The 71,897-nt window shown below is 48.9% G+C and overlaps 2 protein-coding genes across 2 annotated transcripts; both read left to right on the plus strand.

Annotated features, from left to right (window-relative positions):
- Positions 1-19,873: 19,873 nt before the first annotated feature.
- On the plus strand, positions 19,874-44,816 carry LOC308511889 (melanoma-associated antigen 10-like; the record flags this gene model as incomplete). Its single annotated transcript, XM_081081726.1, has 5 exons — positions 19,874-20,035; positions 32,955-33,131; positions 33,399-33,629; positions 43,257-43,348; positions 43,826-44,816. The coding sequence occupies 5 exons, from the start codon at positions 19,874-19,876 to the stop codon at positions 44,814-44,816; spliced, it is 1,653 nt and encodes a 550-aa protein (XP_080937852.1).
- Positions 44,817-65,761: 20,945 nt separating this feature from the next.
- Positions 65,762-66,748, plus strand: LOC308511890 (melanoma-associated antigen 4-like; the record flags this gene model as incomplete). Its single annotated transcript, XM_081081727.1, has 1 exon — positions 65,762-66,748. The coding sequence occupies one exon, from the start codon at positions 65,762-65,764 to the stop codon at positions 66,746-66,748; it is 987 nt and encodes a 328-aa protein (XP_080937853.1).
- Between the last annotated feature and the right edge of the window lie 5,149 nt (positions 66,749-71,897).

Raw genomic sequence — 71,897 nt, forward strand, 5'->3', positions numbered from 1 at the left:
CCCTGTGCGAGGCTGTCAGGCTGAGCCCCTTCTCATTTCCAGATTGGTGCTTTCCAGGAGGGCTTTGTCTTGGGGTCTGGACAAAGGTCAGCTGAGGCAGGACCCCACAAGTTGACAGGATAGTCACAGTGAAGAATGAGGGGATCTCTGACACCAGGATCCCTGGCCTGCCCAGCCTTCTTGGTCAGGAATGGGAAGACCTGGAACCAGTGGGTGCACTGGCTCCCCTCACTTTCACCTCAGTTATCTATGGAGGTGAGACCTTTTCTTTAGGAGGGCAGCCTCAGGACAACACATGGAGTTTTTTCAGTTCCTGCAGGGTGACAAGGTAAGGACTGATGGGACATCATCCCAGGACAGATGAACTCAATAGAGTATAGTTATGGTTCCTTGGTGACCCCTGTTAGACTCTGGGCAGGTGTTGCCAGATGTGGGGCCACCCCAAATCCTTCTGGCTAGCCTCAGGGGTGTGTAACCTTGTTCTGAGTGTTTTGTCTCAGGCCAGCAGAGGGGAGGAGAAGGTCCTGCAGCGGACAGGTGAAGACCCTGAGTGAGCATGGAGGGGATCCCCCATCCAGAACAGAGGAGACCCCACAGCACCCAATCCCACCTCACCACACTGTCTTTCCAGAACCTTGGGTTGTGCCAGCTGCACCCTGAGGAGCCTTCTCACTTCCTCCTTCAGGATCCTCCTGGACAGGTCGCTGAGCAGAGACACCTGTGATGCTGAAAAACACTTCTGAAAAAGAGACTTGTAGGTAGCCTTTGTCAGAGCTCCCTAGGGTGCATTTCCCAACTGAGGCCCCTCACATTCCCTCTCTCTCACAGGCCCATGAGTCCCCAGTACCCACTTTCTGCCCAACTACTGTCACGGTCCCAGCACACATCATCATGCGTCACCATCAGAGGAATGAGCTCCACAAGCCTGAGGAAGACAATCAGGACTCAAGGGAGAACCTCGACCTGGTGGTGGTGCAGCTGCTTGGGCCTGAGGAGGTAGAGGAGGAGGAGGCTATATCTCCCTCCTCCTCTGTCTCTTCCTCCCTCTGAGGACTATTCCAAGACAGCCTGGAGGAGGCAGCTGCTGCTGAGACATCAAGTCCTCCCCACAGCCCTCAGGATGCCTGCCTTCCCCCCTCTGACATGGCAGCCCCTCCATGTATCCAACCTGAAGATGAGGGCTCCAGCAGCCGAGATAAGGAGGGGGCAAGCAGCAGGGAGGCTCTGAAGAGGCCAAGCCCTCTCTGCAAGGCACCCTACGTTTAAAGAAGGCTTGCCTGGTGGCATTCCTGCTCCTCAAGTATCGCACCTGGGAGCCGACCACAAAGGCAGAAATGCTGAGTGGTGTCATCAAAGAGCACCAGGACCACTTCCCTGAGATCTTCAGCGCAGTCTCTGAGTGCATGCAGCTGGTCTTTGGCATTGATGTGAAGGAAGTGGACCCCAGTGCCCACACTTATGTCCTGGTGACCACCTTGGGCCTCACCTATGATGCGATGGTACGTGATGAGCCCACATTTCCCATCACTGGCCTCCTGTTCACGGTTCTATGGGTGATTGCCTCAGAGGGTGACTGTGTCCCTGAGGAGGAAGTTTGGAAAGCCCTGCATGTAAGGTGCTTGCATGATGGGAAAGAGCATTGGCTCTATGGGACGCCTAGAGAGCTCCTCACTAAAGTTTGGGTGCAAGAAAAGTACCTGAGTACCGGCAGGTGCCCAACAGCAATCCCACACTCTATGACATCCTGTAGGGTCCCAGGGCCCATGCTGAGACCACCAAGATGGAGGTCCTCGAGTTTTTGCTCAGGGATTATAGAAGGGATCCAAGTTCTGGCCCATCCCTGTTTGAAGAGGTTCTGAGTGATGAGGAAGGGCAGGCCTGAGCCAAGATTCAGTCAGGCACACGTCAGGCCCATGTCTGACATGATGGGACACCAATTCTTTAGTCTGTTTGAGAAGAGGACAGTCAATGTTCTAGGTCGTGAGGCCCAGCGCTATTTGGGGAAATAAGGGCTGTAGCATCTTTGGGTTTCTGTGATGACTGAGAAATGTATCCTTGTTTCCTTTAGGAATTTTCAAATGTGTCTCTTTTCCTAGAAGGTTCCATAAGCTTCAGAACCTAATTTTGTGAATGATATTGACCATACATGTGTTTGTAATATCCAGTTTGAAAGTAAGAGTTGTGTTATTGTGTAACACAAAATGGGATACTTTTCAGCTTAGTTTGTGATTCTCAGATAGATAACATGGCATTAGAAGAAGATTTTCATGAAAATGTGAAAGAACTCAGCAGTATAATCAATGGAGTCAAGAAATAGAGAAATAAAAGTAAAAGCTTGTTAATTCTTACTTATTGTCCCTTCTCAGCTGTCATTCTATGAAAGGCACTACATAAGGATCCTAGGATTTGCTTGGTTCATTCAAGAAAATGGAGGCATTTCATCTGAATAAATACAACCCCTGCTCAGTCGTTCGTATATTCTCCAGACATTTACTGTGCCTCTGTCCTCTATAATGCCCTGTGTTAGTAGTTGGCACCAACATAAGCAGGACCTACCCACCCACAGGATGACAGTGGGAGCCGCAGACATATAATGAAGGTGTCGCGTATCCCCTCAGTCAGTGTTTCTCAACCTTTTGGCCCTTTAAATACAGCTCCTCATGTTGTGACCCAACCATAAAATTATGTTCATTGCTACTTCATAACTGTGATGTTGCTACTCTTATGAATCATAATGTAAATGTCTGATATGCAGGATGGTATTAGGCAACCCCTGTGAAAGGGTCGTTCGACCGCCAAAGGGGTTGCAACCCACAGGTTGTGAACCGCTGCCCTAAGTGCTATAGAACAAGCAAAAGAATGGGAGAGGCGGTGGGGCTCCAGGGGACAGCACTCCAATGTAAAAGACATGACCAGGACAGTTTGGGGCTTTGGGAAACTGTGATCCCCTCTGTGGGGGTTGATTGTAGTGCAGCTGAGTAGTGGCAGTGGCCAGATCTTGCTGAGAGTGTGTTTTGGGCTAAGGGGAGAACATGAAAAGAGAAATTGCTTGGAAATCCCTTCTGGATCATGTATAAACCAGAGAGAAATGTTCACCTGAGGCAGGTGGAAGGGTGTCTGCCCTGTACTTCTATCCCATTGTAAGATTACACAGTGAAGAGACCAGTGTTTTATCCACATTACCTGCAAGGATTCCAGAGAAGTAAGGGTCCTGCTCCTTGGAGCAATGCCCCCAAGGTACTGCACAGGCACTCTTCTCCCTGGCCAGGTCTGACTCCATTGAAAAAATATACTATTTCGGTTTCTGCTGGGGCTGACCAGCAGCCCCTGAGTGATGGATGAATGATTACTCTGACACACGTTTCTGTGAAAGACAGGGCTAAGGGACTGCTTGCCTTGAAACCAAACAGCCCTTTCGCCTGCCTCCTTAGGCTGTTATTGTAACAACCGCTTGAACTAAACTATCAGATACTATCAGTAGGGTAAGTATCCTTGAGAAGACACATGAGTCTGCAGTGTCCTTTAAGCAATGACTTCTAAAGTCTCCACATAAAGATTCCAGTGAAACACCTGGGGGCTCAGACTTCTTTGGAAAAGTCAAGGCAGGGGCGGCCACCTTTGGCCAGCTCCCCCTGAAGGCCCCCCACCTTTCAGAGATTCCTCTTTATAAAATTTCCAACCAAGTCCTGTGCTCTCCCACATCTCCCCATTTTTTGTTTTGCTGGCTGCAGAAAACTGAAGGAGGCAGCGAACTTTCTGCTTTGGAATGTCGGGGTCCATGAAGTGTGTTCACTGCTTGAGTTCTGATCTTTTTTTAAATATTTAAAGTATTACATATGTCTCCTTTTTCCCTGATAGACCCCCTCCCGCCACTCCCACACCCCAGGACAAGCCCCCACCATCCCAGTGTCTGTGTCCACTGCTTATGCTAATACGCATTCATGCACGTCCTTTGATTGATCTTTAACCCCCTTCCTCTGCCTTCTCTCTGAGGTTGGACGGTCTGTTCAGTGTTACCTTGTCTCTGGATCTGTTTATGTTGTTCATTATATCCCACATATGAGTGAGAACATGTGATATTTATCTTTCTCTGACTGGTTAATTTCCCTTAGCATAATGCTCTCTAGGTCCATTTATGCTGTTGCAAATGGTAAAAGTTCCTTCTTTTTTATAGCAGCACTAGAAGCAGGATGCACTAAATCAGCGGTTCTCAACCTGTGGGTTGCGACCCCTTTGGTGGTCGAACGACCCTTTCACAGGGGTCGCCTAAGACCATACTGCATATCAGATATTTACATTACGATTCATAACAGAAGCAACATTACAGTTATGAAGTAGCAACGAAAATAATTTTATGGTTGGGTCACAACATGATGAACTGTATTTAAAGGGCCAGAAGGTTGAGAACCACTGCACTAAATTCATGCAAGGGGCTTGGCCCTCACACCCCGGCCAGGCCTCACAGCCCCTCGCAGCCCCAGACAGCCCATGCAGCCCCTCCCTGCCTCAACTGGCCCTTGCAGCACTGGCTTCGTCCCAGAGGGTTGTCTGGACTGTTGTTCTGCTGTTTGGACTAACTCCTTTGTCAAATTAGCATATTAGCTCTTTATTATATAAGATAGTATTCTATTGTGTAAATGTACCACAGTTCTTTAATACACTCATCTGCTGATGGTACTAAGGCTGTTTCCAAATCTTAGCTATCGTAAATTTTGCTGCTATGAACATAGGGGTGCATATATCCTTTCTGATTGGTGTTTCTGGTTTATTTGAATATAGTCCTAAAAGTGGGATTACTGAGTCAAATGCAAGTTCCATTTTTAACCTTTTGAGGAAACTCCATACTGTTTTCCACAGTGGCCGCCCCAGTCTGCATCCCCACCAGTAGTGCATGAGGGTTCCTTTTTCTCCACATTCTCGCCAGCACTTGTTTGTTGATTTGTTGATGATAGCCATTCTGACAGGTGTGAGATGGTACCTCATTATTGTTTTGATTTGCATCTCTCAGTTGAATAGTGACTTTGAGCATGTTTTCATATGTCTCTTGGCCTTCTGCATGTCCTCTTCTGAAAAATTTATTTAGGTTCTTTGCCTATCCCATTTTTTGATTGGATTGCTTATCTTCCTTTTGTTAAGTTGTGTGAGTTCCTTGTAAATTTTGGAGATTAAACCCTTTTCTGAGATTGCATTGGCAAATATGTATTCCCATGCAGTGGGCTTGCTTTTTATTTAGTTGATGGTTTCTTTTGATGTGCAATATTAAAGATATTGCTATGACATATGTCTGATATTTTGCTGCCTATGGCGTCTTCTAAGATTTTTATGGTTTCCCATCTTACATTTAAGTCCTTTAGCTATTTGGAGTTTATTTTTTTTATGTTGTAAGTTGGTGATCTAGTTTCTTTCTTTCTTTCTTTTTTTTGCATGTATCTGTCCCACTTTTCCAACACCATTTATTGAAAAGACTGTCTTGACTTCATTGTATGCTCTTGCCTCCTTTGTCAAATATTAATTGAGCATAATGGCTTAAGTCTATTTCTGTGTTCTCTGCTCTGTTCCATTGGTCTATATGTCTGTTCTTGTGCCAGTTCCAGGCAGTTTTAAGAATCGTGGCTTTGTAATATAGCTTGATATCTTACAAATATCAAGCTATATTATGGAATATATATTATGGAATAATATTATGGAAGTACTAGCCATAGCAATCAGACAATAAGAAGAAATAAAAGGCATACAAATTAGAAAAGAAGACGAAAAACTGTCATTATTCACAGATGACATGATAGTCTTTTTTTGTCTGTGATGCTCCTGATTTCAACCCAAATTTGAATGATAGCCTTGCTGGGTATAGTATTTTTGGGTTCAGTCCCTTGCTTTGCATCACGTTGCATATTTCATTCCATTCTTTTGTGGCCTGATGTGTTCCTGTTGAGAAATCAGTTGATAGTCTGATGGGAGATCCTTTATAAGTAACTTTCTGTCTCTCTGGCAGCCTTTAAGATTCTTACTTTATCATTGGTGTTAGCCAATTTAATTATGATGTTTCTTGGTGTGGCTCTTTTTGGGTTCAAATTTTTTGGGACTCTGTGAGCTTCTTAGGCTTCTTGTGAGCATTTTTCCTTCCCAATACTAGGGAAGTTTTCTGTCATTATTTCTTGAAACAGGTTTTGTATTCCTTGCTCAGTTTCCTCTTCTTCTGGCACCCCTATTATGAGGATTTTCTTACGTTTTGTGTTGTCCCAAAGCTCCCTTAGGCTCTCCTCCTGCTGTTTAAGTTTTTTCTTCCAGTTACTGCTCTGCTTGGTTGTTTTTTCCTACCTTGTTTTCTAGCTCGCTGATGTGGTCTTCACCTCCTCCCAGGCTACTGTTGATGCTTTCTATTGTGTTCTTTATTGTAGCTATGCCATTCTCATTTATTCTTGGTTCTTCTTCATTTCCTCTTGATTCTTACACATGTTGTTGAATTTGTCTTTCATCCTTTTCAGCATCCTTATGACCATTGCTCTGATTTTTTTTCTGTGACAAATTTCTTGCCTCCATTTCATTTACTTCTTATTCTGGTGATTTTTCCTTTTCTTTTGTATGGGAGCTGTTTCTTTATCTCCACATTTTTGCTCCTCTCAGGGTGTCTGGTTATGTGGCTCACTCTCCAGCATTTTGATCACAAGGCACATAATAAAGCTCAACAAGACATGAGACATTGGGAACAAAAATGAATGTATTTATGACACCTATAATCCCAAATAAAGGTGACCACCAGAGAAAAGGAAATTGGGGGGGGGGGAGAAAGAGCACAAAAATGATATTGAGAAAAGAAAAGAAAAAGGTAAGAGAGAAAAGAAAAAGAAGAAAAAAGAAGGGGAATATATACATATATGGATATATAACTCCACAAAACCAACAAATAAACCCAAAAATGCAAACAACAAACACCCAGAAAAAAAGGGGGGCAACTGAATCTGAAGAGGCAGAGCTTATTTCCAGAAAGTAAGGTAAAGGAATTGAATGAATGGGCAAATGGCCATGATTGAGTATAGAGGAGGTAGAAAGAGAATGAGTGTATAAGAAGAAAAGTAAAAAAACAAAATACTCATTATATATATATATATATATATATATATATCATCTATATATGATATATAGATGATATATATATGATTTTTTTCCTTTTCATATATATATATATATATATATATATATATATATATATAAATTTTTTTCATCTATTTTTGGAAAAGGAGAATACAGTACAGAGCAAATAGGCTTGAGTTTGGTGAGTAAAACTAATTAAGCTATTAACAAACAAGGAGAGGAAAAACAGAATCATAAAAGAAAAACGACAAACAAACAACAACAACAACAAAATTGGCTAGTGCAGAAAGAGGAAAGAGAAAGAGAAAAGAGAATAGTAATGCATCAATAAAGCAGATAAAAATGATGAATTTTTAAAAAGGAGTACAAAGAGAGGTGAGAGAAAATCTAAAGTAGGAACAGGTGGATAGAAACAGGATGAAAAAGGGAGAAGTGAGGAAGAAAAGATTTGCAGAAAGGAAAAAATGAGATAAGGTAAAATAATGATAAAAATAACAATAAAAATAGAATGTAGAACACAAATCCAAAAATATAAGATTAATAATAAGAATGATAATATAAAATAAAGAAAAAATAAATTTCTTAAGTAACCGATAAAAAGTAAAAAAGTGAAGTAGTGACGTGTAGTTCGCTTCAGCTGAGTTTTAATGTCCCATGGGGGATGATTTAAGACCCCTCTCTGTCTGCCACGTCTCAGTTTCCTGTTAGGTAGTCAGCACAGTGTTGTAGTTCCCAGCTATCTAACACTCCTCTGTCAGAATCCACGGCCTTGTTTTCAGGCAGGTGGGATCAATCTGCCCGATTTGTTTAACTGCCTCCTTTCAGTTGTATTTACACAAGCATCTATTTCTGACACAGGTTGGGGTGTTGCTGTATTACTTTCCGGGACCAAATGGCCCCTCAACTCAGTCCCCAAGGGCTCCCTGGGGGTATTCTGAATCCTTGGTTCCCTGCTCAGCTCAGTTCTGCTAGGAGTGGTTCGCTTTTCAGGAGAAAAATGTCTCTTCAGGGTTGGAGGGACCAGGCTGTCTCAGAGCTGGCTTCCTAGTTGCCTCTCCCTATTTTGCTCCCCAGCTTCCACAAAACCTTTTCCTGAATCGCATCCTTGGTGAGTGTTTGTAATTGAAAGATCCTATGTACTGGGTTTAGCAAGTAAAAGCAGGGAAAATATAAAGATAGAGCAACAGCACCTCAGAGCGAGCATCTCTCTCCCCCTTGCACTGCGAGGCTGGTGCAGAACTTCAGGCTGCCTTTCTGAGGGCAGCCTGCTATGCATGTGGACTTAGATCTAGAGTCCCCCACTGCCAGCAGCCCTGTGGACCCCCTTCCACAGTCGAGTGTTATGTGTGTCCCCAAGGGATGCAGACTTGGTGCAGCCCAGTTTCCTTCTGACCCTTTAGTCCTGGTTGCACATGACTCTCTCTCCAGCCCAGGTCCAGAATGCTACTGTTCTCCAGGCGCCCTCTGTCCCTTTCGGGCCATGGATTGTCCCACCAGCTGTGTTTAATTCGCCAATTCTAGGTGGATGCTATTCGATTCAGCTGTTTCTTCCATCTGCTCTGTGAGAAGGCACAGAACACTTCACCCTATTTGGCTGCCATTTTTTCTCCCCCTGGACAAAATGTTTAGGAGCCGGTGGCTGGGGAGGCTGGAGTCTTGGTGCTCATCGGTTTGCAGGTGAGGCAGCAGGTCCCTGGCTGGTGTGGCAGTAGGGTCCAGGGTGGTGTCTGAGGTCTCCCTGGTGAAGATAAGGCTGGGCTGCCAATTACAGCTGCTCTCCCCTTCAAGATGGCAGTCTCTGTAGCAGATGAGGCTACCCTGGGAGAGATTGCAATGGTAGTAGATGCTGCCCGGCTATGGGACCTGGCTGGTCCACCAGCCCCAAACAGTCCTGCAGAATATAACTGTCCCTCACTCACACATGCACCCACACCCCCTACACATCCATGCACTCCCCTTTTGCTCCCTCATGCCTTCACACTCTCTTCCTCACTGCCCTCCTGTCGGCAGCCATCTCTAAAACTCCACTTGAGTTCTGATTTTGTAGACTATAAGAAAAACAAAGAGAATTACAATGACAGCAATGGTTAGTCCAGTCAGGTACCAATTGATTCAGAGAAACCATGTGGTGGGGTCTATACACTCTAAATGCCCCTTTACTGTATTCCAAGCAGTAGTCTGTTTTTCATGTTCATTGATAGCAGGTAAGGACTCTTTAATTTTCCTTGGCAACATCTTTACTTCTTCAGTGAGGTTATAGTGGAGGACACCCCATAGATCCTTTTTAACATCAGTCCACTGATGGTGACTGTAGATTGGGGCCCATAACAAAGACATAGGGGTGAGTGGTGCAAATTAGACTATGATCAGTATGATTATCAGTACACGTCCTACTATAGTGGCTGGAGGAGTTCTGGTAGTCAGCATGCTACAGTTTCAAAGGGCTGAAAACATGGCCTAATCTCCATCGGGTTTTCTGAACTGGCAAGCCTACTACTCGAGGTCGTGGGGAACTCATCCCTCCCTCAGTCCAAACCACATGCCTGCATAACCGATGTAACTAGTATGAGATGCACGGTGTACCAGGATGTCAGTGATTTCCTTGACAAACTTCCCAATGGAATGCTTCAGCTGAGGGGTCCCACCACTTATTTTGCTTACACAGAGGGATGGGAGGCACAGTAACATTAGTCAGATTGCTGCAGGCCAGACTGCCTGCTGAGAGAAAGGTTAGATGGGCCTTAATCTGGTCATGTTTAGGAATTATATGTAACCAAATCTGATTATGAGCAATCATACAGTACAGAGAGGAATTGGAGGAAGGAATGCATAAGGCTACAATTAAAAACAGGTCTTATTGAATTCATGCAAAGAAACGTATTGCCACCTATTCTTAATAAGTTCTTAATATATAATTTACCAAATTGCTTTAAAAATGTTTCCTTACATATGAAAAACAAAAAGTGTAAAAATTAGTGACACTTTCAACAAGTGTTATAAAATCTATATAATTATTTTTCTATTCATTCAGCCCCATATTAAAATTTTTGTTTCTCCTGATTTTTCCTGCTAGTACTTCTATCAATCCAGATACTTTATATAGTAGTGCAAATGACATGGAATCTTGTCCTTTCTGCAAAACACAATACTCTAGAATAATAATTAGAGCTATAAATGAAAGCATAATATTGTTATTATTTGACAAAGCTTCCCATGTACCTTAAGTAGAAAATTTTCTTTCATGGAAGAGAAAACAAACACTTGAAGCATTCCAGAGCCTATTGGAATGATCTAAAGCCAATTCTAGGACAAGAAAAAGTTTCTTAAAATTCAAACCCTGGGGAGGTAGTCAAATACAGTAGACTAAAAGATTATATATTATTACTATTAAACTATATTAAGTAATCTATTCATTTAAAGTAACCGAGTTCCTGATTAACATTACATAACCATTTTAATTATATATAATATATAATGTATATTATATAATATGTATAATATATATTATTTATATATAATATATATTTTATATAATATATATTTTATATATAATATATATTTTATATAATATATATATTTTATATAATATATATTATATATATATGTATATAAACTTTGCTTCCTTGGCAAATACAGGAAAAACTTTTTTACTTTCAGAAATAGGCTTATTTTTCCAATGGAAAATATACTAGAGGCCCAGTGCATGAAAATTGTGCATGGGTGTGTGTGCATATGTGTCCCTCAGTAAAGCCTGCACCCTCTCCAATATGGGACCCCTCAAGGGATGTCCAACTGCCCTTTTAGGCCCAATCCCGGTGGGCAGTTAGAAATCCCTCTCACAATCCAGGACTGCTGGCTCCCAAATGCTTGCCTGCCTGCCTGCCTGATTGCCCTTACCTGCTTCTGCCTGACAACCTGATCACCCCCTAACCACTCCCCTGCCAGCCAGATCGATGCTTAACTGCTCCCCTGCCAGCACGATTACCCCTTACTGCCCTCCCCTGCAGGCCTGGTCACCCCGAACTGCTCTCCCCTGCAGGCTGGATCCCCCCTAACTGCCCTCCCCTGCAGGCCTGATCACCCCCAAATTCCCTCCCCTGCAGGCCTGGGTCCCCTCCAACTGCCCTCCCCTGCTGGCCTGATTGCCCATAACTGCCCTCCCCTGCAGGCCATCTTGTGGTGGCCATCTTGTGGCCAGATGGGGGAGGCCATCTTTGACCACATGGGGGATGCCATCTTGTGTGTTGGAGTGATTTTCAATTTGCATACAGGTTGTGACTAATTAGCATAGCAGGGCTACTAATTATCCTATCCCTCTCTTATTGTGTTGAAGTGATGGTCAATTTGCATACTGACCATGACTAATTAGCATATCTGGTCATGACTGATTAGCATATCCAGGATAATTAGCATATCCCTCTCATTATATAGGATTATTACGAAGCATAACAGAGATAACATGACCTAGACAACTCCCAGGAGGATGCAGAAAGGGTAGGTGTGCATGTGGGGATATTGCAGGTCCTGGGGTATGTTCCCGGACTGCAGTAACTCCTGGGCCTCTAACGGCTTTAGTGTAAAAGTACCATTTTTTTCATTTACAAGAAGAGTGCCCCCCACCCCACTGCTGCTGCTTCTGCAGCTATTCAAGGGTATTTCTGTAACTCCGGTCCTCTTGGATAAATACTTGGGGAGTTTAAATAATTATTTCCCATATTTTCCTTTTTATAATTAGACTAATAGTATGAAACCTTGTATATAAGAAGAAATTTTAAAAAGAGAAACAGAAAAAAAGCCCTACAGTAAATGAATGAGTATTCACAAAAGGGTGGAGTGGGACATAAGCCTTAGAATTCAGCTCACACTAACCCAGCACAGTAAATGGGTTCTAAGGGGCACAAAGCCCAAACAGCAGAGATGGAGGATTCCCTATGTTCATAAAATGGTGAAGTGAAACTACATCCCCCAAAGATAAGAAAGCAAACAAAAAACATCAATCAGTAACCAAGTTCCATTACAGACAGACAAGAACTTCTACTAGCTAAGAGTTTCCAGTGGCTGATGCCTTGAGAGGGAGAGCAGGAAGTGACCCCAAGATTAAGAATTTTTGGCAGCTTCTGGGAAGTTCCTGCAATTTCTGCCACATGTTCACCCTGTCACAAGTAGCTGGGTCCCTAGTCAAAGTGAAATATGCCTCATCTTTAAACAAATTAAACCAAACAACAAATATGCAAAAACAACAATCAGCAGAGATACTCTATGTATGATATTTACAGGTGTGCACAACCCACACACAAGACTTAAAAAATCAGAGTCCTTTCCATGGATCTTACAGAAGATGTCTTATAGTGCCTGGGACTTATAGTCAGAATGCAACCCAGAGGGCTCCCAGGTGGGGTCGCCAGTGAACACCCACAAACAGCCTGTTGTTCATAGATCTCATTATGCTCTACTCTCCGTAATAAATGTTGACTGATGTCCAGAGTTGTTTTGACCAAAATCTGCCAGTCCCAAGGCATCATGTGGTAATTTTTCGACAAGGCATTAAGGAGTCCTTTTATAAATGGACTGTTAGGCCCACTTTCTCTAATAATTTCCCTTATTTATTTAAAGGTATTAAAGGAGAGTGGTTCATGAATCCAACTACCTTGCTGATCTTGCATAAGCGGGCAAGCCTAACATAACTTGCCTGACACAGGATCCCGTAACTGAGGATCTAGTTGAGCCTTCCCACACCAGAGGCAGAAAATCAGGAAAGGATTCCTCTGATGGTGGGGCCTTAGGTATTACAGGCTCTACAGGCTCTATTTTGGGAGGAGGGGTCGTGTTAAATCCTGGCATTCTGTAGACTTTTGATCCTCAATATGAAGTGAGGTGGCCACCTTCTTCCAGCTCCCCCTGGGGGCCCTGGAACTTTCAGAGATTCCTCCTTACAAACTTTCCAACTAAGTCCCATGCTTCCCCACAGGTTTCCTTGAGTGTACCTTGGCCAAGTTTAAGCAAGGGCCAGATTTACTGACAAGAAATGAAGGAAAAGTGTTGGTTTTAATGGAAGAACCATGTGCAAAAGTCGAAATGATCTAGTCTTGGACTGGAATTCTGGGGAACTGTGGGTTAGTTGCACCTTGTTGGCAAGGACTCCACACCCAAATCAAATAAGCTATCATCTAGTAGGGAAGTAACCCAGCAGTAATTTGTGCAGATGACCTATTTGGTATCCAATTGCATTGCAAGGTCAATGGAAGGTCATGGAAACAAATGTGTAGAGGACAGAGTGGTGTGGTCTGGGGTGATAATAATAGGAAAAGTAACTTCCAACCACTGTAGATCCAATAGATGCAACTGTCCATGTCCATGCCCATGCAGAAGGCAGCAGAGACTCACAGGTAAATATTGTGACCTTGCATCAAAAGGAAGAAAAGATCTCGGATCCCTATGAGTTTTCAGCGGGTATTGCCATGGGAAGTGCAAAAAGGTCCATGTATATTTTCCCTTGAAAAGTGAGATGCCAGATTGTGTGCCTTTAAGGCCCTGGGAAGGGATAGAAGGGTTCAAAAGAGGAGCCGGCCCACTGGAAGCTGGCTGCAGGAATTCCTTCACGCCTCCTGCACCCCTAGGCTCCTGAGCCGCTCCAATATACCCATCAGCTGAGTGGTGATAACGAGGCTGGCAGCAAGCTGGCCCTGTTGGCATGGTGGTATCCTCCTTCTGGGGCCCTGCCTGTTGCCCCCATCATCACTGATGCCAACTCTCTCTCCACGCTGGCCCCCGTCTGCACATCTTGGGGCTTTGCTTTGCCTGTGTCCCCACAGACAGCCGCTCAGATCCCGGTAATAATGTTCATATACAGTTATCTTCACATGACAGCCACCAGAAGAGTATCCCCTTTCAGCCAGTGTGGTTCAGGCAGAGGTGGCAGGATGTGAGGTATCTTCCTGGTGAGTGCCCTAGTGATTGATAAATAATAATCATTGTCATGTGAACATGTGACTAATCACTGCGACTGCAAGTTATCTCTCTCTCTCTCTCTCTCTCTCTCTCTCTCTCTCTCTCTGTTCCTCTCTCTCTCTCTTCCCCCCCCTCTCTCTATATCTATCTATCTATCTATCTATCTATCTATCTATCTATCTATCTATGCCTAATATGCAAAGTGTCCCCTTGGGAGTTCAATGGGAGATGGGGAGCCTGATTGCTCACTATGCCATGTGCTGCCCTCCAGGGGGCGGCACAGAACAAAGGAAGGCCCCAGCCAGCAGCAGAAAGTCCCTGATAGGCCCTGATCGCCGTCCAGGCCTAGGGACCGTACCCATGCAAGAATCTCATGCACCGGGCCTCTACTTTTCAAATAATTCCCTTTGTTACACACAAATGCTTGATTAAACTATTGGCCTTGTTCAGGTGATTATTAGGGGTTGGTGTTAGAGGCTAAGGCTGAGGCAGAGAGGGTGACAGGGGTGCCTTGGCAGTTACCCACAAAACCATCTTGGATTTTGGGATCTATACAGGCAATCTGAGAAGATGAAAGGCTGTAGCAGATGGCACGGGTGGTCACCAGGTTGCCCCCCAGGGGTAGTTCCTGGGCCTCCTTAGCTGAGTCCTTGGGTAAGAGAGGATCAAGCAGACCACCTGCTGAACTGCAAGTAGGCCAGGTCAGGGAGAAGCCCCAGGTGTACATCTACACGATGGAATACAATGCTGCTGTAAAAAAGAAGGAACTCTTACCATTTGCAATGGCATGGATGGAACTGGAGAGCATTATGCTAAGTGAAATAAGCCAGCCAATGAAGGAAAAATACCACATGATCTCACTCATTCATGGCTAATAAAGACCATTATAAACTTATGAACAATAATAGATACAGAGGCAGAGCTGCCTCAAACAGATTGTCAAACTGCAGCGGGAAGGCCGGGGAGGGTTGGAGGGCAGGAGGGAGGGGGGTAAGAGATAAACTGAAGGACTTGTATGCATGCATATAAGCATAACCAATGGACATAAGACAATGGGGGGTAGGGGAGGCCAGGGGATTGTCAAGGGTGGGGGGGGGCGGGGAAAGGACACATATGTAGTACACTTTGTAATACTTTAAGCAATAAATAAATACATAAATAAATAAATAAATAAAATGAAGAAAAGAAAAGAAAAGAAAAGAAAAGAAAAGAAAAGAAAAGAAAAGAAAAGAAAAGAAAAGAAAAGAAAATGATTTTATGGTTGGGTCACAACATGAGGAGCTGTATTTAAAGGGCCAAAAGGTTGAGAAACACTGACTGAGGGGATACGCGACACCTTCATTATATGTCTGCGGCTCCCACTGTCATCCTGTGGGTGGGTAGGTCCTGCTTATGTTGGTGCCAACTACTAACACAGGGCATTATAGAGGACAGAGGCACAGTAAATGTCTGGAGAATATACGAACGACTGAGCAGGGGTTGTATTTATTCAGATGAAATGCCTCCATTTTCTTGAATGAACCAAGCAAATCCTAGGATCCTTATGTAGTGCCTTTCATAGAATGACAGCTGAGAAGGGACAATAAGTAAGAATTAACAAGCTTTTACTTTTATTTCTCTATTTCTTGACTCCATTGATTATACTGCTGAGTTCTTTCACATTTTCATGAAAATCTTCTTCTAATGCCATGTTATCTATCTGAGAATCACAAACTAAGCTGAAAAGTATCCCATTTTGTGTTACACAATAACACAACTCTTACTTTCAAACTGGATATTACAAACACATGTATGGTCAATATCATTCACAAAATTAGGTTCTGAAGCTTATGGAACCTTCTAGGAAAAGAGACACATTTGAAAATTCCTAAAGGAAACAAGGATACATTTCTCAGTCATCACAGAAACCCAAAGATGCTACAGCCCTTATTTCCCCAAATAGCGCTGGGCCTCACGACCTAGAACATTGACTGTCCTCTTCTCAAACAGACTAAAGAATTGGTGTCCCATCATGTCAGACATGGGCCTGACGTGTGCCTGACTGAATCTTGGCTCAGGCCTGCCCTTCCTCATCACTCAGAACCTCTTCAAACAGGGATGGGCCAGAACTTGGATCCCTTCTATAATCCCTGAGCAAAAACTCGAGGACCTCCATCTTGGTGGTCTCAGCATGGGCCCTGGGACCCTACAGGATGTCATAGAGTGTGGGATTGCTGTTGGGCACCTGCCGGTACTCAGGTACTTTTCTTGCACCCAAACTTTAGTGAGGAGCTCTCTAGGCGTCCCATAGAGCCAATGCTCTTTCCCATCATGCAAGCACCTTACATGCAGGGCTTTCCAAACTTCCTCCTCAGGGACACAGTCACCCTCTGAGGCAATCACCCATAGAACCGTGAACAGGAGGCCAGTGATGGGAAATGTGGGCTCATCACGTACCATCGCATCATAGGTGAGGCCCAAGGTGGTCACCAGGACATAAGTGTGGGCACTGGGGTCCACTTCCTTCACATCAATGCCAAAGACCAGCTGCATGCACTCAGAGACTGCGCTGAAGATCTCAGGGAAGTGGTCCTGGTGCTCTTTGATGACACCACTCAGCATTTCTGCCTTTGTGGTCGGCTCCCAGGTGCGATACTTGAGGAGCAGGAATGCCACCAGGCAAGCCTTCTTTAAACGTAGGGTGCCTTGCAGAGAGGGCTTGGCCTCTTCAGAGCCTCCCTGCTGCTTGCCCCCTCCTTATCTCGGCTGCTGGAGCCCTCATCTTCAGGTTGGATACATGGAGGGGCTGCCATGTCAGAGGGGGGAAGGCAGGCATCCTGAGGGCTGTGGGGAGGACTTGATGTCTCAGCAGCAGCTGCCTCCTCCAGGCTGTCTTGGAATAGTCCTCAGAGGGAGGAAGAGACAGAGGAGGAGGGAGATATAGCCTCCTCCTCCTCTACCTCCTCAGGCCCAAGCAGCTGCACCACCACCAGGTCGAGGTTCTCCCTTGAGTCCTGATTGTCTTCCTCAGGCTTGTGGAGCTCATTCCTCTGATGGTGACGCATGATGATGTGTGCTGGGACCGTGACAGTAGTTGGGCAGAAAGTGGGTACTGGGGACTCATGGGCCTGTGAGAGAGAGGGAATGTGAGGGGCCTCAGTTGGGAAATGCACCCTAGGGAGCTCTGACAAAGGCTACCTACAAGTCTCTTTTTCAGAAGTGTTTTTCAGCATCACAGGTGTCTCTGCTCAGCGACCTGTCCAGGAGGATCCTGAAGGAGGAAGTGAGAAGGCTCCTCAGGGTGCAGCTGGCACAACCCAAGGTTCTGGAAAGACAGTGTGGTGAGGTGGGATTGGGTGCTGTGGGGTCTCCTCTGTTCTGGATGGGGGATCCCCTCCATGCTCACTCAGGGTCTTCACCTGTCCGCTGCAGGACCTTCTCCTCCCCTCTGCTGGCCTGAGACAAAACACTCAGAACAAGGTTACACACCCCTGAGGCTAGCCAGAAGGATTTGGGGTGGCCCCACATCTGGCAACACCTGCCCAGAGTCTAACAGGGGTCACCAAGGAACCATAACTATACTCTATTGAGTTCATCTGTCCTGGGATGATGTCCCATCAGTCCTTACCTTGTCACCCTGCAGGAACTGAAAAAACTCCATGTGTTGTCCTGAGGCTGCCCTCCTAAAGAAAAGGTCTCACCTCCATAGATAACTGAGGTGAAAGTGAGGGGAGCCAGTGCACCCACTGGTTCCAGGTCTTCCCATTCCTGACCAAGAAGGCTGGGCAGGCCAGGGATCCTGGTGTCAGAGATCCCCTCATTCTTCACTGTGACTATCCTGTCAACTTGTGGGGTCCTGCCTCAGCTGACCTTTGTCCAGACCCCAAGACAAAGCCCTCCTGGAAAGCACCAATCTGGAAATGAGAAGGGGCTCAGCCTGACAGCCTCGCACAGGGTTTCTAGGGCTCAGAGTAAGGGCAGGCTGGATTTGTGTTGGGTCCTGTCTTCTTTTCGGGGTTTGGAGTACACTCACTCCTCCTTTGGGGTCCTCAACTTAACTTTGGCAACACCCAGGACTCTTGTCACTGTTGAGCGGATACCCCTCCTCAGATGACCAGACTTTGTCCACTCAGACCGAGGTCCTCACCTACCTCAGAGCCCAAGAGACAAATTAGGAGGCACCACATTGCACAGACTCCAGGGGAAGCCTCAGGTGGCTACCATCTCCCCTAAATGCCGCCACAACCGCCCCGCATCCCACCCCAGCGGAATCCCTAACATCATCTCAAAATGCTGGCAGCAGGGACTGGGCCCTCTGCCCTGGGTGCATTCCCGGTGCCCATTTGGCTATTCATTTTCACTCCTGCCAGGGCCTCTCCTACCTCCATGCCTCACACCTGGGATACTCTATCTCGCCCCCTTACAGAAAGACCCCACCTCACCGAAGGCTCCCCACTTTCCCACCCATGATAGAAAGGAGCGTGCCACTTAGGTCCACTGTTGTTCCTTTCAGGGTTGAGGACTGGGGACAGCTGGGCTTTGTACCACCCCTCCTTTCTGAGAAGGGGGTGTGCCTTGAGGCTTCACGGATGATCAGCACTTTCGCACCAGGCAGATCCTGGGACTAGTCCCTCTGCTGATCTCAGGTTATCTCTGAGACCTACGTCCTCACATCCCCAAGATCCCCCCATCCTCATCCATGTGGCAATAGCAGGAGTTGGCAACATCCAGTCCTTTCTGCCAGGGCCTTTCCGGGTCTGAGAACAGGGCAAGCTAGACACTGTAACGTTCCTCCCCTGTGGAGTGGGGAAGCTGCACACCTTCCCCCCTCTCCAGTGGACCTTTTCTTGAGATCTGCCAGATCCTGGGACTCTGCTATGCTGACCAGATGTGGGCCCCTCTACTGACATGCAATTGGCCCTCAAGCCTCACTGGCCTGAGAGCCCAAGGCAGGAGGAAGGGTGCACCACCTGAGGCTACCCCTGCCTACGGACTTCAGGGATGACAGAGGCAGGGCTGCTTTCAGTGGGAACACTGTCTGTGGTGCAAATGCCCTCAGAGAACTGGAGACATCCCCATTTTTTCTCCCCCCGTGTCCTCAACTTCACAGCAGCACGGGCTGCCCCACCTCCACTCCGCCTGAAGCCCTGCTCCTCCTACCAAACCCCCGTGTCTCTCAGACCCAATGCAGAAATCACAAAGCACAATGCGTGAAAGCACCCCTCCCCCACACCAGGAGGCCTCCCCGGACTGAGGATTCTGGGGTCCAGGGCCCCCAATCGCCCTCAGGGTCCCCACACTGACCCCGGGCAGGTCCCGGACCCCCTCTGCGGACCTGAGACGCCGCCGTGACACGGAGCTGCCCGAGGGTCTCAGACCCGGAGGACCCAGAAGTCAGGCCTCGCCGCTCGTGGTCACCCCGCGCCTTGGGGCTCCCGGGACAGACTGCTCTGGCCCAGAGTCACCTTGTCCCCCCACGGCCTCACCATGAGGCCTGCAGGTCCTGGGACCCTCCCTCTGTGAACCAGGAGGCCGGACCCCCACACCGAGGGCCGCACCCCGAGACCCCAGGGCAGGCCTGAGGGCCTCACTCCCCAGGGCTCCCGGCAGGGGCTGAACTAGCTCCCGGGGACCTCCGTCTGGTCCTCACCCCAATTCCAGGCAGAGCCTGGGCCCGCCGGTGCCGACCTGAGATTGCACCCCCACAGCGCCTGTCCTGCCGCCCCTCCCCCGTTCTCTGAGGAGGTGGGCGAGGGGGGCAGGAAGTAGTTCTCATTAAGACGCCCCACCGAGGACTCTCAGTGCTGTCAGGGGGGCCTTCCTGGGTCCCTAGAGCTGACAGGAGCACCAGGAGATGGATGCTGTAGTGCCCTCTGTGCTGAAGCCAGTGGACACCAAAGTCCTCACCCAGGAGGGCCTCACACCCCTTGCAGAGATCGCTGCAGTACCAGGACCGATGCTGCGGGGGGCGCTGTTGCGCCCAGGATTTGGAGGAGCAGTAGAGAAGCCAGTCTGGGTGAGGGGCTGAGGGCCATTTTCAGGCTGACCAAGCACCCTGGCAGCGTAAGTCCCAGCCTCTCCTTTTTTTCTTTTTTAATTCTGAGATTTATTTCCTTCTATAATTGAAACTTTGTTGCCTTTAGCAGAGGCCTGCAGAAAGCTTGGCTTCCTCCATCGCTAGGGGCAACTCATTCCTGCTAGCTCCAGCTCCGTGGCTGCGGGCAGCCATCTTCGTTGGGTTAATTTGCATGTAGTCGCTATGATTGGCTGGTGGGCGTGGCTTAAGGCATAGGGAAAGCATGGTCAATTTGCGTGTTTGTCTTTCATTAGTATAGGATGGAACATATGCGCTTATGTGTTTATTTCTATATGATATACTATCCCAGGTATTTTACAAGAGAATACTTACTCTTTACATACATGATTTATTCTGCTACTCACTATTCTAATTAGTCTGTTCTTTACATACTATTCAGATAATAATTTTTGAAAAGCCAGCACTAACCCACCAAGATGGTTGTCAGGTGGTTATTAGCATAGACTCTGAATAACATACCTCAACTGTCCCAGCTTTCCCAAGGCAGTGGTATACCCTTAAGGTTACTGACATTTGTGGTCTGAATGCCCAACATTTGTGTCAAGATAGCATAAGTTTAAAATCCTTCTTCCTATTTTCCCTGTCATCTGCGTCATACAGCCTATAGCCCCCTCCCAACTTCCCTACTGCCCCTACTCCCACCCCAGACACAAGTGCCAGCTCATCACAATTTTCAGTCTCCCTTAGGGCCTGCTCCAATTTTATTGTTCGGATACTATGGTTCATATTGTGTTTATTTTAAGAGTTATTTTTTTACAACGCTTTTAGATGGCAGAGAAAAATAAATATGATGGTATACAGATATCCTAGTAAGTCATTACTCCCTCACGTGTATAATGCCCCTCCGCCATTATCAATGTCCCCAACCAGAGTGGTACATTTTTAAAGATAGATGTGCCTACACAGATACAGCATCATCAACTTGGGGTAAATACTTATGGAGTTGCTGAATCATATGTTAAAATTATGCTTACTATTCTAAGAAACTGCCCAAACAGCTTCCAATGCGGCTGTACTATTTCACTTTCCCACAGGTAATGAATGCAAGTTCCTGCCATTCCATATCCTTGACAGCATTTGGTGTTGTCACTGTACCAAATATTGGCCATTGTCGTAAGTGTTTATTTATTGGGTGTGTGTGACATTATTAACAGACAGCTCAAACCTTCAGATGGCTGTTGTCAACTGCAGAAAAAGCACAAGTAAGCCTTTTGAGAGTTTTACCCAAAGCATCTTGAGCCTCCATAACCACGTGAGACAATTCCTTATTAGAACTCTATGTGTCCATGGTTGGGTTCAGTTTCTCAAAGAAGGGAGAATCATCCACCCTCCCTGACACTCTTGTCCTCCTGATCAGGGTTTGCCTTTTGTATTAGGGAAGGGGAAGGTATCGCTGGATTCCGGGAGGCCCAGGCAGGTGGAGAAAAGGGGGGAAAACTCAAGCACTCCCATCTTCACTCTATTACCCTGCACTCAGGAACCTTCATCACTTGACTGCTCCACATGAATTGCTCCCAAGTCCTAGTTGCCCCCCTCCCCTCCTGCCCACCCATGACCGTATACTCATTGCAAGTGCCCATGATCCAAACAAGCTCCCCACTTCCACTTTCTGCCTCAAAAATATGCCTGAAGGACTCTATGAGAAAAGCAGCCAAGGCAGCACATTCATCTTGCATGTTTAAAAATTTTATCTGACTAGTGGGTGCAGAAGAGAGTGGGAAACCCATAGGAGGGACCAAGAGACCATAGGGAATCTGCTGTCATCATCCAGAGGGATGGTAGTTTTATAGGGGCTATTGGGACACTCTGGACTTGGACTGGAAATGGAGGTAGACTGAAGAACTGGAACCTGTGGAGGGAAAGACAACAGGGAGAGAGGCCCCACCACCAGGTTTCTGACTTGACTTGGCAGTGTCGGGCCGGATTGCAGGTGCAGAAGTCCAGTGACCCGTTTCTGAGATAAAGGGAAGGTAAGGCAAGGTTGTCCTGGAATGGGCAAGGCTCTTGGTCTACAGTATAGCAGCACTGCAGAGGGCAGGAGGAAGGTTCCTGCCTCACTGAATGGATCCAGAACACAACAGAGGCCTGTCTGATGACATCTGGTGGTTCTATGACAGGGCTGATCACAAGTCTTTGCTGAGCAGCAAGGTCATTTCAAACAAGGGCTCCCACATGTATTATAGGCTGTGTATGCAGGATGCCAAAGTCTCACAATGGGCGCAAGAGAGGGATAGCAGAGCTTGGACAAGGCAGTGTCTACTCCAAAGGGGTTTGTGTCCTGGATGTCAATGGGAGAACATTCCAGAAATCTGGTATCTAGCTGTGATGACCCTCTGTTTGCTGAATCTGTGGCCTGGGACTCCAAACACCTGCAGATTCTGGCTCTGGAGCTAGAAATTAATGGTTTATGGAAGGAGGTAAGGACATTCCCCTAAGGGGGCCAAGATGCTTTTAAGTTGAGATATTCTCTGGAGAATCGAATCGCAACACAGAGTCTTTGAAATCCAAATTAATGTCAGTTGACAGCTCACCATAGACCACGTACAATGCCCAGCAAGACACAGGGATCATCTCCTCAAAGCCTCCCTGTGCCCTCTTGAGCTGCCATGTGTCCCTACCCCTTAATCAAAGTCAGTGTTTTCTTTGGGTGGTGCAGAGGTTAGAATCAGCATATGAAAGATGTGAGTTATTCATGGCAGCTCAGAGTGCATCCTCACCTGCTTTGCATCTTGGCTGTGGCCCACACTGTGTTCCTGTCCCAGGCTTCCCCTTTCAGTATTGACATGATTTTCTGGGCAGCTTTTGAACCTGTGCCTCTGAACAGCACTGTCCACGTCGTGGAGGCAGAGCCTTTCTGTGTCCATCAATGGCTCAAGGCCATGGTGAGGTCCCTGGAGGCCTTGCTCAGGACCACACCCTCAACTCCTACAGGCTTGTTTGCACTTCCCCCACAGGTAGGCTGCACATCACATATGCCTGTCCACAAGACTCCCTCTGACTTGGCCCCTTGTGATCTCACCATGAAAGCCGGTTCCTTTTTGGTGCAAATACAATTCAGCCCGCATGCATTTGATGCCTTCTAGATGAAACGCATTTCCATGTGTTTCTCTGATAAGGTTTTAAAAGGGTTTTTCTTATTGAAAATAAGCCAGGCCACAGGGACAAACCATATTGGAACAGACAGAAGGAGCCACCAGAATGTCCCTAAACTCTGATGATTAGCTCCATCTTAGGACCTAAATAACCACCGTATCATTGCCCATTTATATGTGTAATTATCTACGCTATTTCATGATATGGCGCTAAGTCTCCACGTTTCACTGTTACCATAAACTGTCAAACATACCTAACACTAAAGAAAATAATAAAAACTCCAGTTTTCCTATCACCCAGGAGCATTGATGTGGTGCCTTATGTGCTCCATTCATTCTTTTCTTGTTTCGCTTCCTCCTTTTCTTTTTCCTCTTCCTTGCTTACCCACTCCATTCCTTCCTTTCTCCCTTTATCCCTTCCTCCTTTACTTCCTTCCTTCCTTCATTTTTAATTTTCTTGCTGAAGCTCTTTGAACCAAATCTCAGATACCAAGTCAGCTCAATCCTACATACCTGAGGGTGAAAACTCTGAAAACATAAGGACTTTAAAACATAATTTTTATCATCCAGGCAAACCAACAATCCAGTGTATCTTCTTTATATTCCTTTCACAGTCAGATGGTTGCAATTCTCCCACATATTTCTTTGTTTGTAATGAAACCAAATTAGGTTATACATTGCATTTTTCATGTCCCTTAATTCTCTCTGTCACTGCTTAATGAGTAGAAGCATATATGAATCATAAATGTAGATGTATTTCCCACAGGGGTATTACTTTTCAATCTGAAACCACTATACATATATCCTGGAGGTGGCCAAGGAATTATAAGGATTGTGGATGTTGGGAGCCAGAATTCTCACTGATAGAGTAAAGGGTTAGAGATAATCCAAGGGAGCAGACCAGAGGTCCCTTGCGGTAATAATGGGTTAGAGCTGGAGACATCAGTATGAATTTGTGTTAAGCTTAACACAGACACCTATGGTGACATACATATTTATAGATATATGTATATACATAGGCTAATAAACACACTTATGTTTACTTTTACTCTCAACTGAGACAGCTAGAACAAAAACACTCCAGGAATCATGAGCCCACCAAGTGCCCACCTCTAGGTTTCTAATACCATTCTGTAATGGAAGGAAGCAGAAATCCATGGGGAGATGGCTTATGCTATGACTAGAGCAGGGAACAGACAAGACAGCCTACAACATCTTGTAGTGGCCGAAAGTGAGGTGGTGCTAAAAAATACAATACTGGAAGTAGGTCAAGGGGACATAAGAACCAATGGAAAGAACTTCAAATGGCCAAAAATGGAAAAAGTTGAACAAAAAAATAAAGTAGTATTGATTGTCATACAAAGCAAAAAGCAAATATCCTACTGAGATAAATCAGGGTTTGAGTAAATCCATAAATGTGTAAGAGTAGAAAAATCTCCCTTGGAGTATCTGCATTCTAAATCAATCATGCAGATAGATACCCATTCTCCAATGAGGTGGGCCATTACATCACTATTTTTTTAAAATGTATTTTATTGATTTTTTACAGAGAGGAAGGGAGAGGGATAGAGAGTTAGAAACATCAATGAGAGAGAAACATCGATCAGCTGCCTCTTGCTCACCCCCTATTGGGGATGTGCCCGCAACCAAGGTACATGCCCTTGACGGGAATCAAACCTGGGACCCTTGAGTCCGCAGGCTGACGCTCAATCCACTGAGCCAAACCGGTTAGGGCATAACCCCACTCTTTGAGGGTCTCTTGTGTCCAGTGACTTCCTTCTAAAAGGGAGGAACAAGAGTAACTTTACAGAGGAGATACCTGATGAAAACTATCTCAAGTTGGGCAAATCACAGACACGGAGAAAATATTTTAAGTCCCATATCTCATGAGGAATTCGTGTCCCAAATACATAATTTTAACTACCTGATGGAAATAAACAAACCAATACAAATATATAACTGATTTAAGGACACTTCACCAAACAGGATATATACCATAGATCACACACTAACGAAAATTAAAAGCACACATAAGCATGCTGAGCATCGTTTCTCATGAAGAAAATGCAAATGTGAACTACAGAAAATATTCAACTGCAAAGCTATCGGAATGGCTAGAGTCCCCAAACCTGCAAGTGCCAAACTTGGGAGAGGATGAGGAACTCTCCTTCATTGTTAATAGGGAAGAAAATGTTACAGCCACTTTAGAAGAAAGTTTGGCATATTCTTATAAAGTCAAACATGGACTTGCCATTCGATTCAGAAACCCTAGTTGTCAGCTTTATCAAGTGAATTTGGGGTCCATAAAAAACACCAAAACGATGCATGATTAGAGCAGTTTGATTCATAATTCCCAACCGAGTCTTCCTTCAAGAGGTGAATTCATGAATAAACTTTGATAGAGCCACAAACTGAAACTTGGATTCAAAGCTGAAGCCACCCTCAAATGTTCCAGAAAAAAAGAAAGGTTCAAAGGGAGGTCTTATCAAATGGTCAGGGAGAACTCATCAGACTCTTATGCTGCCTTTTCCAAAGCATACAAAAAGATGGGCAATTGTACAACTCGTCCTCCCAGACTACCTTTCTTTTATTCAAAATTCTGAGAAATTCCCACAAACGGAGCTTTTGGAACAAGTTGATTCACATAGCATAAAACAGCCTGTACATACTAATGGCATATTCAACTCAACAGTGCATTATGTGAACAAGCAGCCTATCAGCCTATATCCAATAACTAAAATGAGGATTTAATGTTATAAAAAAATTCTATTGCAAGTCTATGCACACAAAATACAGTAAAAAAATTTTTTTTCATTGCAATGGCTACAGAGAGAGAACCTTGCAAAACACACACACACACACACACACACACACACACACACACACCACAAAAACAAACAAACAAACAACTTTAATATGAGTTCAGGGAAATAACTTTGAACAAACTTAGCCAAAAGGGAATTTCCATTTCCTAAAATTGAGAGCAACCTACTTAAGTGTGAAACATTAAAAGCATTTCCATTAAAGGCAGGGACAAGTCAGAGATGTGGGCTGAGGGTATAAAAGTAAACATGAGGTATGAATATGGAAGAGACACAAACAGTATCTGTTGATAATATGATCATCTAGCTAGAAAATTCAAAAATGGAGATCTGGATTACTCAAATGCATAATAAACTGTATGGAAGATCACCATAGCAATAACAAAACCTTCCTCACAATTAATAACTAATTAGAACATGGAATACAAAAATCTCGTTGACCACAGTTATAAAAGCCAAAACTTAACCAAGAAGTATCCTAATTTAAAAAGAGTCAACTAAAAATAATACTGAGGGATTCAAGTTAAAAAAAAAAAAGTGCCAAACTAATGGAGCAGTTTCCATATTCATTCATGGGAAACACAATATTGCAAATATGTTGATTCTGCTTAAAATTTTACAAATTTAGTGCTATACAGGTGTTGCCCAAATAACAATTAAGCTTGGACTGATGACATCTGCTCCCTAAATAAACGGAGGGAAAATATCTAAGGAAGAGATTGGAGGGCAAGGGCTGGGGGAGTATTTAACAATAAAATCTAAACAACTTAATATGAGCAAGCCCCTCGGGGAGACAAAACTGGTGAGCTGGCATTTGTGGTTGAGGTGGTTGTGTGGGGGAGCTGGGAAGTGGTTGAGGACTGGCCTTTAAAAAGCATTGTTTCAATAGATTATAAAGAATAGGGAAGAAATAGAAAAGCAAGTATCAGAGGAAATCATGCATAGTAAGATTAGGTAAGCTTTCATAAAATAACTTGTCTAGTATATGGAAATACATAGGACATAGACATCCATGCATATATATAAATATATACATATATACACATATATACACATATATACATATATATACATATATACATATATACACATATATATACATATATACATATATACGTGTGTGTGTGTGTATATATATATATATATATATATATATATATATATATATATATTAGGTATGTAGTATGGGCACCTATAGATATATAAACACGCCTGATCAACATTTAGGCTATATGTGTACACATACACTATATATCCAGATCTATGCATGCATATACATATATGCAAAGATTTATGCATAAATAAAATGTATAAAAACTAGGTAGAGGTGCAAAATATAATAATTACTATGAATGAGGATCAAAAAGGAACAAAGCCTGCAATGACAAGCAAAAGTAGACAGATAACCCCGAAACCAGAGACCCGCTCCAAATCCCTGCTGTAACTCAGCGAATTTACTGAAAGGAAACATGTAGAACACAATGTTTCCATAGAGCCGGGCGGTCTGGGGAAGAGGCACCATGGGAAGTGGGGGCAGGGGAGGCAGTTAGGGTCTGATGCTCCCCAGGGACCACGGCTCTGCAGCGCCCCCTCTGGGAACCGTGATGTGACCACGGTGTCCAAGCCAGGGCTGTGAGGACCCTCCAATAAGGACTGAGGGCTCCAGCCGCCCACGCAGAGGGCCCACCCCGGGACGAAGGCTGGTGCTCCAGTGAGATCCGGGTACCTCAGGCAGGGCTGTCCGGCTGCGCAGTCCCGCCCACCACCCGGACTCTAGGACCCAGAGGGACCTGGGGAGGCCGACACTTGGCCTGAAGGGCACAGACCCAGGTCAGCACAGGGTGGGGGCCCAGGCCATCCAGACCAGGTAGGGACCAGAAGGGGGGCTGGGTACAAAGGAGCGGAACTCCGCCCCGGTCAGCAGGCCTGGATGACCCCACAATTGGTTTCCGGAAGTGATGTCACTGACGCATTGACTTCCGCCTGAGAAGCCTAGGGGAGCTGAGCGCCATCTTTGGGACGCTGGCTTCGGGTCGGTAGACGGTACAGGCGCTGAGGGGAGCCACTTCAGGTCGGCACCGGCGGGCCCAGGCTCTGCCTGGGATCAGGGTGAGGACCAGACGGAGGTCCCCGGGAGCCAGTTCAGCCCCTGCCGGGAGCCCTGGGGAGTGAGGCCCTCAGGCCTCCCCTGGGGTCTCGGGGTGAGGGCCTCGGTGTGGGGGTCCGGCCTCCCGGTTCACAGAGGGTGGGTCCCAGGACCTGCAGGCCTCACGGTGAGGCCGTGGGGGGGGACAAGGTGACTCTGGGCCCAGAGCAGTCAGTCCCGGGAGCCCCAAGGCGCGGGGGGACCATAAGCGGCGAGGCCTGACTTCCGGGTCCTCCGGGTCTGAGACCCTCGGGCGGCTCCGTGTCATGGCGGCGTCTCAGGTCCGCAGAGGGGGTCCGGACCTGCCCGGGGTCAGTGTGGGGACCCTAAGGGAGACTGGGGTCCTGGACCCCAGAACAGTGTCCACCCGGCAGGCCTCCTGGGGGTGGGGGAGGGGTGCTTTCACGCATTGTGATTTGTGATTTCTGCATTGGGTCTGAGAGACACGGGGGTTTGGTAGGAGGAGCAGGGCTTCAGGCAGCACAGGGGGACCCCAGGTCCCGCTGCTGTCAAGTTGGGGACCCTGAGGGCGATTGGGGGCCCTGGACCCCAGAACAGTGTCCATTGGGCACGCCTCCTGGGGTTGGGGGAGGGGTGATCTCACGCATTGGGTTTGGTGTAAGGAGCAGAGCCACAGGTCCGCTGAGAGAGAACAGACGGGCCCAGGACCCCACAATATAGGGGACCCCATAAAGGGCCTCCCCTGCTATGAGCCATGGGAGACCCCATGTCAGATGACCCCTTGAGGTGTGTCCTGACTTCCGCATGCAGGTCTGAGATAGGCTGGGGCTCACTGTAAGGAACACAGCCACAGGAGGATGGAGGGCACCCTGAATCCCACAACCAGGGGACCCCATAAACCCTACCCTGCTATCAGCCTTGGGATGTTCCCTGGTGAAAGACCAAGTGCCGAGTTTCCTGACTTCTGTATCCAGGACTGAGTGAGACTCAGGACTTGGTGAAAAGTGTAGGGAATCACACTTCTAGGAATATTTCCCTAAGAAACCGGAAATACCAATGAGAAAGAATGTATGCACCCCTATGTTCATAGCAGCACAGTTTACAATAGCTGAGATGTGGAAACAGCCCAGGTGCCCATCAATGACCTGATGAAAAAGCCGTGGTACATGTATGCCATGGAATACTATGCAGCTGTATAAAGGGAAGGGTCTCTTATCCTTTGAGACAGCAGGGAGGGACCTGGAGAGTATCGTGCTAAGTGAAATAAGCCAGTCAGAGGAAGATAAATATCACATGATCACGCTCATATGTGGAATTGAATATACAAAGTTAACTCATGAACCAAATAGATACAGACACTTGCAAGCATGGGACAGATTGGGGAATCTCAGAGGGAAGGTGGGGAGGGTGGGAAGTAATCAACCAAGAACCTTGTGTGCATATATGCATGGCCCATGGACACAGACAATTGGGCAGTGAGGGCGGGGGAAGGGGACAGGGGTGGGGTGGAGGGGGTCATTTTGTAATCTATAGTAATAAAAGCATTATATGCTAATTAGACTGGACACCCTTCCGGGCATCCTTCCTCAGGAAGCCAGGGCCGGAAGCCAGGGCTGTGAGGGAAGCCCAGGTCTCAGGTGCCAGAGGGAAGCTGGTGCCGACAGCCAGGGCAAGGAAGGCCTACTCCTGCATAAATTTCGTGCATCAGGCCTCTAGTTCTTTCAATAATAACGAATTACTAAAAAATTAAAAATAAAAATAAAAAAAGCCATATAGGGAATCAGGTCCACAGAGAGGAGGGCAGTAGTACTACCCGGACTCAAGTGGCATTTAATGCCTTCAAATCAGGGTCTGTGACACTGTGGGGTTTCGTACACAAACCAACCCCAGGGAGGCTGAGGAAGGACCAGGACCTGCCAGGGTCATGATGGGGACCCTGTGTCAGGACAGAGGGCACCCAGGACTCCCAGTGTAGAGGCTGCACAAAACCCCACCTTGCTCTCGGCCTTGGAAGGGCACAGGGCTGGTGACCCCATGGGGTGTCCCCTGATTACAGCATGCAGGTCTGAGGGAGACTGGAAACTTGTTGAAAACTATAGGGCTTCCCTCAGGTCCACAGAAGGGATGCAGAAGCACTGCCCAGAGTCAAGGTGATTTTCCTGACTTTTGCATCCGGGTCCGACAGGCTCTGGGGTTCGGTGTAAGGAGCAGGGTCTCAGGTGGGCAGAGGGAAGAGTCAAGGTGAGGAACCACAGGGAGGACTGGGGGAATCCAGGAACCCTAACCGGAGGGGAGTCCACAGAAGTCTGCCCTGCTCAACGTGTTGGGAGGCCCTGTGGTGGATGACCATGCAGAGAGGAACCGCAGAAGCCCAGGCCTGATGTCAGCCCTGGCAGTTCAGGGGGAACCACAAAGGTGGCAGAGGGGAGGGCCCGGGTCTTGCCCCGAGTCCAGGTGAACATGCAAAGGGAAGACTGAGGGACCCAGGACCCCACAACAGAGATGCCCCACATTACCCCTACTGTGAACCCTGGGAGGCCCCCGGTCCATGACCACATGCTCTCTTCCTGACTGGGCATCTCATGTTGACAGAGAGAAGGTTCGAGCTCCAGCCAGGAGTCACGGTGAGGATCCTGCAGGAAGACAAGTGGACTCCACCCCCTGAGCTCTGAGGGGTCAGGCTCCAGGTAGGCAAAGAAGGGGACTGCAGGGCTCTGCCAGGATACCAGGTGAGGACCCGAGTTAGGACTCAGGAAGCCCCTAGCACACCTTGAAGTATGTATGCCTGAGGCTTGGCCAGGGCCATAAGTGTCCGCAGTGTGCCTGTTCCTGCCAGCAGCACCTGCAAGCCTCATGGTAGGCCTGTGGATTTGGGTTGCTTCCAAACTTCTACCTTAGGAGTGGCAAAGGGAGGTGAGGGCATTTTCCTGAAGGTGCTGGATGCAGGGCAACGTGGGAGGTGTGCCAGGTGTGGGTCTTGAGGCAGGATGGTGGTACCTCCCACCCCAGTAAAAACAGGGACCAGCTGGCTTAGGCTCTGCTGGCACAACTGGGTCATTCGGCACGATAGTTAATGTGGTGTATCTTGACGTCCCCTTTGGAGGTCACAGAGAGATGGTGGACATGGCCTGCAGTATTCATTCTCAGTTCAGCGGAAGGGAAAGGTCCCAGGCACTCTCCGAGTAAACCTGGGTAGCTCGGGGAGGAAGGAGGATACCACACTCCAGACAATGGGTGCCCCGAACCCAGTCTGTGCTGCTGTCAGCCCTGGGAAAGGCCTGGCATGTGTCTGGAGAGGTGGTTCCTTCACAGGTTTGTCTCAGGGCACTCGGGAAGGACAGGGCCTTGGTCAGAGGGAATGGCTTCAGTTCATGCACAGATGAGCTGAGGTTGTGGAAGGGTCATAAAGGTGTGAATGCTTTCTTGTGGGAAACTGCAGCTATGTGCTCCCCGAGAAAAGAAGAGAGCCCTCAGCATCAGGGAGTGTCCTGTCCTCAGCATCCAGATTCCCCAGGCAGGGGTACCTGGGTGTGACATGCTCTCCCTTTCCACATGCCTGCTCCTCCTGAGCTTTTGTCACTGAGGACAGTTATTCAGGGTGAAATCGGGTCAGCCGGATTCAGATCCAGGCCAGGCCAGGAAGAAAGGCAAGTATCCTCAGGCCAGACTAAGGGAACTCTGTACCCAGAACGGATGGGCCCAGGCCCTGGTGTTAGTTGTGTGGGAACCTGGACAAGGGTGGGGACAGATGGAGCTCCTGTTCACTTTTGTCTCAGAGCTATCAGCAAGGTGAGGACCTTGGTGTGAGACCACACGTCCTATCATCCACCGAACCACATTTTGTCAGCAGAGAGAGGAGTCCCAGTTCCTGCAAGGAATCAAGGTGAGCACTGAGGAGGAGCAGAGCACATGGGAACCCAGACCTACCCTGCCTCCTCTGTCAGCAATGGGGAAACTCGGAATAGGGCCTGGATTACCTCAGCTCACTTCCTACTCCTGTACCTCAGGGAGGTGCACCCTAAGTCTAAGTAGATTGCGCTCAGTCAGCAGAGAGAGTGTCTGAAACCCTGCAGTGTGTCATGGTGAGAAATGATCAGAGCCTTAACCCAGCGTAGATGGACCCAAATCTTCCGTCCCCCCTTCTTGATCCTCTGGGAGAGGGATCACATGTGGAGCCAGCTCAGTTTCTTCACTGAAGTGTCAGGTGTGTGTGGTCTTGTTCTGAGCATTTGACCTCAGGCCAGCAGAAGGCAGTGAGAGGCCATGCCCTGGCAGGGGAAAGGTGGGTATCCTACGTGTGCAAGGAGGAACCTCCCACCCACAACAGAGGGGATCTCAGAGAGTCCTGCCGCCCCTCCTGTCAGCTTTGGGGTCCCAGGAATGTGCTTTCCATGTGCATGCTGAGGTGCCCCTTTGTTCCCTCCAGAAGAGGCCCCGGATTGGAGGAGGTGAAGGCCTTGGTCTACTCTACATATTCTCAGGTCACAGAGCAGCAGGAGGCCAGGAAGTGCTAGGAATTAAGGTGAGGTGCTGACCATGAATATGTCCCCATGGGCTCCCCACCCATGTCAGAGGGTCCTCACATTGCCTGACACCTCCACACCCCACCGTCAGCTACAGAACCCTGTGCTGTGCCTTCTATACCCTGAGCAGTCATGTCACTTCCTACTTCAGGTTCTTAGTGGGCAGGCTGATCAGGAGTGAGCCCTGTGAGGCCCATGTACACCCCTAAAGGGGAGACCTGGAAGTCACCTTTGTCAGAGCCGCCTAGGGTGTGTTTCTCAGCTCATGCCTCTCTCACTCCCACTCTTCCCCAGGCCCGTGGTTCCTCATCGCCCATCTTCTGCCCACACTCGGTCACTGTTCGAGCACAAGTCATCATGCCTGGTCATCATATGAGTGAGCCGTTGAAGCCTGAGGAAGACTTTCCGTACCCAGTTGAGATCCCTGACTTGGTGGCGGAGGAGCTGTTCTGGGCTATGCAGGAGGAGGAGGTGGAGGAGGAGGAAGATGCCCTGTCTCTCTCCTCCTCCCCCTCAGTCCTGTTTATAGACAGCCTAGAGGAGGTGTCTGCTGCTGAGACATCAAGTCCTCCCCAGAGTCCTCAGGGTGCCTGCCCCTCCCCCCATGCCATGGAAGCCTTTCCATGGAGCCAATCTGAAGATGAGAGCGCCAGCATCCAAAATGAAGAGGGTCCAAACACTGAGGGAGGCCCTGAAGATGATGCCGATTTCTTGCTCCACAAACCACTGCGTTTGAAGATGAGGGAAATGGTGGAGTTCCTGCTCCTGAAGTATCGTGCAAAGGAGCAGACCACAAAGGCAGAAATACTGAGTAGTGTCATCAAAGAGCACCAGGAGCACTTTCCTGAGCTCTTCAGTGCGGCCGTTGAGTACATTGAGTTGGTTTTTGCTGTTGTTGTGAGGGAAGTAGACCCCAGTACCCACACCTATGTCCTGGTCACTGCCTTGGGGCTAACCTATGATGGGATGGTGAGCGATGAGCACAAATTTCCCAACACAGGCCTCCTGGTCACACTTCTGTGTGTGATCGCCTCAGAGGGTGATTGTGCCACTGAGGAGAAAATCTGGGCTGTACTGAATGATTTAGCAATGCATGATGGGGAGGTACATTGTCTCTATGGGGAGCCCAGGGAGCTCATCACCAAAGTTTGGGTGCAGGAACAGTACCTGGTGTACCGCCAGGTGCCCAATAGTGATCCTGCACGGTATGAGTTCCTGTGGGGCCCCAGGGCCCACGCTGAGACCACCACGGCGAAAGCCCTCAAGTTTATGCACACGGTTAGTAGGGATTTCCGTCTCCTCCCATGCCTGCCTGAAGAGCCTGAGTGCAATGAGAAACACTATGCCTGAGCCAGAGTTGCATCCAGGCACTTTTCAGGTCCATGTGCATTAACTTCTTTTGCTGGGCATAAAGTGCGTCCAATTTTCAACTCTGTTTGAGAACAAACCAGTAGTGAGGCCCAGGGAAAGGTTTAGGTTCCTATTGTGATTGAGAAATTTATGATTTATTATTTTGTGAATTTTTAAGGAAATTTTCTAATGTTCCTTTACATAGAAGTTTTCATAAACTTTTAGCATGTAAGTTTGTAAATGACATTGATCACATATATATTTCTACATGTCCAGCTCAAGAGTAAGAGATTTGCTACTGTGTAATGAAAATTGGGACCCTTCCCATCCTAGTTTGTGATTCCAATCTAGATAACATGACATTATAATAGGATTTCCTTGGAAATGTGTAAGAACTTAGCAGTAAAATCCATGGAGTTAAGAAATAGAAAAATAAAAGCAAAAGGTTGTTAATTTTTGCTTCTTATATTTTCTCATCTGTCTTTCCATGAAACAGCTTCTCCAAGGATCCTTGGTTCAGGCAAGAAAGTGGGGGGATTTCATCTGAATAAAGACGACCCCTGCTCAGTGGTTCATTTACTCCCCAGACATTCACTGAGCCTGTGTCCTCTGGAAGGCCCTGTGTTAGTAGTGGGCACACTAACATAAGCAGGGCATATCCACCCACAGGATGATAGTGCAGGAGCTGAAGTCATATAAGGAAGGGGTTAGGTGTCCCCTTAATCCTGCAAACAAGTAACAGAACAGGTGAGGCGGTGGGCCTCCAGCGACCAGCACTCACTTGTGAGTGGACTTCATTTTTACCGCAGCGTACTTGCAACAGCATGGATGGAATTGGAGAGCATTATACTAAGCGAAATAACCTAGTCAGAGAACGGTAAACATCACATGATTTCACTCATATATGGAATATAATGACCGACATAAACTGATGAACAAAAACAGATCCAAAGACAAAGAAGCATCGATCAGACCATCAAACCTCAGAGGGAAGGTAGGGCAGAGTGGAGGTAAGGGGGGGAGATCAACCAAAGGACTTGTATGCAAGCATATAGGCCTAACCAATGGACACAGAGGCCAGGGTGTGAGGGCATGAGTGGGGGGTGGAGGAGAGCAATGGGGGGATAAGGACACATATGTAATACCTTAGTTAAAAAATGATGTGCATGGCCTGAGCCAGGGTACTTGGGAAACTGTGATTCCCTCTGCTGGGGTTGATTGTAAAGAAGCTGGGGGTGGCAGCTTTTTCTAATTTCATGCCATTGTTATCCGAGAAGATGCTTGTTATGATTTTAATCTTCTTGAACTTGTAGAGACTTGTTTTGTGTTTTAACATGTGGTCTATCTTTGAGAATAACACATGTGAACATCAGAAGAACGTATATTCTGCAGCTTGGGGGTGAAATATTCTGTAAATGTCATTTAAATTCACCTGAACCTGTCTGCCATTTAGAGTCACTGTTTTCTTGGTAATTTTTTGTCTGGAATACCTATCCAGTGAAGTCTGTGGGCTATTAAAGTCCCCTACTATGACTTTATTGCTGTTGATCTTTCCCTTAAAGTCCTCTAATGTTTTTTTTTTAATTTTCTTTATTGAGGTGCTCCTAAATAAATGGCATGAAATTAGAAATCAGTTACAGTAAAAACACTCAAAAATATTCAAACACATGGAGGCTAAATAGCATGTTACTAAACAATGAGTGACTTACTAATAAGATCAAAAAAGAAATAAATAACTTCCTGGAAACAAAAGAAAAGTACCACACAACAAATCAAAATCTATGGGACACAGCAAAGTAGTCCTGAGAGGGAAGTTCATAGCACTTACAAACCTACATCAAAAAAAGAGAAAAAAAATTAATAAAATATTTAACCATACAACTTAAAAATTAGAGAACAACAAGAAAAGCTCTGAGCAAGTAGGAGGAAGTAAATACATAAAAGTCAGAGCAGAAATAAATGACATACAGATGAAAAATATAATATAAACGATCAATGAAACCAAGAGTTAATTCTTTGAAAATATAAACAAGACTGATGAACCTTTAACCACATTCAAGAAACAAAGAGAGAAGACCCAAATAAGTAAAATCAGAAACAAAAGAAGTGAGGTAACAATTGACCCCACAGAAATACAAAGGATTGTAAGAAAATACTATGAAAATCCTTATGCCAATAAGCTGAACAAGGTGGATTAAGTGGACAAATTCACAGAAATATACAATCTTCCAAAACTGAATCAGTGAGAATCCATCTTTCAATCTGGGGCTGCTGGCTCTTAACCACTCACCTGCCCTCTGCCTGCCTGATTGCACCTAACTGCTCACATGATGGCCTGATCTCCCCTAACCACTCACCTGCCTGCCTAATTGCACCAACCACCTCTGCCTGCCTGCCTCATGACCCTTACCCACTTGCCTGCCTGCCTGATCGCCCCTAATGACTCTGCCTGCCTGCCTCATTGCCCATAACTGCTCGCCTACCAGCCTGATCACCTGTAACTGCCTCTGCCTCAGCCCCCGCCACAGTGACTTCCTCCAGAAGGACTCCGGGAATGATGTCTGGAAGTTCATTCAGGGGTCTGGTCTAATTAGCATATTACACTTTTATTATTATAAACTAGAGGCCCGGTGCACAAAAATTTGTGCACTCGCGGGGGGGGGGGGGGGGAGGGGGGTCCCTCAGCCCGGCCTGTGCCCTCTCGCAGTCTGGGACCCCTCGGGAGATAACGACCTGCTGGCTTAGGCCTGCTCCCGGGTGGCAGAGGGCAGGCCCAATCCCTAGGTGCAGCCCCTGGTCGGGCTCAGAGCAGGGCTGATTGGGGAGTTGGGGCGCCGCCCCCTGTCATGCACAGAGCAGGGAGATTGGGAGGTTGTGATGCCACCCTCAGTCACGCTCAGGGTAGGGCCGATTGGGGGGTTGGGGCACCGTCCCCTGTCACACTCAAGGCAGGGTCCATGGGGAGGTTGCGGCGCCACCCTCGGTCACGCACAGAGCAGGGCCAATCAGGGGGTTGGGGCACTGCCCCCTGTCACTCACAGAGCAGGGCCCATCAGGGGGGTTGGGGCTCTGTACCCTGTCACACACAGAGCAGGGCCAATCAGGGGGTTGGGGCGCTGCCCCCGTCACACGCAGAGCAGGGCCCATCAGGGTGTTGGGGCACCGCCCTCTATCACCCACAGAGCATGGCCGATCAGGGGGTTGGGATGCTGCCACTCTCACACTCAGGACAGGGCTGATGGGGAGATTATGGCTCTACCCCGTCACACACAGACTAGGGCCCGTGCGGGGGGGGGGGGGGGAAGCTTCCCCCTATCAGGCACAGAGCAGGGCTGATCAGGGGGTTGGGGCGCCTTCCCCTGTCACGAACAGAGCAGGGTGGGTAGGGGGGTTATGGCCCGGCCCCCTGTCACACACAGAGCTGCAGGGCAATCAGGGGGTTTGGGCGCTGTCCCCTGTCATGCTGATCCTGGTGCTGGGAGGCCTCTTGGCTCCGCTGATCCCGGTGCTGGGAGGCATATTACCCTTTTACTATATAGAATAGAGGCCTGGTGCACGGTTGGGTGCCGGCTGGTTTGCCCTGTAGGGTGTCCTGGATCAGGGTGGGGGTCCCCACTGGGGTGCCTGGCCAGCCTGGGTGAGGGGATGATGGCTGTTTGCAGCTGGTCACACACCCTTCAGGGTGGGGGTCCCCACTGGGGTGCCTGGCCAGTCTGGGTGAGGGGCTGAGGGCTGTTTTCAGGTTGTGGGTGACTGAAGCTCCCAACTCTGCTCCTTTTTTTCTTTTTCTTTTTTTTTATTCTGGGCCAGCTTTAGCTTGAGGCTTGGCTCCAGCTCTTAGCCCTCGGCTGAAAGTAGGTTTCTGGCCTTTGCTTACAATGTTGCGAATCTGCTGGCTGAAGTCTGGCGGTATTTGTTACAGAGTTTCTTACACTGCCCGCTCAGAGGCCTGCAGCGGCAGGCGGGGAACGTTGGTTTCCTCCGTCACTGAGGCAACCAAGCCTCATGTTAGTTTCAAGCTGCCTGGCTGGCGGCCGCCATCTTGGCTGACAGTTAATTTGCATATCTTGCTCAGTAGCCAATGAAAAGGGTAGCGGTCGTACGCCAATTTCCATGTTTCTCTTTTATTAGTGTAGATAGTACTGGAAGTCTCAGCCACAGCAGTCAGACAAGAGGAAGAAACAAAAGGCATCCAAATTGGAAAGAAGGAAGTAAAATTGTCATTATTTGCAGATGACATGATATTCTACATAGAAAACCCTAGGACTCCACCAACCAACTACTTGGCTTAATAAATGACTTTAGCAATGTAGCAGGATACAAAATTAATACCCAGAACTAGATGGCAGTTTTACACACCAACAATGAACTCTCAGAAAGAGAAACTAAACAACAACAACAAAAATACCACTTACCATTGCAACAGCAACAAAAAAATAAGATACTGAGGAATAAAGTTAACCAAGGAGATAAAAGACTTGTACTCAGAAAACTACAGGACATTGAAAATAGAGATAGGGGGTGATATACAGAAGTGGAAGAATATTCCGTGTTCATGGATTGCTAGAATTAATATCATTAAAATGTCCATACCACCCAAAGCAATCTATAGATTAGATGCAAACCCTATTAAAATACCAATGGCATATTTACAGATCTAGAACAAATACTCTAAAAGTTTACATGGAAGCAAAAAAGACCCTGGATAGCCAGAGCCATCTTGAGAAAGCAGAACAAAGTTCGAGTGACCACACTATCAGATATCAAGTTATACTGCAAAACCGCTGTAATCAAAACAGCTTGGTACTGGCAGAAGAACAGGCATATAGATCAATGCAAGAAAACAGAGATGCCAAAAATCAACCCAAGACATTACACTCAATTAATATTTGACAAAGGATACAAGAGGATACAATGGAATCAAGGCATGCTCTTCAATAAACAATGTTGGGAAAGTTGGACAGGCACATGCAAAGCAATGAAACTAGACCACCAACTTGCATCGTACACAAGAATAAACTCAAATGGATTAAAGGCTTAAGCACCAGTTGTGAAACCATAAAAATCCTAGAAGAAACCAAAGGCAGCAAAATCTCAGACTTCTCTCTTAGCAATATGTTCGCCAATGCATCTCCTAAGACCTAGGATAAGGGAAACAAAAGAGAAAATAAACAAATGGGACTATATCAAAATACAAAGCTTCTGCACAGCAAAAGACAACATCAACAAAATGAAAAGGGGGCTCACTGTATGGAAGAACATATTTGCCAATGATACATCTGGTAAAGGGTTAATAACCAAAAATATATAAGGAACTCATACAACTTAACAAAAGGAAGACAATCCAATTTTAAAATGGGCAAAGGACTAAATAGACACTTCTCCAAAGTGGACATACAGATGGCTAAGAGACACATGATAAAATACTCAAAGTCCCCGATCATCGGAGAGGTGCAGATTAAAATGACAATGAGGTATCACCTCACACCTGTTAGGATAGCTACCATCAACCAATCAACAAATGACAAGTGCTGGCAAGGATGTGGAGAAACGGGAGCCCTAGTACACTGCTGGTAGGAATGCAGACTTGTGCAACCACTGTGGAAAACAGTATGGAGTTTCCTCAAAAAATTAAAAATAGAACTCCCATTTGACCCAGTAATCCCACTTCTGGAAATATATCCCAAGGAACCCGAAACACCAATCAGGAAGAATATACGCACCCCTATAGTCGTAGCAGCACAATTTACAATAGCTAAGATCTGGAAACAGCCTAAGTGCCCATCAGCAGATGAGTGGGTAAAAAAGCTGTGGTACATCTATACCATGGAACACTATACAGCAGTCAAAAAGAAGGCTCTGTTGCCCTTTGAGACATCATGGAGGGACCCAGGGGCTATTATGCTAAGCGAAATAAGCCAGAAAGGCAAGTATCACAGGATCTCACTCATATGTGGGGTCAAAGAGCAAATTAACTGATGAAGAAAATAGATCCTGAGACATAGAAAGAACTTGGGTGCATAACCTATGGACACAGGCAATAGTGTAGTGAAGGCCTGGGGCAGGGGCTGGTTCCGGCTGGAAGGGGTCCATGAGGAATAGGGGACCTCTGTAACACGGTTGGCAATGAAGACAAGAACAAGAAAGGCGGGCTTAGGTAGGAGGGGGACAGTGGTCTTTGGGACAGGAGTCCACCACTGGCCCAGGTCAGGGGACTCGGGAATCAATCCTTTCCTTTCTCGGCAGCACCCGCCCCCTGCTTTTGGCTGTCCTTGAGGCAGGCAGCAGAACCTCCGATTCTGTTCGGGTCCACCTGCCTTCCAGGACGGGCCTCAGGCGGGGACATCCATCAAGAGCAGGGCTTCTGGTTAGCAGAGGGGGGCCGAAGCTGCCTAGAGTCAGGGTGAGCAGCGGGGGCGGAAGAGACCCTGCCCCCACCACAGGCTCAACATGGAAGGGCTTCTGGGACGCGGACCACACACGCCTCATCCGGGTCTCAGAGATGCTGCCTGAGCTCGTTCCTCACTTCCGCATCCGGGTCTCTGAGACCCTGGGGATGCCCAGGAGATCCTAAGCACAGTCACATCCCGAGGGCGGCCCGGGACCCGCCCGAGTCCAGGTGAGGGTGCCCGGGAAGGCGAGGGACCCCGGGCCCTGGGACAACGGTTTCCGTCCTGGGAGGCCCCTGGGGGTGGCCACACGCGGCCGGTCGTGGTTGGCGCAGCCAGGTCAGGGGACTCGGGGGTGAGGGGCGAGGCGCGTCCCTCCACAGGGCCCAGGCGGGCCCAGGGCCTCCAGGGTCCATGTGGCGGGCGGCTGCGTGGGAGGAGGCCCCGAGGCCACCCGGGTCCCGCAGACTGGGCTGGCCCCAGGGCCCCTGCCGTCAGGAGCAGAGCCAGCCCCGGGCCCGCAGGGGGTGAAGCCCACAGCGGTAGGCAGCCTCTGTGACCTTCCCGTGGGCTCCCATGACGCGGGCCTTGCGGGGCTTGGCGGGGTGGGGCGGACCTCACCTGGGCTGAGGCGGGCCGGGCCCTGCGGGAGTCCCGGTGAGCACCCGGGTCCCACCGCACCGCAGCGGGAAGCCGCACAGGTGCCCCTGCTGTCCTCTGCGAGGGGCCCCGTGGCGGGTGGCCATGCGGGGTGTCCGGACTGCACAGCGGGGGCTGGGAAGGGGCGGTGGTAAGGAGCTGGGCCTCTCCTCCGCATGGAGGCCAAAGCAGCTTCCCAGAGTCCCGGTCAGCTCGCAGTCGGGGATGGGAGGACCCCAGACCCTCACAGAGCCAGCCCGCAGGACTCGGGAGGGGGACACGCGGGACATTACCTGACCTCCGCAGGCGGGTCTGAGAGTCTGTGGGGGTGGCTGTGAGGATGAGGACCCCCGTCAGCACAGGGCGGGGGCCATGTGGGAGGATGACCACACCCCCTTCCTCCCTTCCGCTTCCAGTCCCGGTCTCAGAGACTCTGGGGGTTCAGTACAGGGAGGAGGACCCCATCTCGCAGATGGTGGGCCAGGGACCCTGGAACCTAGACCAGAGTCAGTCCTGGTCTCAGAGACTCTGGGGGTTCCGTACAGGGAGGAGGACCCCATCTCGGCAGATGGTGGGCCAGGGACCCTGGAACCTAGACCAGAGTCAGTCCCGGTCCTAGAGACTCTGGGGGTTCAGTACAGGGAGGAGGACCCCATCTCGCAGATGGTGGGCCAGGGACTCTGAAACCTAGACCAGAGTCAGTCCCGGTCTCAGAGACTCTGGGGGTTCCGTACAGGGAGGAGGACCCCATCTCGCAGATGGTGGGCCAGGGACCTGCCAGAGTTGAGGTGAGGACCCTGAGGGTGGATGCAGGGACCCTGGAAACCAAACCAGAGTCAGTGCTGGGATCCCGCTGGAGGATGACCACACACAGCTTGTGCTGACTTGCACCCCCGGGTCGGTACCGGGAACAATACTTGAGAACGGCAGAGGGTGGGCCCAGGGCCCTCCACGGTCCATCCGCCAGGCCTCGTGGAGGATGATCCTAGGGGGCATTTCCTCATTGGTGCATCTGGGTCTGACAGTCTGGGGCTTGGGTATAAAGAGCAGGACCTCACACCAGCAGAGGGTGGGGCCAGCACCTGCCAGAGTCAAGGGAGGTTCCTAAGGGAGAACTGAGGGAACCTTGCATCCCACCACAGTGGGAACCCCACAGACGCCCGCACCTGCTCTCAGCCCTGGGATTTCTGGAATCGCTTTCCCATGGCTTCTCCCGCTCCCTTTGCTCTCAGGAAGGCGAAAGAGGTGGGGCCTTGCACAAAGGGTGAGGCGTATGGACAGCAGAGCCAGGACACTCGGGCACTGCAGGTGGCCAAGCTATTGGCCATGCGGGAGGAAGGATGGGGAATTGTCCTCCAGAACAAATGTGGGCAACACGGACAGGCACCCCACTTCCGCTTTCAGCTCTGACACACCAGGCAGGGCTGTCCAACTGAGAGCGCTCTGATGTGGCTGGGGGGGGGGGGGCAGGCTCAGGTTGGTGAGAGACCTGGACTGAGGGGAGCACATGCAGGTCAGCAAAGGAAGAGGGGGAGGTGGCCCGGGCCCTGACCTCTTTGCAGGTGAGCAATCTGAGGAAAGACAGAAGGAACCCTAATGCTCCTCCCCTGCTCCCGAGTCTTGCTGTCTCTTTTCAAGGTTCAGCTGAGGACTGAGGAAACCCCTCACATCACAACAGGGGGAGTCCCAGCCTTACTTTGCCATTTCGGTCAGCCACGAGAGAAAGTGGAACATGGTGGCTAGCCGTGCTGTCCCTCACGTCCTCCACCAGTGACTCAGGAAGGTGAGCTTTTCTGTCTGAAGGTAAGTGGCATCCGGTCAGCACAGGAAGTTATCCAAGACCCTGTCAGATGTCACAGTTAGGACTGAGGGGACTCCCCGTCCCAGGACGGATAGACCCCACAGAGTTTGGCCATGTCATACTGTATCCCGTGGGAGGTTCTGGGCAGCTGTGGTCTGTTGCGGGCCCGCTCACTTTCTTCTGTTCAGTTTCAGGGGTATGTAGCCTTGTTCTGAGAGTTTAGCCTCAGGTCCAGCAAGGGGAGGTTCCAGGCCCTGCCAGGGGAAAGGAGAGGACGCTGAGGGAGGACGCAGGAGACCATCCAGCCCAGAAGAGTGGGGACCTCACAGCATCCTGGCCTCCCTCTTGTCAGCACTGGAGGCCCATGGCTGTGCATGCCACCTGCACGCTGAGGTGTTTCCTCCTTTCCTCTTACAGGTGCTCCAGGAACCAGGAGATAAAGGCCTGGGTCTGAGGCACAAAACACAGGTCACAGAGCAGACGAGGTCCAGGCAGTGCCAGCAGTCAAGGTGAGGTGCCTGCCCTGACCTAGAATGGGTCCCTAGGGTCTCCCCCATGCCAGAATAGATGAGAACTCCCTCAGTACCCGACCCCACCCCACTGCCAGCCACAGAGCCCTGGCCTATGCCGACTGTACCCCAAAGAACCATTGGACTTCCTCATTCAGGATCTTAGGGGACAGGCCACCCAGGAGGAGAGACCCCAGTGAGGCCCAAGAGCACCCCTAAAGAGGAGACCTGTACTCCCACTTTCTCACAGCTGCCAAGGGTGTACTCAGCTGAGGCCACTTACCCTTCCTCTCTCCCCCAGGCCTGTGAGTCCTCATTGCGCCCCTCCTGCCCGCACTCCTGTGGCTGCCTGACATCAGTCATCATGCCTCGAGTTCCAAAGCGTCAACGCTCCTCGCTGGAGATTCCCGTGTCTGTGGAAGAGGATTCTTCCTCCTCCTCCTCCACCTCTTTTGCTTCCTCTTTCTCCTCCTCCAGCTCTTCCTCTTGCTATCCTCTGCTTTCAAGTAACCCAAGCACCTCAGAGGAGGAGGAGAATGGGGAGGAGGAGAATAGGGAGGAGGAGGAGAATGAGGAGGAGGAGGAGGTTCATGCTGCTGCTGGGGCATCGAATCCTCCCCAGAGCTCTCCAAGTGCCCATGCCTCCCCTACTGCCTTTGCCGCTGCTGCTCCCTTGAGCCAATCCATCAGCGAAGAAGGGGAGGGTCCGAGTACCTCCTGGGCCCTGCCAGGCCCAGAGTCCTTGCCCAAAGACGTGATTAATGATAAGGTAGCTGATCTGGTAAGGTTCCTGCTCCTGAAGTATCGCACAAAGGAGCTGACCACAAAGGCAGAAATGCTGAGTAGCATCATCAGAGAGCACCAGGACCACTTTGCTGTAATCTTTAGGGAGGCCTCTGAGTGCATGCAGCTGGTTTATGGCATTAATGTGAAGGAAATGGACCCCACCAGCCACACCTATGCCCTAGTCACCAACCTGGGCCTCACCTATGATGGGATGGTGAGCGATGAGCACAGTATGCCCAAGACTGGCCTTCTGATACTCATCCTTAGTATAATCTTCTCGGAGGATGATTGTGTCCCCGAAGAGAAGATATGGGAAGCACTGAATGCCATGGGGGTGCATGCTGGGATGGAGCATAGCATCTATGGGGAGCCCAGGGAGCTCCTCACCAGAGTTTGGGTGCAGGAACAGTACCTGGAGTACCGGCAGGTGCCCAACAGCGATCCTGCACGGTACGAGTTCCTGTGGGGTCCCAGGGCCCATGCTGAGACCACCAAGTTGAAAGTCCTGGAGTTTTTGGCCCAGGTCAGTGGGAGTGACCCCAGATCCTTCACACGCTTCTATCAGGAGGCTTTGAGAGAGGAGGAACAGAGAGCCCAGGCCAGAGTTAGCACCACAGATGATACTACTGCCATGGCCAGTGCAAGCTCTTCTGCCATGGCCAGTAGCTTCTTCCCTGAGTGAAATCCAGGGCAGATTTCTTTACTTTGTGTTTTAGGATGGCAGTCGTGATCTAAGCACTTAGTGCAGGGCCTGACTGGGGATGAGGGAATCATAGTGAATGACATCTTTGTGTCTCTGTTCCATTGGGGTGACTTAGAAATGTATCTTCTTTTATTTTTGGTATTTTAAAATGTTACTTTAAGTAGAATGTTTATTAGCTTCAGAACCTAACTTTACAAATGACACAGGTCACACGTTTATTGTTATTTAACTAAAGAGAAAGCGCTTTGCTATTTTGTAAAACTAATTAGGAATCTGTCATTTTATTTGTACTCTGTAACAAGATAATATGGAATTGGAATCGTATTTTTTAATGTGAAAGTACTTAGCTGTAAAACAGAAATAAAATAGTTAATTTTTGAATTCTTGTATCTCTCTCTCTCTCTCTCTCTCTCTCTCTCTCTTTCTCTCTCTCTCTCTCTCTCTCACACACACACACACACACACACACACACACACACACAGAGCTAGATTTTCGTAGCTTATTCAAGAATGTAGAAAAATAAACAGTAAAAAAATACCCTTCTTACTGGTTCATGTACACCCTAAACATTCATTGAGCCTCTGTCCTCACAGGGAAAGGCACCCCAGCCAGACAGAGGGAGGGAATGCAAAGGAGAGGAGCTGGGCGGAGGGACTGGCAGGATGCTGGGTTGGGAAGGGAGTGAACAGAAGGCAGCTTTTGTCCCCGGGTCTTTGTCTTTGAGAGTGGGTATGATTTCTTAAACAGGAGGACATAATAGATGAAGTGATGTTTACGTCCTTTTAGACAGGCGGGGAGAGTCAACCAGAGGGGGAGGTTGCTCATGTGGAGTGTGGAACTGAAGCTCAGGCCCTATGATGATGATGTATAGCCACCAGTTGTGACTGTCCTCTTACGGGCCAGGTACGCAGCCCCGTGGAATCTGAGCTCCGCTAGGTACTAGGTCCCCCTTCCCCATGTAAAAGGCAAGGACAGTGGGTGATGCAGTCAGGGCCCCCATTATCATGGGCCATCTATTCATCCTTCTGTGCCACCTTCTCAACTGTAGACTGGGTGACAGTGACACTGCCCCTATCCCCGTTATTTGAGGATTGAATTCTAGGATTCTTGGATCATGCCCATCCCAGGTCCTCGAAGTGGGTTGGTGTGTGGGTACTGGTGCCAATTCTTCCTGCTCCTGTTATTCCTTCTGTAGACTCAGGTGGGGGCCAGGAGTGTCTGCTGATAGCAGATAGCAGTGGTGCAGCCAGGGGATGGAGGAGGGTGGCTCCCAAGGGGTCCGAGGGAGACACCTGGCAGGATGATCTGAGCTCACACGGTGGTGTCCCAGGGTCCAGCTGAGGTTGGAGCCCAAGGATTTGCAAGCAGAAGCCCTGGAAGAGGGACCAGGGTGCATGGGGACTGCAGCACCTTGAGGTGAAAAGAGGAGGGAGCTGACAGTGTTAGGGTGGGTGGGGGTGGGCAGGAGAAGGAAAGCTCAGGAGGGTATGCACTGGGAGAGGGCTAGAACCCACTCACCCGGTGTGAAGCCAAAGCACCCTTTCTCCCTCCTCTGTGCTCCCCTGGCCTCAGTGACCTTCTTTGTGGAAATGACCACACCCTGTCCTGAGTGCCTCTCCTTACCTGTCGCCACCTTCTTCCTTGAGCTCCCCAAAGACTCCATCTGATGGACGAGGCATCTGCATCACCAGCCCTTTCCATGGGGCCTGGCAGCTGAGTGCGTGGGGATAGGAAGAAGGAGCCAACACTCTCTGCTCTCCCACCATCCCTGTCAGTGGGGTTCCAGGGCCCCAGGGGACACTGGGGGAAGAGGTCAGCCCACAGACCATGAACACGGAGGGCTGATGCATGATGCTTATTGACATTCACACTTTTGGGTTTCCACAGCCCACGTGAGGCCCACGGACCTCTGGGGAGATGGAGTTCTCCTGCCTCTCCTGGCAGCCTTATGCAGGCTTGGTCTTAAATGGGGCCATGACTCTGGTGACTCGTTGGCGACCCTACGGAGCCGCCACAGGAACTGCACCATCGCCATCCACATTGCTCACAGGGCCTGGGAAGAGCCCTCTGGCTGGAGCTGCTGCTGGAGAGGCTGGGGTGGAACCCCATGCAGATTCAGGCTCTGCTCCCAAAGGGAGAAGTATGGGAGAGGAGTGAGCGCTGGCAAGGCCTGACACCCTGAGAGTTGCTCACACTCCTCTGAGAGGACCCCCAGGACCTTGCTCAGGAGTTTGGGGCTTGTTTTGTTTTGAATCTGTGGCAGTGGGGCTGTGGTTTGTGTAAGCAGCACACCTTCAAAGGGGCAGCAAGGGGCCCAGGCTGGGGTTCCGAGGGCCGAGTTCCTACGACCCGGGTGAACCCTTCTGTCCACACTGGGCCTCAGTTCCCATTGCTGATCTGAGAGGCAGGGACAGGTCCAAGTCTGCATGTGGTGTTGCCTATATGCCCACATGTGTGTTTATGTGTGTAGACGCATGTGTGTTTGCGTGACAGTCCAGAGGAGGCTGCACAGCACACAGAGAGGGTCAGGTGGCCTCCAGACTCAGGCTGTCTGCCTGACTTCACACACCTGCCCCACCCCCACAGCCCATAGCATCCTGGGCCTTTTCGCTCAACCCTCAGTGGTTGAGGTCCCACACCAGCTTCTTGCACCTGGTGAAGAGCTTGGGACCTGATTGCCTGTGGGTTCCCCACAGCAGCTGGGGCCCTTCTGACCTGTAGGTGCTGCCCCCAGCAGCCGGGCTGGGACCTGCCCAGTAGTGCACCAGGCTCTGTCCACTTCATTTCCCTCTCTCCTGGGCCTCACCCAGGGTTCCCTGAGCAGAGTTTGACACATCGGAAGTGCTCAGTCAGAGGGACCCAGCTGACTCTCTGTGTCTCTTTGGTGAAATCAGCTTAGCCTCTAGTGGGTATAACTCTGAATAACTGTTTTCTCTCAAGAGAAGCCTTTGGTTTATGGAAGGAAAAACGTCTCAGTGCTTCTCTCGTGGTTCCCAGGGCTCCTTGACATGGGGGAATCTTTGAGTTGCCCAGTAAACGTGGCTCCTGTGGAGGTTGTGGAAATGGAAAAGCAGGCTGTACTGACCAACCTGAAGCAGAAGTACCCAAGGGCACTTTCAAACCCCAGGTGGTTACTGGAGCCCATACCCAGGAAAGGGGGAAAGGATATCTTCCAGGTAGGCATCCCACCGCACCTGATCCCCTAGGGGCAGGAGGACTCCACAGGAAGGTCACCGAGAATCCGGCTGAATCATGACCATCAACAGGCCATTATGCCGCGGATGTAGAACTGAATTGGCACCATCGTGGAGAGCACTATCCACCATCTGCTGTTCACGTAAACAGATTGCTGTGACCAGATGTAGGGGACTGTCCTTGTGAGATGCCTCTCTGGGCTCATTGACTGTGTCAAGGACTCTGACCTTTAGGGAAAAGGGAAAGCTGCCAGGAAATATCTTGGTGCTATCACTATTTTTGGTCCTGCTCAGTCCTGGGTTTTACAGAGAAAAATGCTTTCGGAGAACTGGTTATTGTTTGGGACGCCCATGTTTTTGTTGTGGTCAAACTCAGAGAACACTTCAGCAGCACCCAGGGGTCCTTGTGGGCGGTCTGGGAGCGGGCACTGAATGATTGCCAGAGGGTGACCAGCCAGGCCTGGCCTCACTCACGGTGAAAGGGACACCAGACTTTGAAAGAAAGCGGCTGTCTGTCCTGGCAAGTGACTGGTCTGCTGTAAAAGTGTCCCTGGGCTCACGAGAGCTTGTGTTACACATGTCACATAGCTACCTTGTGACCCAAGAACGGATCTGAAATACAGCTCTGATGGAAAAGTGATGGGTAGAGGTTTTTTGTGTTTTGTTTTTGTTTGTTTGTTCGTTTGTTTTCTGTATGAGCAATCTTTATTTGGGTTCCTTTTAGCGGGGTTACTAATAGCTGTTAGCTGTGAGGATGATGTGGTTTCTCGCAGGCATTGCCTGGAATGGCCAGTCTTCTGAGTCAGACTGGCTCTGTCGTACACTGCTTAGCAGATGGGGTGGTCCGGGTTCTAGGTGGGCCTCTCTGCAAGGCCCCTGGAACTTGGGCTAGAGACACTCTGATGCTGATCAGAAACTTCCTGGCATCATAGGGAGATCCGTGAGTAAAGACCCTCCTGTTTCAAGTTGCATGACTAATATAAGGTGATGCTGGGCATTTCTGTCTCCTGAACAGTAGTCAAGGATCAGGGGACCAGATCTTCCTGGGCTTGCCTCAGGACCCCCTAGCCAGTTCCTTGTCGAGGGTGTGAAAATGAATGAGGACAACTGGGACAAAAGCCTGTCTGGAGCCAGGATTTCTAGTCTCCTCAGGCTCATTCTGATGAGGTGTGTGGCATGGAAACAGAAGAACATGGACTCACAATTCTCATTGGATTGTTTATTCTGTACCATGTAGTTTTTGCCTTTCTTTATTAAAGTGGAAATGGATTCATGGTTACAAAGCCTGTGACATTATGGGCCTGCATTGTGCTTGAACCGCTCACAGACTGAACACTTGTTATCTGAGGAGGCCTCCTGCTCCTCCTCAGCCTGGTCAGGGTCCTCTGATGGAGCCATGACTGAAAGGCCAGCGATCAGTTTAGAATAGATGTTGTACAAAGATATCACTGAACCTTGTAGCGGTTCATTTGATGGGGGGGGGGGTGGCAGATCCCCTATGTCATTGGTTCCAGCAGTAGCCCAGGGAACAAACATGACACTGCCAAAAGTACCCTCCCCACTTGAACCACTTGCTGCACTTGGGCACTGGACCTCCCTGGCACTCTCCATGGGCTGAGGAACTGTGATCTCGAATGCCGGGGGGGGGGGGGGACGGGCATTGGGTCCCCAATCATTCTTGCCTGTCTCCTGAGCCTTTTGTTCAGCTTCTTTGCCGCCGCTCTGCTGGTGTGATCTTGGGGAGTGTCTTGTGGGGGCCATCTTCATCTTTTTTTGGGGGGAGGGGTGACACTGGTCCCTGGACAAACGCATGTCACCGGGTTGCCTTGTGTTGTAATGTTCTCGAGGAGCCAAGGCTTGCCTCTCTGGAAATTGCAATTTCTGTAGATCTGAAACAAAATTAATTAATTTAGTCACTTGTGGAGAAAATATACCTATTTGACATTAACTGGCCGCTCAGAGTCTTTACTCATCCCTGCAGGTTATCTCGAAGGGGGCTATAGTTTCAAATGAAAATCTATACTTTCTCATCTTTTCATAAATACTGTATCATATGAAAAGGGATTAGGCCCTGAAATCATGACCTTTCAGTATATTGTTCTGCTGGGTCCACTAGGAAGATGTTTGAGAAACAGGGAACGTGGGAAACGGGAGGACTTTCTACTTTACCACCATCCTGTTCCCTGCAGAGCAAACTGAAGAGTTGCCTGGGCATATTTTGCTAAAGCCATGGCGGTTCAGCAAGCAGATGAAACTCCTCAGGCTTTTTGATTCAAAGATTTGCTCCTCGCCCCTTCGGCAAAGAATCTCGCTCTGGACAGAAGCTCTCTCACTGCAGACACAGCTGATCCTCATAGCCACTTGGCCTGGAGGTCAAACCCTGCCTGGTATTAGCTACAACAATCAAGGTTTAACTATAAGACTGCGCACAAAGACCACTAGGGGGTGCACCAAGGAAGCATAACAAAATGCGGAGACAAAGAAACAGGACAAAATTGTCAATGGAAGATATAGAGTTCAGAACCACACTTTTAAGGTCTCTCAAGAACTGTTTAGTAGCCGCCGATAAACTTAATGAGATCTACAAGAAAACTAATGAGACCCTCGATGTTATATTGGGGAACCAACTAGAAATTAAGCATACACGGACTGAAATAACGAATATTATACAGACTCCCGACAGCAGACCAGAGGAGCGCAAGAATCAAGTCAATGATTTGAAATGCGAGGAAGCAAAAAACACCCAACCGGAAAAGCAAAATGAAAAAAGAATCCAAAAATGCGAGGATAGTGCAAGGAGCCTCTGGGGCAGCTTCAAGCGTACCAACATCAGAATGATAGGGGTGCCAGAAGATGAGAGAGAGCAAGATATTGAAAACCTATTTGAAGAAATAATGACAGAAAACTTCCCCCACCTGGTGAAAGAAATGGACTTACAGGTCCAAGAAGCGTGGAGAACCCCAAACAAAAGGAATCCAAAGAGGACCACACCAAGACACATCATCATTAAAATGCCAAGAGCAAAAGATAAAGAGAGAATCTTAAAAACAGCAAGAGAAAGAAACTCAGTTACCTACAAGGGAATACCCATACGACTGTCAGCTGATTTCTCAACAGAAACTTTGCAGGCCAGAAGGGAGTGGCAAGAAATATTCAAAGTGATGAATACCAACAACCTACAACCAAGATTACTTTATCCAGCAAAGCTATCATTCAGAATTGAAGGTCAGATAAAGAGCTTCACAGATAAGGAAAAGCTAAAGGAGTTCATCACCACCAAATCAGGATTATATGAAATGCTGAAAGGTATCCTTTAAGAAGAGGAAGAGGAAGAAAAAGGTAAAGATACAAATTATGAACAACAAATATGCATCTATCAACAAGTGAATCTAAGAATCAAGTGAATAAATAATCTGATGAACAGAATGAACTGGTGATTATAATAGAATCAGGGACATAGAAAGGAAATGGACTGATTATTCTTGGGGGGAAAGGGGTTTGGGAGATGCGGGAAGAGACTGGACAAAAATCGTGCACCTATGGATGAGGACAGTGGGTGGGGAGTGAGGGCGGAGGGTGGGGCGGGAACTGGGAGGAGGGGAGTTATGGGGGTAAAAAAGAGGAACAAATGTAATAATCTGAACAATAAAGATTTAATTAAAAAAAAAAGAAAAACTTTTTAACCTGACTAAGGAAATCTACATTATAAAAGGCCAGGGGTGGTCATGACAAAAAAAAATAAATAAATAAAAAATAAAAGAATCTCGCTCTAGAAAAGATTTTCATCAATGATCATGGTGTCTCCATCATCATTCCAACACACAGACGAGAGGGCCTCTTCCTCCACTATCCTCCAAAGCTTTCTTGGGAAGGACAGCCCAAGAAGAATGTTGTTTCCTTCCACGTTGGTGGTGCCTTGGTTTGGGTCCGGTGGTTGCGGGTTGTCTTGGGGGCTTGGATCTGGGCTCTCTTCTTGGTCCCCGTGCCCCTCCAAAGCCTCCCTTGGACCCACATCCCCTTGGATCTGGGGATGTATCATATTGGAACATTATTGGTGGTTGTCCATCCTCTGATGGGGCCAGCTTGGCTTCTTACATCTCAGGGGTATTCTGATTAGCCATGTTGATGCTCTACATCAAAAAGCACTTGGTACCCAGGATCCTATCACTTCAAAAGTGGGGTCAGAAATGCCTTTGGTCACAGCAGTGACGCCCTACTTATACTGTCCTCAAAATTCTAGAGTCTCGGTTGTGGGGCAACCAGCTGCTTAAGTCATGTGATGTCACAAAGGTGACTTATGGCTGCTCTGGAGTGTGGACCCTGGCCAAGTATAGGGGAGTCGCCATTGGTAGGACCTCCATCTTCTCTCTTTTCTAAAAGTATAGAGAAATAGTGTTCAGGTTAATATTAAAGGTGTTCATATGCTGCCAGGAAGATTGTTTCTTGTTGCTAGTTCACTGGATGTGTTGAGAGGTCAAGAACCTATCTCCACCCCCATCGCTACAGAAGGGGTGCAGTCAGTTCATGGCCTCTTTGTTGCTCAAGGGATAGGGCCCTGGTTAGTCTTAGCCTGGGGAACCACCAAGACTGCCTGGGTCAGATGGGCTCCTGGGGGACTGTGTCTCTCAGAAAATGGTGGTTTGCCTAGTCTCAGTAGGTAGCCCCCGTCTTCAATGCACCCCTCACAAGCTTCCTGCTTTGTCTCTTGCAGCTGTGCCTACTGATTGGCAGGTCCTGCTCAGATGAGCCCAAAAGAGAGTCCTATTGTCTTAGCCCTGGGTCCAGTTGTCCCTAGAATAGGGCTGTGTTTCAGCACAGGTGGGAATGTTCTTCTCATTCCTCAACCTCAGTGCTACCCAAAGCACCTGAGAGAAGATGTTAAACACTGTGTTGCAGTGGGAATGGGCAGCCACACCCTCTCATGTCCTATGGATCCCCTCTTGAGCTTGGCTTGCCACCAAATTGCACCACTCTCAGGTCACAATAACATTGGCTTTAGTTTCTATGTCTTCCACATAGGAACTCTTCTCACTACCCAAGATGGGTTCACTTTGGGGCACCTGCATGTGTCTTCTCAAATCACCCTCCCCAGACCCTCAGATTCAGACTCCCTTGAGGCCTCCCCTATGCCCCATTTCCTTTCTTCAGTGAGGTGGGTGGGCTTTGGCTTTCCCAGATTTCAGGCTTCCCACTTCCAAATTGGATCTCCTTTGGTACTTCCCCTTTTCATTGGTGATTTGTGGTTAGGCACATATTCAGCTCTGGGGAAACAAAGCATTCCACTCACTCACTCTGACGCCAGCCCTGTTCTCCTTGCCAGAAGCCCTCTGCCCCCTACCCCTCCCAACCGCCCCACCCCCCCCCACACACACCTGTGTGTTCGTCTTCTGCCATAGCCTTGAAGATAGGTACATTGAATCATTTTGTTTGCTCTTGGGTTAGCTTCTTTTCAAGAACCATACACAGACTCACTACTAAGTTAAATTCCATCTTGTTTAGCTAGCTGTGACTGAAGGAAGCTGATACGAAAATAATCATAAATATGTAGTTGAACGTAGATGAGAGCCTGGGTGTGGGATGGCACAAAAGCAAAATTCAAGTCATCTTCACCATAGAGGAGAGGATACTACAGTGGTTTCGGTGATCCATGTTCTCTAGCTGTTTTGGGTAACTTTGGTCTTAATAATCACTCTGTATAGGGAGATGGAAAGGCACCACCTGCACGGGTCCTAGGTCCTGGTCCCAGCTATGCCACTAAGTGGTGTTATTTGTCCTCTCTGAGGGTCGTTCCTTTGTTCTGAAAGGGAATCCAGAGGCATTAGGGAAGAAAATACCCCAAGGTGCCTCTCAGCTTAAAGATGAGCACCCAGTCTAGATTGGGGTTCAGTCCATGGTCTTTGTACTTCTAAACAGGTTTACAAAGCATTCATTCAGAAATAAGTTTATTCATGGAAGACATGCCCTAGAGCAGGGGTGGGCAACCCCTGGCACGCGTGCCAAACATGGCATGCCAGTAACTTGTGCTGGCACGCGAAACCCTCTCTTATAATCTTCCATTTACAATTTTTTTCTTAATATTGACTTTTTATTTTTCAGATAAGTTCAGTGTAGGTGCATATTAGATAAATAAATAATTTTACATAACAAGTTATCTTAAAGACCATATTCATGGATTGGTGAAAGAGGGAAAGAGTAATTTCAATAGCATCGAAAACAAACTACTGAAGACTTGGAATGCCATTCCAGAGAATTTTTTCTGTTTAAAAATCTTTGCAACATCCCAAGAAACCAGAAACACCAATCAGAAAGGATATATGCACCCATATGTTGATCCAGCACAATTCACCATAGCTAAGATCTGGAAACAGCCTAAGTGCCCATCAGTAGATGAATGGATTAGAAAACTGTGGTACATCTACACGATGGAATACTATGCTGCTCTAAAAAAGAAGGAACTCTTACCATTTGCAACGGCATGGATGGAACTGGAGAGCATTATGCTAAGTGAAATAAGCCAGTCAATGAAGGAAGAATACCACATGATCTCACACATTCATGGATAATAAAGACCATTATAAACTTATGAACAAAAATAGATACAGAGGCAGAGCTGCCTCAAACAGACTGTCAAACACAGTGGGAATCCCGGGGAGGTTAGGGGAGCAGAAGGCGGGGGCGGGGAGGGGGGGGAAGAGATCAACTGAAGGACTTATATGCATGCATATAAGCATATCCAATGGACATAAGACACTGGGGGGTAGGGGAGGCCAGGGGATTGTCAAGGGCGGGGGGGAAAAAAGGACACATATGTAATACCCTTTGTAATACTTTAAGCAATAAAAAAATAATAAAAATAAAAATTAAAAATACTAAAAACAGCAACAAAAAAAAATCTTTGCAACAGCATTACTCTCCAAGTTTTCATCCACATACTTTGTTCTTGTGAATCTTTGTTCTCAGTGATGAATTTTCTTAAGTCTCATAATAGGATTACCTTGATGGATGAAAGTAGTGGCTCCTGCGTATCTCTGAAGGTCATGAAATATAAACCTTATGTAAAATCTCTGTCATCAGTGGTGCAGCAGAAAAAGTCCCACTGATAATATCAAACGGAGTCATAAAGTTTTCTGTCGGACTATCAGTTTACATGTATACATTAAAAAATAAATGCATTTTTCATCATCATATACTGTGTTTTTGTCGCTTGAATGAATTTTATTATTTCTTCAAGGTTCTTCACATACGTACACCTTAAGAGATATCAAGTAGGCATAACATGTTCTCAAAAAATTGGGGTTGGAACGCAGAAGAATTTTGAGTCAGAGATTTTGCTGATTTTGGCACGCACTCACAAAAAGGTTGCCCACCCCTGCCCTAGAGGATAAAAATGGCTGGCTTTTCAAAGGGAAGCTCCACCTAGTGTCTCTGGTTAAACAGCCAGCTCCCTTTGGTTGCCTACCAAAGAATTGTTCCTTAAGCAAGTTTTTTTTTTTTTAATATATTTTATTGGTTTTTTACAGAGAGAAAGCGAGAGAAATAGAGAGTTAGAAACATCGATGAGAGAGAAACATCGATCAGCTGACTCCTGCACACCCCCCAGTGGGGATGTGCCCGCAACCCAGGTACATGCCCTTGACCGGAATCGAACCTGGGACCCTTCAGTCCGCAGGCCAAGGCTCTATCCACTGAGCCAAACCGGTTTGGGCTAAGTGAGTTTTTTTAAAGGCTGAAAAGGAGGTGTCCTTGTGGCGTTTGCTAGCTCATGACTCTGCTAATGGCTTATGTAAAGGGACTTGCCCATTTTATTGGAAGGAAATTGGAGAGAAGCCTCTGGAAACCAGAGTCTGTCATTTTGTGGGGAAAGGGTGTTTATTTGATATGTTTTAGGCACTCTTGAGTCCCGAGGTTTCTAGAGGATCTTCGATTCAAGAACCACCAAATTTCCATTGTCATGAATAATCTAGGACATCAGGCTCATTCTTTCCTTCTGAAGATGAAATTTTCACACTGTTGACTTCAATGGAGTTGAAGAAATGCATTATGGAAATAGCCTCCCTCTGTAAGCCTGCTCAGTCCCAGAAATTCAACCCTGGGTCCCACAATCACCAGTCAGACAGTATTTATTAGGCACCATGCTCAGGACCCTTTGACAGAGGTGATTGGTTTGTTCTTCAGAGTTCCAAAGGCCCCAGAGATGACCCGTGTGTGTTGCCACCTTATGAACAGAGTCCCCAAAGTCATGTGACTACAGCACAGCACAGCGCAACACAGCTGACTGGGCTACCAATACAGCCGCACCCTAGGGAAAAATGATTTCGGTCCTGACCTGGCTGTTGCATCTGCACAGCCTTGCAGCCATAGAGAAAGTACTGAGCTCTGGTCTCTGGGGCCCTTGAGGCTGGCCTGGCTGCTCAGAGTAGATAAAAGAGAGTCTTGTGGTTCTAAGGCCTCAAGCCACTCCCCCAAGCTGCTGAGCAACTTCACTTAGACACCTGAGCCTCCTCTCCAATGCCAGCCTTCCAGCTGTTCCCTTGTGCTCCTCCCTAGTCCAGTGGGGCTGCTATAATAATTCTTTATTGTTGAAAGAACTAGAGGCCTGATGCACGAAATTTATGCAAGAGTAGGCCTTCCTTCCCCTGGCTGCTGGCACCAGCTTCCCTCTGGCACCTGAGACCTGGTCTTCCCTTGCATGGTCTCAGAGCCTGTGGGCTTTCGTACACAAACCAGCCCCAGGGAGGCAGAGGAAGGACCCAGGACCTGCCAGGGTCATGATGGGGACCCTGTGTCAGGCCTGAGGGGACCCAGGACTCACAATGTAGAAGTTGCACAAAACCACACCTTGCTCTCAGCCTTGGAAGGCCACAGGGCTGGTGACCGCATGGGGTGTCTCCTGACTTCAGCATTCAGGTCTGAGGGAGACTGGAAACTTGATAAGAACTCCATAACAAAATACCACAGACTGAGTAGCTTATCGCCAACAGAGATTTAATTCCCCCTGTTCTGGAGGCTGGCGGTCCAAGAATAAGGAGCCAGTGTGCTGCAGTGAGGGCCCTCCTTGCTGTGTCCTCACATGGTGGAAGTAGCGTGCATCTCTCTGGAGACTCTTTATAAGGTGCTACTCCCGTCCCTGAGGGCTCAACCATCATAACCTAAGCACATCCCAAAGGCCCAACCTGCTAATGCTGTCATCTTTAGGGGTTAGGGTTTAAACATCAGCCTTTTACGGGGACACAAGCATTCAAACTATAGTACTCCCTTCTGGACAGTGCCCTCCTGACCCAAAACCCCATAAAGGGTCTCCTGCTGTGAGGGACTCTTCTCTTCCTCAGCCCAGTCCAGGCCCTATCCAGTAATGCTCCTTGTGTATTGCTGCCTCTCTTGGTCAGGTCTTCTTTCTTGATCAGCCCCCAGTCATAGGTGAGGCCCACGGTGGTGACCAGGACATAGGAGTGGTCATTGGGTCTACTTCCCTCCCATCAATGCCAAATACCAGCTGCACGCACTTGAGACTTGGATGAAGATCTCAGGGAAGCAGTCCTGGTACTCTTTGATGACACTATTCAGCATTTCTGCCTTTGTGATCCGTTCTTTTGCAAGATACCTTAGGAGCAGGATGGTGAGCAATGAGCACAGATTTCCCAACAATGTCCTCCTGGTCACACTTGTGTGGGTGATCGCCACAAAGGGCAACTGTGTCCCCGAGGATGAAATCTGGGAAGCCCTGCAGGTCATGGGCTTGCATGATGGGAAGGAACATTGGATCTATGGGGATCCCACGGGGGTCCTCACCAACATTTGGCTGCAGGAACAGTACCTGCTGTACCTGCAGGTGCCCAACAGTGATCAGGAACACCACAAGTTCCCGTGGGGTCTCAGGGCCCATGCTGAGACCACCAAGTCCAAAGTCCTTAAATTTTTGTTCAGGGATTATAGAAAAGGGATCCTAGTTCCATCCCATCCCTGTCTGAAGAGGCTATGAGTGGTGAGGAAGAGGGGGCCTGGGCCAAGTTGCACCCGGGCACGTTTCAGGCCCATGTCTGGCAGCTTCTCCAGCTGGGCAAGATGTGAGGCTAATTCTTCACTCTGCATTTGAGAAGAGGGAAGTCCACGTTCTAGGTTGTGAGGCCCAGGGCAAGTTGCGGGGAAAATGGTTGTAGCATCTTTTGGTACCCGTGATGATTTAGAAATTTATCCTTGTTTTCTATGGGAATTTTTCAAATGTTGTTTCTTTTCATAGAAGGTTTCACAAGCTCTTTATCTGACCTTCAATTCTGAATGATAGCTTTGCTGGGTAAAGTAATCTTGGTTGTAGGTTCTTGGTATTCATCACTTTGGATATTTCTTGCCACTCCCTTCTGGCCTGCATCGTTTCTGTTGAGAAATCAGCTGACAGCCAGATAAAGAGCTTCACAGATAAGAAAAAGCTAAAGGAGTTCATCACCACCAAACCAGTATTATATGAAATGCTGAAAGGTATCCTTTAAGAAGAGGAAGAAGAAGAAAAAAGTAAAGATACAAATTATGAACAACAAATATGCATCTATCAACAAGTGAATCTAAAAATCAAGTGAATAAATAATCTGATGAACAGAATAAACTGGTGAATATAATAGAACCAGGGGCATAGAAAGGGACTGGACTGACTATTCTCGGGGGTGGGGGGGGAAGAGGTGTGGGGGTGCGGGAAGAGACTGGACAAAAACCGTACACCTATGGATCAGGACAGTGGGGGGAGGAGGGTAAGGGCAGAGGGTGGGGTGGGCACCGTGTGGAGTGGAGCTATGGGGGGAAAAAGAGGAACAACTGTAATAATCTGAACAATAAAGATTTAATTAAAAAATAATAATATTAAAAAAATAAAAATTAAAAAAATAAAAAAGACGGTTTCACAAGCTTCAGCATCTAAGTTTGTGAATGACATTGACCAAACCTGTATTTGTACTACCCAGTTCAAAAGTGATCCTGCACCGTACGAGATCCTGTGGGGGTCCCAGGGCCCATGCTGAAAGCAGCAAGTTGAAAGTCCTGAAATATTAGCTCAGGGCCAATAGCAAGGATCCCAGTTTTTTCCTATCCCTGTTGGAAGGGGTGGAGAGCAAAGAAGATCAAAGGGTCTTATGGGGTTTCTTCACCAGCTTAGTTGACACTGTGGAAACTGTGGGTTCTAAAGGTTAGCTGCTACTGAATATGCTGAGCAGCAGCAGGGATTTGGGGAGGTGTGGGATTGTGGTTGTCTGTCTACATTTCCCTTGTCCACTGCAGGTGTTTTCACTTTTATTTATTTATTTATTTATTTATTTGTTTCTTTTTTTTTATTGTTTAAATTATTACAAAGGGTATTACATATGTGTCCATTTTATCCCCCCGCCCTAGCCAGTCCACTTTTTTTTTTTTAAATATATTTTATTGCTTTTCCACAGAGAGGAAGGGAGAGAGATAGAGAGTTAGAAACATCGATGAGAGAGAAACATCGATCAGCTGCCTCCTGCACATCCCCCACTGGGGATGTGCCCGCAACCCAGGTACATGCCCCAGACCGGAATCGAACCCGGGACCCTTCAGTCTGCAAGCCGACGCTCTATCCACTGAGCCAAACCTGTTTCGGCTGTTTTCACTTTTTAATCCTCACTCATAATAATCCTTCTTCTCTGCCCCTGACACATCCTGGGAGCTACAGCGCCGCCCGCAGCATCGATCCTGGCACTGCAGCGATCTCTGCAAGGGGTGTGAGGCCCTCCTGGGTGAGGACTTTGGTGTCCACTGGCTTCAGCACAGAGGGCACTACAGCATCCATCTCCAGGTGCTCCTGTCAGCTCTAGGGACCCTGGGAGGCCCTCCTGACAGCACTGAGAGTCCTCGGTGGGTCGTCTTAATGAGAACTACTTCCTGCCCCCCTCGCCCACCTCTTTAGAGAACGGGGGAGGGGCGGCAGGACAGGCGCTGTGGGGGTGCAATCTCAGGTCGGCACCGGCGGGCCCAGGCTCTGCCTGGGATCAGGGTGAGGACCAGACAAAGGTCTCTGGGAGCTAGTTCATCCTGTGCCAGGAGCCCTGGGGAGTGAGGCCCACATGTCTGCCCTGGGGTCTCGGGGGTGAGGGCCTCAATGTGGGGTTCCGGCCTCCCGGTTCACAGAGGGAGGGTCCCAGGACCTGCAGGCCTCACGGTGAGGCCGTGGGGGGGGGGGGGCAAGGTGACTCTGGGCCAGAGCAGTGTCCATCGGGCAGGCCTCCTGGGGTGGGGGAGGGGTGAGCTCACGCATTGTGCTTTGTGATTTCTGCATTGGGTCTGAGAGTTACAAGGGGTGGGGGGGTTGGTAGAAGGAGCAGGGCTTCAGGTGGAGGCGGGGAGGGGGGTGGGCAGAACGTGCTGCTGTGAAGTTGAGGACACGGGGAGATTGGAGGCCCGCTCCAAATCCCTGCTGTAACTCAGCGATTTTACTGAAAGGAAACATGGAGAACACAATGTTTCCATAGAGCCGGGCGGTCTGGGGAAGAGGCACCATGGGAAGTGGGGGCAAGGGAGGCAGTTAGGGTCTGATGCTCCCCAGGGACCACGGCTCTGCAGCGCCCCCTCTGGGAACCGTGATGTGACCACGGTGTCCAAGCCAGGGCTGTGAGGACCCTCCAATAAGGACTGAGGGCTCCAGCCGCCCACGCAGAGGGCCCACCCCGGGATGAAGGCTGGTGCACCTGTCAGATCCGGGTACCTCAGGCAGGGCTGTCCGGCTGCGCAGTCCCGCCCACCTCCCGGACTCTAGGACCCAGAGGGACCTGGGGAGGCCGACACTTGGCCTGAAGGGCACAGACCCAGGTCAGCACAGGCTGGGGGCCCAGGCCATCCAGACCAGGTAGGGACCAGAAGGGGGGCTGGGTACAAAGGAGCGGAACTCCGCCCGGGTCAGCAGGCCTGGGTGACCCCACAATTGGTTTCCGGAAGTGATGTCACTGACGCATTGACTTCCGCCTGAGAAGCCTGGGGGAGCTGAGCGCCATCTTTGGGACGCCGGCTTCGGGTCGGTAGACGGTACAGGCGCTGAGGGGAGCCACCTCAGGTCGGCACCGGCGGGCCCAGGCTCTGCCTGGGATCAGGGTGAGGACCAGACGGAGGTCCCCGGGAGCTAGTTCAGCCCCTGCCCGGAGCCCTGGGGAGTGAGGCCCTCAGGCCTGCCCTGGGGTCTCGGGGTGAGGGCCTCGGTGTGGGGGTCCGGCCTCCCGGTTCACAGAGGGAGGGTCCCAGGACCTGCAGGCCTCACGGTGAGGCCGTGGGGGGGGACAAGGTGACTCTGGGCCCAGAGCAGTCAGTCCCGGGAGCCCCAAGGCGCGGGGGGACCATAAGCGGCGAGGCCTGACTTCCGGGTCCTCCGGGTCTGAGACCCTCGGGCGGCTCCGTGTCATGGCGGCGTCTCAGGTCCGCAGAGGGGGTCCGGACCTGCCCGGGGTCAGTGTGGGGACCCTAAGGGAGACTGGAGTCCTGGACCCCAGAACAGTGTCCACCCGGCAGGCCTCCTGGGGGTGGGGGAGGGGTGCTTTCACGCATTGTGATTTGTGATTTCTGCATTGGGTCTGAGAGACACGGGGGTTTGGTAGGAGGAGCAGGGCTTCAGGCAGCACAGGGGGACCCCAGGTCCCGCTGCTGTCAAGTTGGGGACCCTGAGGGAGATTGGGGGCCTGGACCCCAGAACAGTGTCCATTAGGCAGGCCTCCTGGGGGTGGGGGAGGGGTGATCTCACGCATTGTGATTTGTGATTTCTGCATTGGGTCTGAGAGACACGGGGGTTTCGTAGGAGGAGCAGGGCTTCAGGCAGCACAGGGGGGACCCCAGTTCCTGCTGCTGTCAAGTTGAGGACCCTGAGGGAGATTGGGGCCCTGGACCCCAGAATCCTCAGTCCGGGGAGGCCCAGTGGGTAGGCTGACCACAGGCATAGTTTCCTGACTTCCCCATCCAGGTCCAGTGTAAGGAGCAGTGCCACAGGTCAGCTGACGCAGCACGGAGGTGACCCTGGACCCCACAATGTAGGGGACCCCATAAAAGTCCTCCCCTGCTACAAGCCATGGGGTGCTCCAGTGGCAATGAGCATGTGCGGTGTCCCCTGACTTCAGCAGCAGGTCTGAGCCAGGCTTGGAAATTGATAAAACGTGCAGGGCCTCAGGTCCACAGAGGGGAGGGCAGAGTTGCTGCCCAGAGCCAAGTGGCATCCATGGCTTCACATCTGGGTCAGTGAGCCTGTGGGTGTCAGTGAACGGAACAGGGCCTCAGGTAGGCAGAGGGAGGGCCCAGGGCCTTCCAGAGTCAAGGTGAGGACCAGGAGGGAGGACTGAGGGGACCCAGGAAACTCCAGCTTAGAGCTCCACGAAAGCTCACTCTCGCTCTTTGCCATGGTAGGTGCCGCGAATGCTTTCCAGGTATAATGTTCAGTGACTTCTGCCCGGAAGTCTGAGAGAGGCGAGGACCAAGTCTGGAGGATTGCTACACGTCCACAGAGGGAAGGAGCCTAGTCCTGCAGAGAGTCCCGGTATGACCCTGAGGGAGGATTGCCCCCACACCACCACCACAGAATCCAGCTTTGCCCCTTCTGTCAGCACCCTGAGTCCCAGGGACTGAGCTGACTGGCTGAATGCTACTTCCTGCAACCCACCTCCCCACCTTCTTGGAGAATTTGTGAGTCAACCACAAGGTCTGAGGGGAGCCACATCATGTCAGCAGAGGGAGGGACCCAGGATTTGCCTGGAATCAAGGGGAGGACCAGAGGGAGTGCTGAGAGACCTAGGGCAGAGTGGTGAGGCTGTGCCCTCCCCCAACTTCCTCATTGGAGCACCCAGCTCTTGGTTCTAATGGGAGCAGTCTCAGGCTGGCAAAGGGAGGTGTACAGGTGCTTCTTCGTATGTGTGTCAACACCCTGAAGGAGAACTGAGTCGTCTAGCTCTCAGAGGAGAAGGAACAAAATCCAGCTCCATCTCCACTGTCAGCCATGGGAGCCCCTGGATAGGTTGGCTGCATGTGGCATCCATTGAAAACTGCTTTAGGAGACAGAGAGCGATTAGGACTTTAGTATGAGGTAATGAGAGCAAACTTACGTGGGCAGGGGACAGTGGCCAGGTCCTGCTGGGAATCAGTTGAGGACGAGAGGGAGGGCCAAGGAACCATGGAGTCCATCTCCACTCCTCCCATCAGCCCTTATAGTCCACACTTTAGTCACCTAATGTGATGTCCACAGGCTTCCCCTGTGTGTGTGTGTGTGGGGGGGGGGGTGTCTCAGAGCAGTGAGGTCTTTGGTTTCTGGGGCCAAGCCTCAAGTCAGCAGAGGGAGGATCCCTGGAACTCCCAGGGGTCAAAGTGAGAACCATAATGGAGGACCGAGGAGATCCCCACAGAAGCCTGACCATGCTGACAGTGGTACAAGAATCCCTGGCGGGATGACCACGTGTGGCATCTCCTGACATCTGCCATGTGGGTCTGAGAGCAACTGGGACTTGGTATCAGGAACAGGGCCTCAGATGGCCGAGGCGTGGGGGCTGGGGGGTGGGGCAGCTTCTGCCGGGCATTAAGGTGAGGACCTTGAGGGTGGATGGAGGACCTAGAACTCCCAAGCAGAGATTGATTGTGTGGCCCTGCACTTGGACTCCAGAGCAGGGCAACCACATGAGATATTTCCTGAGTTCTGCCTCAGGAGTCTTCACGATGTGAAGGCCTTGGTCTGAGAATTGTGGCTTCAGGACAGCAGAGGGCGGCCCTGGCCTGCTGCCTACATCCTGAGGTTAGGAGAAGGGATAGATTTAGTCTCTGCAAGGAAGAAATCCAGCAGAGGTCTTCAGGTCACTGAAGGGACTTGCACCTCAAACAGAGGGCTCCCACTGAAAGCAGCCCTGCCTCTGTCATCCCTGAAGTCCGTAGGCAGGGGTAGCCTCAGGTGGTGCACCCTTCCTTCTGCCTTGGGCTCTCAGGGCAGATCTCAAGAAAAGGTCCACTGGAGAGGGGGGAAGGTGTGCAGCTTCCCCACTCCACAGGGGAGGAACGTTACAGTGTCTAGCTTGCCCTGTTCTCAGACCTGGGAAGACCCTGGCAGAAAGGACTGGATGTTGCCAACTCCTGCTTTGCCACATGGATGAGGATGGGGGGATCTTGGGGATGTGAGGACGTAGGTCTCAGAGATAACCTGAGATCAGCAGAGGGACTAGTCCCAGGATCTGCCCGGTGCGAAAGTGCTGATCATCCGTGAAGCCTCAAGGCACACCCCCTTCTCAGAAAGGAGGGGTGGTACAAAGCCCAGCTGTCCCCAGTCCTCAACCCTGAAAGGAACAACAGTGGACCTAAGTGGCACGCTCCTTTCTATCATGGGTGGGAAAGTGGGGAGCCTTCGGTGAGGTGGGGTCTTTCTGTAAGGGGGTGAGATAGAGTATCCCAGGTGTGAGGCATGGAGGTAGGAGAGGCCCTGGCAGGAGTGAAAATGAATAGCCAAATGGGCACCGGGAATGCAACCGGGACAGAGGGCCCAGTCCCTGCTTCCAGCATTTTGTGATGATGGCAGGGATACCGTGGAGGTGCAATGGGGGGTGGGGAGATGTGGAGAGGGAAGATGGTAGCCATATGAGGCTTCCCCTGGAGTTTGTGCAATGTGGTGCCTCCTCATTCTCTTGGGGCTGTCAGGTAGGTGAGGACCTTCGTCTGAGTGGACAAAGTCTGGTCATCTGAGGAGGGGTATCTGCTCAACAGTGAGAAGAGTCCCGGGTCTTGCCAAAGTGAAGGTGAGGGCCCCAAGGGAGGAATGGGTGTACCCCAAGCCCTGAGACAAAAACGGGACACCACAGAAATCCAGCCTGCCCCTACTCTAAGCCCTGGAAACCCTGGGCACAGCTGTCAGTCTAAGACACTTCCTGAGTTTTAGATTGGTGGTCTGGGGGAGGGGAAGGCCTTGGTCTGAGGGTCTGGACAGAGGTTGAGTCAAGTTCCCATGAGTTGGCAGTGGTTACAGTGCAGAATGAGCGGACCCCAAAAACAAGCATACATGGAGCCCAAGGTCTGCAAAGCCATTTTTGCCAGGAATGGGGAGACCTGGAATTGTGGGTGTACTGGCTCCCCTCACTTCCTCCTCAATTACCTATGGAGATGAGGCCTTTCCTTTAGGAGGGTAAACTCAGGTTCTCAGATGGAGTCGTTTCAGTTCCTGGACAGTGACAGGGTAAAGGCTTAGTGGGACAGATGGAATCAATAGAGTAAGGTCACACATTATTGTTCCTTGGTGACAACTATTAGACTCTGGGCAGGTATGGCCAGATGTGGAGCCACCCCAAGTCCTTCTGGTTAGTTTCAGAAGTGTGTGGTCTTGTTCTGAGAGTTTTGTCTCAGGCCAGCAGAGGGGGAGAAGAAGGCCCTGCCTGTGGACTGGAGGAGACCCTGAGTGAGCATGGAGGGGATCCCCCATCCAGAACAGAGGAGACCCCACAGCACCCAATCCCACCTCACCACACTGTCTTTCCCAGGACCTTGGATTGTGCCAGCTGCACCCTGAGGATCCTTCTCACTTCCTCCTTCAGGATCCTTCTGGACAGGTCGCTGAGGAGAGAACCGTGTGAAGCCCGAGAGCACTCCTAAAAAAAGAGACCTGTAAGTCACCATTGTCAGATCTGCCTAGGGTGTGTTTCTTAGCTGAGGCCCCTCACACTCCCTCTCTCTCACAGGCCCGTGGGTCCCCATTGCCCACCTTCCCACACTCTGTCCCAGCACACGTCATCATGCATCGCCATCAGATGAGTGAGCTCTGTAAGCCTGAGGAATACCATCAGGACCCAAGGGAGAACCAGGAACTGGTGGTGGTGCAGCTGTTCAGCCCTGAGGAGGAGGAAGAGGCCATGTCTCCCTCCTCCTATGTCCCTTCCTCCCTCTCAGGACTATGCCAAGACAGCCTGGAAGAGGCAGCTGCTGCTGAGACACCAAGTCCTCCCCATAGCCCCCAGGGGGCCTGTCTTTCCCCCACTGCCATGGCATCCTCTCCATGTAGCCAATCTGAAGATGAGGGCTCCAGCAGCCGAGATAAGGAGGGGGCAAGCAGCAGGGAGGACTCTGAAGAGGCCGAGTCTTCTCTGCAAGGTGCCCTATGTTTAAAGAAGGCTTACCTGGTGATGTTCCTGCTCCTCAAGTATTGTGCAAAGGAGCGGACCACAAAGGCAGAAATGCTGAGTAGTGTCATCAAAGAGCACCAGGACCACTTCCCTGAGATCTTCAGCGCAGCCTCTGAGTGCATGCAGCTGGTCTTTGGCATTGATGTGAAGGAAGTGGACCCCAGTGCCCACACTTATGTACTGGTGACCACCTTGGGCCTCACCTATGATGGGATGGTGGGCGATGGGCACAGATTTCCCAACACTGGCCTCCTGGTCACACTTCTGTGGCTTATTGCCGCAGAGGGCGACTGTGCCTCTGAGGAGGAAGTCTGGAAAGCCCTGCATGCCAGAGGGGTGCATGACGGGAAGGAGCATTGGCTCTATGGGGAGCCCAGGGAGCTCCTCACCAAAATTTGGGTGCAGGAAAAGTACCTGGAGTACCGGCAGGTGCCCAACAGCAATCCTGCTCGCTACCAGTTCCTGTGGGGTCCCAGGGCCCACGCTGAGACCACCAAGTTGAAAGTCCTGGAGTTTTTGCTCAGGGTTTATAGAAGGGATCCCACTTCCAATCTATCCCTGTCTGAAGAGGCTCTGAGTGGTGAGGAAGAGGGGGCCTGAGCCAAGTTACACCCAAGCACACTTCAGGCCCCTGCCTGGCAGCTTCTCCTGCTGGACATGATGTGAAGCTAGTTCTTTCCTCTGCTTTTGAGAAGAGGGCAGTCAATGTTCTAGGTCGTGAGTTCTAGGGCAAGTTGCGGGAATAAGGGCTATGGCATCTTTGGGTTCCTGTGATGGTTTAGAAATGTATCCTTGATTCCTTTCGGAATTTTCAAATGTTCTTTTTTATAGAAGGTTTCATAAGCTTCAGTATTTAAGTGTCTGAAAGGCATTGGTCACACATGTATTTGTAATTGTCCAGTTCAAGAGTAATAGATTTGCTGCCCTAGCCAGATTTTCTCAGTGGTTGGAGTGTGGCCCTAGGACTGAAGGGTCTCGGGTTCATTTCCAGTAAAGGGCATATACCTAGGATGCGGGAGGCAATCAGTGGATGTGTCTCTCTCACATTGACGTTTCTCTCTCTGTATCTCCCCCTCCCTTCCACTCTCTTTTAAAATCAGTGGGAGACAAATATCCTCCTGTGAGAATTAACAACAACACCAAAACAAGGAGTAAGAGATTTGCTACTGTGTAACACAAAGTGGAGCACCTTTCAGCTTAGTTTGTGACCCCAAACTAGATGACATGGTATCAGAACAGGATTTCCTTGGACATGTGAAAGAATTCAGCGGTGCAGTGGATGGAGTCAAGAAATAGAAAAATAAAAGCAAAAGGTTGTTGATTCTTGCTTCTTATCCCTTCTCATCTGTCTTTTTATGAGACAAATTTACATAAGGATCTTTGGGTTTGCTTGGTTCATTCAAGAAAGTGGATACATTTTATCTGAATGAAGACCACCCCGGCTCAGTGATTCATTTATTCCCCAGACATTGACTGATCCTCTGCCCACTGGAAAGAGCAGGGCACACCCACCCACAGGATGATAGTCTAGGTGCTGAAGTCTTATAAGGAAGGGGGTGAGCTGTCCCCGAAGTCGTACAGAAGAAGCAAAAGAAGGGGAGAGGTAGTGGGACTCGAGGGGACAGCACGCAAGTGTAAATGGCCTCAGCCAGGGCAGTTTGGTGTTTGGGAAACAATGATTCCCTCTGTGGACGTTGATTGTGATGAAGCTGGGTGGTGGCAGCAGCCAGACTCTCAGATGTTGTGCCAGGCACCCCTTTTCATGCCCTGGGGTAGCCAGAGCTGACTCCATTTCATTACATTACCTTTCATGTAACTTGGGCAATTCTAAGCAATGTATAGATTTTTGTTGGGAGTAAAATGAATGATAATAATGGTTTGGATGGAAGAGCAGCTGTCAGGGACGGACAGAGTTGGTCTTTGGCTCAATTTCATGGAACTTTTAATTGCATCCAGCTGGGAAAGGCTCCCCCACCCCTAAATTTTAAAATGTATTCTGCAAGAAGGAGGTAACATTTACCTAGCTTTATTTACAAAGCAGAGTGTTTGTCTAGTTAATTTTTTTTTTGTTATGTAGGATTTTATTGGGGTTACATTAGTCGACATGAACATATAGGTTACATGTGTGGATTACTAATTTACAAAATCTGTATATAAGACCATGTGCCCACCACCCAAAGTCAGATCTTCTCCTGTCACCTGATATTGCAATCCCTTTCTTCCTCCACCCCCTCCCTCTGCTGTTTGTGTACATAAGTTTCACTTTTACATCCCACATATGAGTTAAATCATATAGTTCCTTAGCTTCCTCTGTTTGACTTATTTCACTTCGCATAATGTTCTCAAGGTCCATCCATGTCTTTCGCTAGTTTAGTATTGCATATCCTACTGAGGTACATGCTCCCTGAGATGTAGTAGATAACAACAAGAATAACAACAAAAACCCAGAGTAGAGGATGGTCGGGCTTGGGGTAATATAATATTAAAAATAACTGCCATTCATCACAGTTCCTATCTCCCCCGTGCACTGTGGGAGGTGCTTTACAAACACTCTGTACATTCCTGCAGTCCTGTGAGACAGGGGTTATCAAACCCACCTGCTTCACAGATGAAGAACCTGGGGCTCTTAGGGACAGCTAATGTCCCCAGGATCACATAGCTAGTAAGGGACAGGCAGAGATTGGATCCCTGGTCTGAATTCCTCTAAGGTCCATGCCGTTCCCACCCATCCCAGAGTGTGCCTAACCTTCTGACTCATAAATCATTTTTCTTCTCAGTACTGCATGATGTCTCTCAGGCAATAAAAAGAGGGACCCTGGGCCCAAGGCACTAAAAGCAGGCCTAAGGAAGGAAGGTGACAGTGTGAATAAAACACAATCTGGGTATTGTCTGTGGCCTTTATTTACCAAGGTTCCTCCTGCCCAAGTCCCAGGGTCTCTTGAGAGCTGAGATGCTGGCATTTCATGCATTTTTCCACATGACAGCATCGTTCCCCTGGGCTTCCCCTGTGTGCCCTCCTGTCCATCCCTGGATTCTGGCCTGTTGACCAGCTTCTCACTGTTGCCTCCTCTGAAGGCTGTGGCTACTCACAGTGCAACAACCCGAAAACTCCTACCTCCCCTACACCCCCACCGCCCCCAGCTTAGAACATTTCTACTCCCTGCTGAAGTACTGATCATCCATCCCTCACCCTGGAACTGCTCTGATGGAAAAATCTCTTTGAATTTGAGCAGTGACCTTTAGATACTCAGATATCCTGCTGGATGTCTTCTGCACATTCTTAACATGCTTTCCAAATGAATTAATGAGTACAGTATGATTGGGCCCATAATCTACCAATTTGGGGATGTCACCCTGAAGTTAGAAAGAAGCTTTGTTAGAATACCTGCTGTTTACAGTAGGAGTTTAATGGGGTGTCTTATTTGAAACTAGCCACTGAACGCATACATGGATGAATCAGCTTATCTAGGTGGTCAAATTCCAATGCCTCCTTCATAAGTGGTAGATACAGAAAGATCATGGAAATCACTGTGGAGCAAACATCTACGGAGGCTAAATTCCCCTAAACTTGGAGCCCCCTTGTAGGTGAAAAATGGTTTCTATGTAGACATGCTCATCCTAATTACAAATTAAAAATAATGATCTTTTACTCCCACTGTTTCATGTCTGTGTGTCTGTACCCCAGGAAAATAATCATTTTCAGTGTACCTGATGGCACCTGTATAGGTGTTCAGGTATGTTCAGTCATGCAGAGGGTAGCAGAAACTCACAAGATTTTGGTCATGCATCAAAAGGAAAGAGATAATTCTCAGCCAACTGAGTTTATATAGGTTATCTCAAAGGGAAGTGTAGGAAAGTGTTATTGAGTGAAGATGGCAAACCCACTCAACTGATATTTGTAGGATCCTATGAAAATTACACGTGATCCTGAATTTGAAATCTCCTATCACATGGTAGTCATTGAAAAAGCTGGGGAATTTAAGGCAAATTTGACCTTCTCAGAAATTCCTCCAAGAAATGGAGGTTACTGTCATAACAACTTATAATTGTTCTTTTAGCACCTAATATGTAACAGTGTAGGGAGAGATTACAAGGTCTCGTCCACATTTTGTCTTCCTCTCCTTTGTGGGCATATGGGAAAACTACATTGCCAGTCCACTTGTTGTTAGGAAGGGTCATCTACCTGTTGTCACTGAGAGCTGATCAGAAATAGTGTCACATCCAGACATCCGGGAGCCAGTATGGCAGTTCCAGCCTTCCTATTTCATTCAACAGCAAGCATAGCATCCCTGTGTTGAGACGGTGGGACTACCATCTTGAAGTATCCCAGATCTCTGAGTCACCCGATAGAGGAGATCTCCTGCCCAACTGCATCCAAATTTATATGCACACAAAAAGACTTTTGTTATGTTAAGTCATTCATATTTCAGTTTTCCTCTGTCTCATCAGCTTGCAGTTACTTCAACTGACTAATACACAGCAACGTTATCTGCTGTTAGGTGTATTTAAATAGTTTAATTATAACCATAATTCTGTATATAATGCATGTATTCTCTTGGAAAAAATTCTAAAAGTAGATAACTGCCTCCTTGTGACGTCCTTCCAAATTTCAGCCTCCTACTCAGAGGTGACCCTAGCTAACAGTGTGGCTATAAGCTTAAAATGCAAAGGGTCTGAATATTTCAGGTTTTTAATAAATATTGCTCAAATTTTCAAAAATGCCATACCATTTACATGCTCATATTTTTTATGTGAATATATTTTACTTTCAAATATGTTTTATCATTCCTTTAAATTTTGGTTAGAATAGTGGGCAAAAATATCTCTTCACTCTTGTTTTAATTTGTATCTCCCCCATTTTCAAATTTGATTGAAAATAATACAAACTTCATTCCTTTCCCATACAAACCTGGATTCATGCAGTAATGTTCTGAGCAACAGGATTCCTCTGGGCTTGGGTTAACATTCTGAAATTCTGAAATGTCAACAAAACACTTCCCTTTTACTTTGAGAAGCACGGATTCAGTCAGGAGCCAGGGAAGGGGACCCGACAGGACACCGTCAGCCAGTGAGGGGCATTGGAAGATTGAGGGGAGAGCGATTGCCAGAATCAACAAGAGAGACCACATGCAGCACCAAGTTCAGAGGGCCCCAGGCAGGATGGCAGCCAGGGTACTCAGTCCAGAGTTCAGACTAGGGAGTAAGAGCCTGAAGGAGAGTAGGTGGGGAGGAGAGTAATACAGGACAAAGAGCAGGGATAGGCTGGGGAAATCTCTGAATCATCCTCACCAGCTGGATGTTGCAGGGTCTATCTGAAGAATGGCCCGGTGGCCTGCCAGACCCCAGTCCTTATCCTTAGAGTCCCGCTGCCTCTGACAGGAAGAGTATAGCTGGCTCCCTGCATCGTTCAGATGAACCACATCTCTTGACTACTCTAGTGGTGTCCCGGGGTGGGAGCTGTCATGATGCCTACTAGCAGCTGGGAACTTTACACCTGCATGTAGGGCAACCCCACATAGAGGTTGGGGCTATGTGAATGAGTGGGGTTGGTGTCTGGGGACCGAGAGCTGAGATAGGTCAGGAATACCCATGAGCTGTGCCCGCTGCAAGGAAGGTGAAATCAGAAGGGGAAAGTCACAGGACTAATCATTTCAGATTCTGCAGACAATGGGCTGGGTGTGGACATGCTTGGAAAAACTATGTGTACATTGTTCCTGGCTCCTACTGCCTGAGGGGTTTCTGAGTTCTT

The sequence above is a fragment of the Myotis nattereri genome (assembly GCF_964212035.1).
Source record: "Myotis nattereri genome assembly, chromosome: X".
Classification (NCBI taxonomy): domain Eukaryota; kingdom Metazoa; phylum Chordata; class Mammalia; order Chiroptera; family Vespertilionidae; genus Myotis; species Myotis nattereri.